The sequence below is a fragment of the Triticum dicoccoides genome, chromosome 3B (assembly GCF_002162155.2).
Source record: "Triticum dicoccoides isolate Atlit2015 ecotype Zavitan chromosome 3B, WEW_v2.0, whole genome shotgun sequence".
Lineage (NCBI taxonomy): Eukaryota > Viridiplantae > Streptophyta > Magnoliopsida > Poales > Poaceae > Triticum > Triticum dicoccoides.
In genome coordinates this window covers 826,906,803-826,968,743 of record NC_041385.1, presented here as the reverse complement: position 1 = coordinate 826,968,743, position 61,941 = coordinate 826,906,803, and the positions used below count along the sequence as shown (strand labels likewise).

General features: G+C 44.7%; 1 long non-coding RNA gene across 1 annotated transcript; it reads left to right on the top strand.

Moving 5' to 3' along the window:
- The first annotated feature begins 34,349 nt into the window (after nt 1-34,349).
- Nucleotides 34,350-35,077, top strand: LOC119282515. Its single transcript, XR_005138762.1, has 3 exons — nt 34,350-34,458; nt 34,550-34,680; nt 34,968-35,077. It is a non-coding gene; the product is annotated as an uncharacterized LOC119282515 (long non-coding RNA).
- The last annotated feature ends 26,864 nt before the right edge of the window (nt 35,078-61,941 follow it).

Below are 61,941 nucleotides of genomic sequence, written 5' to 3'. Positions count from 1 at the left end.
CCCCCATCCCTGTGGTGCTCCACCAACCCCCTCCCTTCGGCGCCGATGGATGGCCTCCCCGTGACGCGCCGCCGATGGATCCAGCCATCCACGGCCTACTCGCGTCGCGCCGCCAGTGGATCCAGCCATCCACGACCTCCCATGATGCGTCATCGCCGGATCCGGCCATCCTGAGCACCGCCCCGCCATGGTGGTTGGGCTTCCCTTGAGCCCCACCTCCCTCCGGCGCCAGCCAGCGCCACGCCTGGACCTGACCCCTCCCCGTTCCTCCACCTCCTCCCTCCCATCCCGTTGCATCTCTCCACGGCACTTCCTCTCCGACAACGACCCAAAATCCATGGCTCTCGAGACGCACCGGGGTCCTCCTCTTCGTCCACGGCTAGGCGTAGGCCGGGTGCATCATCTCTGACCTCCTTCGGCATCCACGGCCACCGTGCCACCCCTGGACATCGACTCATGACGGCGAGCTTGTTATACTCGAGATATTTGCTCACGTGCCCCCTCAGCGCGAGCTTCTTCTCTTCCGGCGAGGACAAACGACCTCGATCCGGCGTTTCCTCTCCTCACTGTCATGCACTTCTCAGTCTGGTGTCGTCCACCGCAGGGAGAGGGGAGAAACTACCAGCACCGGCCCTATGTCATTCGAGCCTTGAAGCCCCCTTGCAGTTTGCGACATGTACGAGTGCAGTGCGCTACTCGCATTGGTGCAGCCCGCTGGACTCCAGCAGGGGATGCAGCTCTTTCTGTGGGTGAAGTGCAGTCCACGACGAGCACCAATGCGGTGCGGTGCTATTCAATTCTTCAGATTTCTTTTGTGCAGTTTTGTTTGGAGCTTCCCAGCCGCCCCATAGCCCTGGTGGTCTCCGACCTCCCTGCTTCCATTCTCGGCGGCCGCCCCATAGCTGTGGACGCTCGGTTCCGGCCGCTAGCCCCTCCCCACTCCGAAGCGCTGGACGGCAACAACACGACATTACCAGAGCTGAGCGCCCTCCTCTCTCTCCTTTCCTACTTCTTCCTCACGTCTCCCTCACATCTCTCTTGTGCCCCACAGGTGGCGCCATGTCCATCTCAATCTTGTCCCGGCGCCACTCCATGGATCCCTTTGGATCGCGACCTCGCTGACGACCGAGTGTTGCAGCCCACTTTTTTCTTTTTGCAGTTCGCATGTTAAAGTTTCTTTTGTAGTGTGTGTGTGCAGTTCGGTGTGAGCTCAAACGAAGACACAAATCAGTCCACTATGTTCTCTAATGCAGAAAAATGGAGGAGAAACCGATTATAAAAAAGAAACACAAGATGCAGTTTTCTCTCTCTCGGTTGACTCGCTCTCCTCCATGCAGTTCTTTAAGAGTTTAATTGATATCATGTATTGTGGGTCGTGGAGTTTGATTGATGTCCTAGTAAAATTCATAAAAAATGTCTGTTTAGATTTGCAGTGCAGTGCACAGTATAGAGGAGTTTAGTTTTGTAAAAAAATTGCATAGAGGAGTTCACTTTTTATTATTTTTTGGAGGAATTGTTTTGCAAAATTTGGTGTACAATTTCTTAAAAATGATGCAGCTCACTAAGAACACCTTTGTGGTGCACTTTGCAAAACAAAAAAAGCGATGAAGTTCATGGTTGTTGTGATGCATTACGCACCTGCGGGTCATTTAACTATATTTTGCAGGACAAGACGAACACATAAAAAGATGCAGCTCACTAATGTTATCCATGTAGCTCACTAATGTTGAGCATGTAGTGCGGATGAATTTACAAAAAAAGGACAAAACAATTATGTAGTTTACTTTGATATATGTTGTGGTTCACTTGACCTCGTGTCCACAATCCTTTCTTATTCATAAAGTTAGAAAAAGACACTAAATTATGCAGTTCACTTGCTCGTTGATGCAGTGCGGTTTTCTGTGTGAAGCAGAGCGCTTTTCTGTCTGATGCAGCTCACTAGTCGATTTTGGTGTCACGAAAAATAGTGTCCGCATTTTGGTAAAATCAAAACTGCTCTTAAACAGTAAGAAATTAGAGAAAGTGTTCTACATGAAAGAGTAGCGTCTCGACGATATCTTTTCAACGGTGTATCATTTGGATCATTCCGACGACCGGTTTGAAAAAAATTATGAAAAAACGGACGCAGCCACTCGGCGTCCGCCGCATGTTTTTCAAAATTAACTTAAAACCGTAAGGAATCTCAAAAATATTTCAACATATGAAAGTTGCGCCTGTTCATAGCTTTCCAACGGCATATCAAACGCCTCGCTTCGACAAACGGTTCAAAAACTGAAGCGAAAAAAGTAATGAAAGTTTTTAAAAACTTGAAAAACCGAGTTCCGCGATTTAGTAAATTTGAAACTGCTCTTAAACCGTAATGAAGTGGAGAAAGATTTATATAAGAAAAAGATGCGCCTGAACGATATCTATCCAACGGCGTATCATTTGCTTCATTCCGACAAGCGGTTTAGAAAAAAACGCGAAAAAACGCTCTCTGCCACTCGTCATCCGCCGCACTATTTTCAAAACTGCTCTTAAACCGTGTGAAATCTCGAAAATTGTTCAACATGTCGAAGTTGCGCCTAATTCATAGCTTTTCAATGGTTTATTACACGCCTCATTCCAATAAACGGTTAAAAAATTAGAGCGAAAACAGTACCAAAAAAATAACACGTGCAGTTTTTTCCGACGAGAAGTTCACTAGTCTCTATTGCAGTGCTCGTCGTCAAAATGATGCAGTGCGCTTCTGTTGAGCGTGCAGTGCCGAAGTGGTGTGCAGAATAGTTATTCTGCTAATATTAGCAGAATAGACCGTGTGTATATATATATGTGTGTGTGTGTATATATATATATATATATATATATATATATATATATATATATATATATTATGAAATCTTTACTATACTATTGCAATTTCGTCTTGGATTATGATTTCTTTTTGGTCTACTCCGACCTCACATACATCCTCATAAGATAAATATGGGGTTTGTATTGAACTTCACCTAAAGAGAGGGAGGGGTTATCGGCACTACATAATTTAATACACATGAATTTGATGTGCTGATTTGGTTGAGACGTGTGTTGCACGTGCACGCTAACTAGTGTTGTCAAGTTACTTTCTCAGTCCTATCCATGGAATAACTTTCTGCACTTTTGTAACCATTTTGTTTGCTTTCGTAAAAAATCATTCGGTATTTTTTTTTGTTTGTTTCTGTAGTGGTTTTCATCAGTTTTTGTTGTGTTTTTTCAGTTTCAGCGTTTGTTTCCATGATTTTTCGGGTTTTCCTCCTTTCTTTTTCTCTTTCTTTTTCTTTTTCATGTTTTCTTTTTGTACGGTATCCTTTTCTTTCTATGTCGGTTTTTGCGTTTCTTTCACCGATTTCCCTCATTTTTTATGTTACTTTCACCGGTTTTTATTGATTTTACTTATTTTCTTTTCTTTCTTTTAAAATGTTTCTACTTTTTTCAATACATGATGTAATTTTTTTATATAAAAGGTAAGCGTTAAACAAATACTAGATGTACATTTTTTTCAAATACATGTTTTCGAACGTATTTTTGAATAAGTGTTAAAAAAATTACAGGTTAAACATATATTTAATGTCACAACATCTTTTTGAACTAGACAAATATTGTTTTACATTGTATAAACATTTAAAATTATTCATATTTAAAGTCTCACAATCATCATTTTAATGATACAATTTTTCTTAATCACGCGACTAGTGTTTTAAATTTTTCAAACATTTAGAAAAATTTCACAAACATTTTATGTAAAATGCATGCACAATTTTTTATGCCATCAAATATATTGAAACATTGCACTAACGCTTCTTTCACACTACATAAACATTTGAAATAGAAAAACTTATATTTAGAATATTTCAGAATATACATCAGAGTAGAAAAGGGAAAATTGAAACAACCAACAATCAAAATGATGCGAACGAAGCAGCGTCACACGCATCTAGTTTTCTTGGGCCGGCCCATTTACTACAACACTGATGGCATGCTCGAGTTACAACACGCAGTACACAAGTAATAGTGTTCCCCCCTTCCCCTGGGCGCTCCCCTAAAACCCTCATTATGGACTCAATTTCACCTACCAGAAAAAAAAATCTGAGAAAAACTTCCGATCTATTCATCAAACATTATAGTAGTATAAAGAACATCAGAAGTAATTGAAATTACATCCAAGTCTATAGACCACAAAGTCAGGACAATAAGCACTAAAAGGAACAAAAGGCGAGCCGCCGTCATCACCCCTTCCTCAACGGAGACGAGCAAATCCTGTTGTAGTAGCCAGATAGGAATTTGTCGCGTTAAGGCCCCAATGGACCAGCATAGCAGAAAGACAACCGTCAATAATGAAGGACCCAACTATAGACACACGAATGCTGATGAAGGATGACCGGATCCAAGCAGATCAACCAAAGACAAACGACAATTAAATCGTGCGAGATTTACTAGAGACGCACATCCATGCACCCTCCGACAATGATAGGGGCACCATCGGGACGGAGACTAGGCAGGACACAACCTCTAAATAGACTCAAAAAGACATCTGAAATCGGAGGAGAAGCCCTCCTGCAGGAACGGGCCATTATCCATTGCGCCTCCATAGCCCTAAGGCCACGGGAGTCGAGGCAGATCCGTTAGCATCGGTAGAAGGCGGCTGGAAAACCCTCGTCTCCTTGGAGCGCGATTATGAGGAAAACGTTTTGGTCCTATTGATAGTCACCGATCAGATGTTAGACATACATCTATCAATCTATAGAATATTAAGGTCGTACCATTTTTCTCAACAAAAAAACAGAGAACATGTTTTGGTACCATTAACTTGACATCCACTTAGCGGACAAACCTGTGGTTGGATTGATAGAGGGACAATGGTATCCCCAGCCCATCGGGGTTCATGTCTTGGTGCTCGCATTATTTCTAGATTTATTTTGGAATTTCCAACGATGCGCTTTCAGTGGGAGGAGATGTTCCTGTCGACGACGAGGTGCGCATACGGTGACTTCGTAAATGTAAAAATGATATGCTGGCTCAGTCACGTGCTCATAGGGGTAGGGTGTCCGTGTGTGCGTTCATACGGATGAGCGTATGCGCGTATGTATGAGCGCTTGCATCTGTACTGTGTTCGAAAACAAACTTGAAAACCACTTTCTTTTGTCTCGTGTGCGCATGGTTTAGACAACTTTGCAAACATGAATTATTTTTTCTGAAGTTTAGTCAAATACTCCCTCCGTCCGGAAATACTTGTCAATAAAATAGATGTATCTATATGTATTTTAGTTCTAAATACATCCATTTTCATTCATTTTGATGACAAGTATTTCCGGACGGAGGGAGTACAATGGAATAGGAATGCAGCCCCATTTGCTGTAAGTATATATGGAATGATATACGTACGCAGTATGCATGTGAACACTAGGCGATTTCATTTTTGGAAAGTAATAGTGCAGTACGTGTATGCAGTATGCAAGCGAACACTAGGTCTTTTTCATTGTTGGAAAGTAATAGCGCCGGGCATGCCTTGACGATTGGTGCTAACAGCTAGCTGTTCACAACGTTCGTTTGGTTTCAAGTTCTTCCAAAAATGTCACCCAGCGAACGCATCAAACCTTGTACGTTCACACAACGTTTGAAACTTCTGCAAGACGCGCCAAGAATGTGTATATATATAGCCACCATCCAATCCATCCAGACGCAAGCACACAAAAAGCATAGGATTGTAGTCCGCAGCTACGCCTCCCACAAAAAGAAATACCTCCTCCATCCACCACCCACCTGAAACTAGTCATGGCGGACCTGGTGTTCTGGAAAAATCTCCCATATGATATCACGAGGAAGATCAGTGAATCCTTCCTCGCAACGGACGATATCGACCACTATGTCGCCTTCCGGACTGTCTGCGGCAACTGGCGCCGAGCCACAGACTCCACCGCGGATGCCACAGATCCCAAATTCATGCCCAGCAAGTGGATCATGCTGGAGCACTCCATCAACGACAATGACCGGGTGACCTTCTTCAACCTTAGCACAGGCCGCCGCCTCCGCAAGAAAATCCCCACGGAGGTCCACAGCCGGAGGTACTTTTTTGTCGGCGTCACGAAAGGCGGACTCCTCGTGCTAGGGCAGAGAGCGCAGCCATACCAAACTCGGGTGCTTAACCATGGCACGCTTCAAGGTGCATATACCCATGGAACAGGTGAGCTCTGTCGTTGTGACAACGTCTCCAATGATGGTGTTCATCTCATACCTGCTAAACGATTGTGTGAGCTGGGCTGATCAGAAAAGCGAGGAATGGCACCCCGCTTTGGGTTTTGGAGAAGGGGAGTTCTGGACGGGATTGGGGCTCTGGCGATGGTCACAAGAACTTGAGATCCTTTGCCAGCGGCATGTTCATCACAAATAAGTATGGATCCATCATATCAACAATCACTAACGTGTACAAGGAAGGAAACCAATGGAAACGCTCCGCGGGGACAATCTCCATGTTCACCACCATTGTCAGCCCAAATTTTGAGCTAACCCATGGGAGCAATAACTTCTATCTCGTGGAATCTGAGGGAGAGTTTCTTCTGGTGATGGATGGGCGCGTTTGTAATGGCATGCCGGTGGTCTACAAGGTGGACACCGTGAACAAGGTGCTCGTGCCGGTCAGAAGCATCGGTAGCCGCGCGCTGTTTGTCAGCTCATGCAGGTGCCTCTCCATCGACACCACGAAGTCCAACAAGTTCCACTCAATCGAATCTGGCACAATCTAATACGCGGATCACTCCGTGGTTAGAGCTTGTGATCAAGGGAGTCTCGCTGGCAGTGGATGGGAAGAGGAGCCCAAGTATGTATTTGAATCTGCAACAAATCCTTTCTCTAAAATGGCTGAGCTATTGGTGAATTACTGCACTACTATCGAGTACTCGGAACTGCAGATGTTGCCGCCTTACGGTGAGGAGGGCTACACTTACTATGAATATGGCGACCCATCAGACAAATCCACCGAGTGATCTACGGGTATCATACAAATGAGAAGAGAAGATCTAATGCACCAACTTGCTGTTTTTTATACTCAAAACTGCATGCATCTACCTTTTATGTTTGATGGTGTTGCTAAGTTATTTTCTCGCCTATCCGTGCAATTACTTTCTCTAGCTTTGTGAGGAGTTCTATAAGTTTGTAATTGCCTTGTTTGTTTTTCTCAAACATTATTGGGTTGTTTTTGGTTATTTCATTTTCATCTACATAAAACATATTCACTGGTTCGTGCAAAAGTGAGAAGTGGACGCATGACTATTCAGAGGCTATTGCTACCAGTTCCACCGGTGAGTCATATAATTAATATAGTCTACCTTACCTAGAGATAATGTGCATTTACCATAGACCATGATTACTTATACTTCAATGGTAGCGAGTCAGATATATCTGAGGAATGATCAATCATATGGGCGGGAGAAGATACTTAATTCAGTAATGAAGTTAAAGTTTCTTTAATCAAATTGCAATCCATCAATTACACTATCGAATTGATAAAAAACGACGAGGGCTGTGATATGGAAATATAGAGTCAAGATGTATCAACCTTCGTTAATTTGGATGGCAGACTATGAGATATAGGTGAATATAGATACATAAATACAAGAATTAAATTTGCTAAACAGAGGCTGCTCCCGTGCATTCCCAGCGCTGGGCGCCATTGCTCCCTTCAAGCGACATGTGTCCCTGGGTTTCAACATAGTTTTCTCCTGGTTTTGTAGCAGTTTTTTCTCTGGACCGATCTGGTCGGTAGATATTTTCTTCTGCTCCCGACCGATCGCGCATTCTCTCAAAAACTCCCAATTGTCTATCGCCCACACCCTCTCCCTTCCTCCTCCCACATTCACACGGCGTTCGCATTCCTCTCAATTTTCCCCCTTCGTTGTAGATAGGGCAAAGGAGCCACTCCGCTACACTTGCATGCCGGAAGATCAGGCGTGGCTTCCCAGTGATTAGTCGTTACTCCCCTCGTCCTCCTCCTCCTCCTCCTCCTCCAACACAACCTCCCATCTTCCTATTCCACTTCCCATGCACAGCCTCCCCCAGCCCTCACGCGTGGCCGCCATCACGAGAGGCCCGAGCACGCCTCATCTGCCTCCTGCACGCACCATGGATGCGCACAGGACCAGCCACACCGCACCGGCAGCCTCTCATCTTTTTTCCTCTCTTCCCTCCTCCCCCTTTACCCTTACGCCCGAGCTCGCGCATGAGCTTCACTTCAGCACTGTCGGTGGAAAACGACACCTATGGGATCACAAGAATCCCTACTACGGTTGCGGGGCGCGGGGTCATGAGGAGAGCGGGATTAGCAGTCAGCACAAACACTCAGGTCGTTTACCCAGGTTCGGGCCGCGAGGATGCGTAATACTCTAGTCCTGCTTTATTGTGTATATCCGTGTTCTTGGAGTTCTTGAGCTAGCTCCAATGAGCGTAACTTGTCCATGGGTCCGAATCCTTCTCCTCGATGCCTTGGGCCTCCTTTTATAGTTAAGGAGATCGCCACAGTGGCACACAGGACGTGGCATCGGGGGACTGTGGCTAAGCCTATCGCTTGCCGTTACGGGACAAGACGCATTTAATGCACCTCTGACATGTCCCCTTCACTTTATCGCCGCTTCGCCCTGCCTTGACACGCACATGGGCCAGCGAGGCGGTTAGCGCCATGTAGGCTGGCAGGCTGCTAAGGTGGCGCGGTGGTAGGGCCTTCACGAAGGTTTGCATGCCACCACGTAGGCATGCGCTGAGTTGGCCGAGAAGCCTCATGTCGACACGCAGACGCCTGCCCAGCTGGTGGGCTGGCAGCTGCAAGGGAGCAGTGGTGGAAACTTGGCGGGCATGGGCCTGGCTGTGGCCCCACGGATGCCCTTGGCAAGGGCCTTGCCGGGGCCCCATCAAGGGTTTTGCCGAGGCATTGCGGTCGTTCCCGAAAAGGGTATTGCCGGGGGTCTTGTGGGCTTCCTCGTCAAGGATCTCGCCGAGGTTCGTCGCCTTCTAATCCTCTTCTGATTTGGAGTGTTTCTTGTCTTCACAAAGATCTGCATGCCAGTAGGGAGGCGCCTCCCGAGCCCAGGTCCCAACGTGGTTGGCAGTGTTGGAAAAACTAGGGCTCAAGCGTGGCGCGCTCCGCTCGCGTTGGTAGGCTGCCCCGGCAAGGTCCTTGCCGGGGCCGTGGGGGTCGCCTTGGCAAGGGTCTTGTCGGGGGAAACCACCTCGCTTTCTTGCTCTTTATGCCTCTCTGTTGGCGTTGCTTTGGCCATCCCGTGGCTTTGATTCCCTGTCTCTGCCCTGCTTAAGTGTGGCCGCAGGTGCGGTTGTGACTGCCCGTGCACAAGTAAGGGGTACAAAGGAGCGCCCCTTTTTTAGTACACTGACAGGAGCCTCCGGGCATGGGCCACACATAAGCGCAACGCGTTGTTGGGCTAGGCCCAAAAGTGGTGCGCGGGCAGGTGGGGCCGTTTTAATTGAGGGGATTTTTCCTCCTGCTACGCTCTCCCACGATCCGTGTTGCACGCGTGATGTGGGTGTCGCGCGCGGGGGTGATTGAAGCATGCTTGCATCATCCTGCGGTGAACAATAAAGAAGCGGCTTGCGTGTCCCTTCGAGACCGCAGGGCCGCTGCTCATTTACTCTCCTTACCTGGGAACCGTCGCTCCACGCGTTTCATTATGCCCGTCCCTTGCGCCACGTACACCGCATGCACGACACAGAGCGAATGACAGGCGCGTGAAATACAGGAAGACGTGCGCGTGTGGGTCGATACCCACGCGCCTTCAATTGGGCGGGGAGGGCGGTCGACTGCCTCGCCTGCTGTCACCTTAATGAGCCGGATTGGCTGAGAGGGGCGGCCGAGCCCTGACCCCGTCCCTTTATAAGGGGGGGGCGGTAGGGATGGCGCCTCTCAGTCCTTCGCCATCCACCTCTCCCCATCCCTGCTCCTTCCTCCCTTCTGTCATGGCGAGAGGGCGCGCTGGTGCTTCATCGGTGGCGGCAAGGGTCTCTGCTTGACAACGCGTCGCTCCTCCCCAAGAGCTCGTGGCGGCGGACCCGGCCGCGAGGGGAAGGGAGAGGGGGCGAGGCCGAGGCCGCCGCGGTGCTCGGGGAAGAGGAGGACGGGCGGCGCATCGGCCTCGCCTCCGGCAGTGGTCCTTCGCCCAATGGACACCCACTTCGGGGACAACCCTTGCGAGTTCTTCATTAGGATGCGTCGGCCGGCGCGCCGTCGTCTTAGTCTCCCGACCCCGTTCGCTCGGGAGATGGAGCTTGACCCGCCGCAGGCGCTGAGGCTGCACATGAGGGGCTGCAGGAAGAGCGGTACATTGGCCGATGTTGATTTCCCAGCCCCTCACGTCATGTATCTTCGCCCCGGATGGAAGACCTTCCCTCACATCCATAGCCTGACGGTAGGGCTCATTCTCTACTTTAATTTAATGGACAATGGCCTCCTCTCCGTCAAGGTCTTCGGCGATTTCGGAACTCGCCTGAAGTGCTGCGTGGAGAGCTCCTCGGATGACGAAGACTCATCCTCAAGCGAGAGTGACGAGGAGGACAGTGGCATCGACGACGAGGGTAGTAGGAAATAGGATGATGGGTCCGACTAGGTGTCGGACCCGCCGCTCCGGGGTTGTTCCGGCAGCAGCAGCATCTGCACCGGGCTCCTTCTCCCGGTGGAGCCGGCTCCTTGAACTTCTCGGGGTCGCCTCCCTGGGCGGCTGGCATGGGAAGACTAGAGAAGGCGAAGAAGGCGGGTGGTGGGCCGTCAAGTCAGAGTACGATGGCACCAACGCCTTCGTAGCGTATTGACGGACTGCTGCCTCATCTTCCACCTCTTCCTCCGGCACCACCACGACCAGCCGTCTCTTAGGCGGCCACCGACATGTTCTCTTGGCGCCTTCAGCTGCTCGTACCTTGCTTAGGCGCTCCTTCTGCCCTTTTGCCTTCTTGTTCCATTTACCGAGGAGAAGGACAAGAAAGGGATTACAGTCACCTTATCTTTTTTCAGTTTGTAAGCCTACGGGCCTTAGTTATAGGTTTAAAACTTGTAACCTCCCTGTTTATGTTTACATTCCATACGAACTGTACTTGTATGGAACGTATTAGTGAAAAGAGGGTGCTTGCAGGGTCTTGTGTGTGTGAACAAAGCCCATACCAAGGAACAAAACCTTGTTGTTTTCAACATAAACATCGTTGCCCGGCAACAGGCCCTGCCGCTCCCCTACTCCGTTCGACCATACCAACGCCTTCGGTGGAGGCAGGGGCGAACTAGGGGTGGGTCGTACGCTTGCTTTCTTGCCACCGCGGCTACAACCAAATCCTGAACCAAGAAGAAGTTCTCGGGCGGCAGGAATGAAGGGAGCACGACAGCCTTGGAACAAAACGAGGTTCCACACCTCCCAAACTTCATACGGAAATGCATAACAGGGGATAGGAAAACTTATCTGGATCTGCAGCTCCCGGCAACCCTAGCTTGCCATGGTGAACTTTGTGTCTTCAGCCCCTGGCAAACTTGGCTTGCCGGGTCCGGAGCATCGGCTTGTTCTCTTTCTTCCACTCAGCTTGCCAGAAACATTTATGTACCCTGCGAACCGAAGAGGATGGATGGCGAACAAAGAGACGAAAACTCGACCTCTATGCTAGTGGTTAGTCGCCGCTAAGCACTATCAACCCTAACCGAGGGAGAGACTCAATCTAGCATGCATGCTATAACTTAGGGCGTCAGTGCTTCGTTTATTTATGGTCAGGGTCTGCGCCTGGCTTTGTACAAAGGGTTACATGCCTTGCCGGCAAGGCTTGTACAAAAGGTGGCTTGCCGGGGGGCCTGCAGCCGCGCCTTATAGGTAAAACTTGTGAAGATGCTCGATGTTCCAGGAGTTGCTCACTGGAATGGCATCTTCGGTCTCCAGGCAGACTGCGCCAGGCCTGGTGACTCGTGTTACCCGATAAGGGCCTTCCCACTTCAGTGTCAACTTGTTGGAATTCTTGGCCGACTGAATGCGCCGAAGAACAAGGTCGCCTTCCTCAAAGCTTCGGGCATGAACCATGCGGCTATGGTAGTGGTGCAAGGCTTGTTGGTAGCGTGCTGCTCTCACAGCTTCCCGAAGACGATCTTCCTCAAGGACTGTTGCGTCATCTTGCCACAATCGCTCTTGCTCAAGCTCATCATAAGCGAGCACTCGAGGTGACCCGTATATGAGTTCCGTGGGGAGAACTGCTTCTGCCCCATAAACAAGGGCAAAGGGTGTCTGGCTGGTGGCTTGATTTGGCGTCGTTCTGATCGACCAAAGAACCGCCAGCAACTCATCAATCCAGCGCCTTCCGCTCTTGTGCAGCCTATCAAAAGTCTTCATTGTCAAGCCACGTAGCACTTCAGCATTTTCCCTCTCCCCTTGGCCGTTGCTCCGTGGGTATGCCATCGAAGCAAAACAAACCTTGCTGCCGAGGTCTTCAATATACTACATGAAGGTGTGGCTTGTGAACCGCGTGCCGTTGTCGGTGACGATTCTTTTCGGCACACCAAAGCGGCAAACTAGCCCCTTGAAAAATTTGACGGCTGACTATGCGGTCACCTTCCTCACTGCTTGCACCTCCGACCACTTTGTGAACTTGTCGATTGCAACGTACAAGTACTCAAAGCCCCCGACGGCGCGGGGAAAAGGGCCCAGTACGTCGAGCCCCCAGACCGAGAATGGCCAGGAGAGAGCGATTGTCTGCAAGGCTTGAGCTGGCTGATGAAGCTTCTTCGAATGGAACTGGCACGCTTCACACTTGGTTACTAGTGATGTCGCATCCTGGAGGGCAGTGGGCCAGAAGAAACCTTGCCGGAAAGCCTTCCCGGCAAGGGCCATTGACCCTATGTGGGAGTCACATATGCCTCCATGTATCTCCGCCAACAGCTCCAGTCCTTCCTCCTGGGAGGTGCACTTCAATTTCACTCAATTCGGTCTTTTTCTATACAGAACATCGTCAACGAACTAGTACAGAGCAGACCGGTGGGCTACTTTCTCTGCTTCTTCCTGCTCCTCAGGAAGCTCCCCTATTTGGAGGAATCGTACGGTATGCTGCGCCTATGCTGCAACCTGTGGCTCGACGGCAAGGACCAAAGGCATTTCTTCCGCCGCGGGAACGGTTGCCTCCACGGCAAGGGCTTGGTGCCCCGCCGGAGTCGGTTGTCCCACGGTAGGCTCAGCGTCCATGGCAACTCCTTCACCGGCGGCTCCAGGGAGCTCGGTAGGGAAGTACTTGTCGTGGCCGAACTCCCTTCGCTTATTCTACTCTGTTGATGGTCCAACAGATGGTTGAGTCAACCAAGCACAAAGCTACCTGGTTCCACAGGTAGCTTGAGGGCAGCGTGCTTTGATAGGTAGTCGGCGATGTTGTTCTCCACTCGAGGGACATGATTTGCATGTATACCGTCAAAGCGCTCCTCCAGTTTCCTCACTTCATCAACGTAAGCTTCCATCAACGGGCTCTGATAGTCCTTGTTGATATGCCTGACGACAAGCTGCGAATCGCCCCAGATGATGAGCTTCTTGACTCTGAGGTCTGCCGCGATCCAGAGACCGGCAAGCTATCCCTCGTACTCGGCAGTGTTGTTCGTCGACATCTCCCTGGAAAGGGTGCATTTGGATCATGTACTTCAGGTGCTCTCCGGTGGGTGCGACGAGCAGCACACCAGCACCGGCGCCTTGTAGCAAAAAAGCCCAATCAATGTACATAATCCAGTTGCGACTCGTTTCCTTGACGGGGAGAGTGGTTTCTTGGATCTCTTCGTTAGGCGTTGAGGTCCATTCAACAATGAACTCATCCAAGACTCTGCTCTGAATCGTCGAGGTGCTTTCGAACTTCAAACCAAAACTTGACAGCTCCAAGGCCCATTCCACAATCCTCCCCGTTGCATCTGGGTTGTGCAGTATCCGTTGCAACGGAAGGCGGGTGACAAAGGTGATCTCGTGTGCTTGGAAGTAATGACGCAGCTTCCTCGAGGCCATAAGGAGGCCGAAGAGCAATTTCTGCACACCGGAGTACCTCGACCTAGCCCCCTGCAAGAGGGAGCTGGCGAAGTAAACTGGGTTTTGCACCATCTTCTTCTTCTGCACCACTTCACCTAGTCGCGCGGGCCCTGCCACACTAGTGTCAGTCCTTGCCGGGGGCTCAGTCTTGCCAGGACCAAGCCCTGCCGGGGAGGGTCGTAGCTCGCCATCCGTCGACTCTGCCATTGCTGCCGCCTCTTTGTCGACCTCCCTCTGCGCCACCAGCGCGGTGCTAACCACTTGATTCGTTGCCGCTAGGTACATCAGCAACGGTTCTTGTGGTATAGGTGCAACCAGCACTGGGGTAGAGGAGAGGATGGCACAACAAGCATAGCTTCAAAATTTTCAACACATAGAGAGGAAACTTGACATTATTGCAATTCCTACAAGCATATATTCCTCCCTCATAATAATTTTCAGTAGGATCATGAATGAATTCAACAATATAACCAGCACCTAAAGCATTCTTTTCATGATCTACAAGCATAGAAAATTTACTAATCTCCACATAAGCAAACTTTTTCTTTATAGCATACATATCATCACAATAATCATCATAAATAGGAGGCATGCTTTCATCATAGTAAATTTACTCATCAAAGCTTGGGGGAAAAGATATCATCTCCATCAAACATAGCTTCCCCAAGCTTGTGGCTTTGCATAACATTAGCATCATGGATATTCAAGGAATTCATACTAACAACATTGAAATCATGCTCATCAAATAAAAAGATTCTATAGATTTCCTCTTCTAGTACTTGAGCACAATTTTCCTTTCCATCATACTCACGAAAGATATTAAAAAGGTGAAGCGTATGAGACAAACTCAACTCCATTTGTTTTGTAATTTTCCTTTTATAAAATAAACTAGTGATAAAACAAGAAACAAAAAGATTCGATTGCAAGATCTAAAGATATACCTTCAAGCACTCACCTCCCCGGCAACGGCGCCAGAAAAGAGCTTGATGTCTACTACACAACCTTCTTCTTGTAGACGTTGTTGGGCCTGCAAGTGGACAGATTTGTAGGACAGTAGCAAATTTCCCTCAAGTGGATGACCTAAGGTTTATCAATCCGTAGGAGGCGTAGGATGAAGATCGTCTCCCTCAAGCAACCCTACAACCAAATAACAAAGAGTCTCTTGTGTCCCCAACACACCCAATACAATGGTAAATTGTATAGGTGCACTAGTTCGGCGAAGAGATGAAGATACAAGTGCAAAATAGATAGTAGATATGGGTTTTTGTAATCTGAAATTATAAAAACAGCAAGGTAACGAGCGGTAAAAGTGAGCGTAAACGGTATTGCAATGATAGGAAACAAGGCCTAGGGTTCATACTTTCACTAGTGCAAGTTCTCTCAACAATAATAACATAGATAGAACATATGACAAGCCCTCAACATGCAACAAAGAGTCACTCCAAAGCCACTAATAGCGGAGAACAAACGTAGAGATTATGGTCTGGTACGAAACCACCACAAAGCTATTCTTTCGGATCGATCTATAAAAGAGTTTGTACTAGAATAACACTTTAAGATACAAATCAACCAAAACCCTAATGTCACCTAGATACTCCATTGTCACCTCAAGTATCCGTGGGCATGATTATACGATATGCATCACACAATCTCAGATTCATCCAACCAACATAAAAGTACTTCAAAGAGTGCCCCAAAGCTACTACCGGAGAGTCAAGAACGTGTGCCAACCCCTATGCATAGGTTCCAAGTGTCACGAAACCCGCAAGTTGATCACCAAAACATACATCAAGTGGATCAATAGAATAACCCATTGTCACCACGGTTATCCCACGCAAGACATACATCAAGTGTTCATAGAAGACTCAATCCGATAAGATAACTTCAAAAGGGGAAACTCAATTCATCACAAGAGAGTAGAGGGGGAGAAACATCATAAGATCCAACTACAATAGCAAAGCTCGGGATACATCAAGATCGTGCCATAGATGGAACACGAGAGAGAACACGAGAGAGAGAGAGAGAGAGAGAGAGAGAGAGAGAGAGAGAGAGAGAGAGAGATCAAACACATAGCTACTGGTACATACCCTCAGCCCCGAGGGTGAACTACTCCCTCCTCGTCATGGATAGCACAGGGATGATGAAGATGGCCTCCGGTGATGGGATCCCCCTCCGGAAGGGTGCCGGCCCGATTGGTTTTTGGTGGCTACATAGGCTTGCGGCGGCGGAACTCCCGATCTATCTTCTGTTCTGGAACCTTTAGGGTACGTAGGTATATATGGGTGCAGGGGGTACGTCGGTGGACCTCCGGGTGGCTCACGAGGTAGGGGGGCACGCCCTCCACCCTCGTGGACAGCCCGGGACTCCCCTGGCGTGCACTCCAAGCCCATCAGGTTGGTTTCCTTCCAAAATTAACTTCTCTAGTTGATTTCGTTCCGTTTGACTCCGTCTGATATTCCTTTTCCTCGAAACACTGAAATAGGCATAAAACACCAAATCTGGGTTGGGCATCCGGTTAATAGGTTAGTCCCAAAAATAATATAAAAGTGGATAATAAATCCCAATATTGCCTAAAACAGTAGATAGAGTAGCATGGAGCAATCAAAAATTATAGATACGTTGGAGACGTATCACGCCCCGGCAAGGGTCTTGCCGGGGGAAACCACCTCGCCTTGTTACTCTTTATGCCTTTGTCTTGGCGTTGCTTTGGCCATCCTGCAGCTTTGATTCCCTGTCTCTGCCCTGCTTAAGTGTGGCCGGAGGTGCGACTCTAACTGCCCATGCACAACTAAGGGGTACAAAGGAGGGCCACTAATTTAGTACACCGACAAGCACCAACGGAGCTCTGCGTTGTACGCCGGCGGCGGCTCGGGATGCTGGTGGCAAGGCTGAAGCAGGAGGTAAACGCGACATTACTGACGATGACCATCGACCTGGGCGCCCCTGCTCGGGGCAGCAGAGCGCTGGGTGGTGTCATTGCATGCTTTGCTATAGCAGTTGTTCCTGGTGGAGGACGGCATGATGTACCTGGTGAGGACGGGGAAACTGATATGTTTAGAAACTTTATCTTTTAGTTGCATCACAAATCAATGTAATAGCTAACTGAAGCATTTCTAATACACATTATATATCAAGGTATTATGAATATGCTAGCAAAAAAAATACAGGACATTATCTTTACGCCTATGCAACTATCTCACATGAGTTTCATATTCCCTGTGCAGCCACAGAATAAATAGCGATAAAAGAATCAGAGCAGTAGCTTGATAAGGATCTGAAGGAAATCAGGTTCAGAATATTTATTATTTAGTTTGACAACCCACGTGGAACCACCTTGAAACAGCCGTACTTCATTTTGTTGATAAATCAAATAGCTGCTAATTAGTAACTTCAACCCAACCTTTTTGGGCATTCTATTTGGCAGGTCAATATCATTGCAAGAAAAGATTTTTCAGCAGAAGCTGAAACCTAAACAGTGCAAGGTTTGATATATTTTTGGAATTGGCTCGAAGAACAAGAGGTGAGAAAGAAGTGATCACCGAATTTCAGCCGATCTGCAAATGTATCGAGTTGTTGTAACATCATTGGCACTAGAGGGGAGAAGAGAAGTAGTGTATATATTTTTCTTAAATATTAATTATGTTGGGTATTATGCTGGTCTGTAATTGGTATTGTTCAGTTATTATTATTATTTTTAATTCCCTATTGAACGTGCAGAAAAAATTTATGTCATAATGCTAGGTTCCAGTTCACACACCGCGCGTGATGATATAGTTTATTTATTGTTATTAGAAAATACAATATGCGCACTGTATAGGTCTGCTTCCTATGTGTCGTTGTATTCACAGCAGGGAAAATTGATTACTAATATTGTAATGTTCCTTCAATTCAAATTTTGAATGTCCCATGCTGCAATGTTTAATTGTTTACCAGTGTAAATTTATATTTGAAGTCAACTCCCAATGATATGGTAGTCGGTGTTGTTTCTATTCCCTTCTTGTTTTTGTTTGCGTTTGATATACATGGCCAATAGCTGTCTGTTGAAAGGTTGGTGGTACATCTTCCTGGCATCAACAAAGTTATCTTTCATGAGGAATTCTGATTCGATAGGGTGATTCAATATTCAATGTACATAAAACAGTGCTCACTGAATGGTTCATAGCTAATCAAGAACACGAAGGTGCTAGCTATTTAACATATTAAATTTTCCTTCCGAATGGACATGGGACTATTCTGATCGTATGATGCCTTGTGTTTATGATGCTGATCATGTTTTAGGATGCCTTGCATGGTTTCAACATTCCATTTATACATCCATGTGTCTAGAGATGGTGGGACTATTTTTCTGTCAAGACATAAAAGTACTAAATGTTGTATGTTACATTCTTCTTGTAATATACATCTTTATGGTCAGGGTTGTATTGCATGGCTTAAAAGTTTACATAGAGGTACTCTTTTATATGATCTCTACTTAGTGCTTGAACCTTGTAGTATGCTCTTAACTTGTACCCCCTCCATCCCAAAATAAGTGTTGCTGACTTAATACAACTTTGTACTAAAATTATACTAAGTCGCAACAATTATTCTGGAACAGAGGGAGTATAATGCTTAGATGAATTGTAATCTCCTAAACATGTCTTTTGTCCTACCCTCCCGTGGCAGCGGGGTCCTATTGGAAACTAAGGGATATTAAGGCCTCCTTTTAATAGAGAACCGAAACAAAGCATTAGCACATAGTGAATACATGAACTCCTCAAACTATGGTCATCACCGGGACTGGTCCCGATAATTGTCACTTCGGGGTTGCCGGATCATAACACATAGTAGGTGACTATAGACTTGCAAGCTAGGATCAAGAACACACATATATTCATGAAAACATAATAGGTTCAGATCTGAAATCATGGCACTCGGGCCCTACTGACAAGCATTAAGCATAGCAAAGTCATAGCAACATCAATCTCAGAACATAATGGATACTAGGGATCAAACCCTAACAAAACTAACTCGATTACATGATAAATCTCACCCAACCCATCACCGTCCAGCAAGCCTACGATGGAATTACTCACGCATGGCGGTGAGCATCATGAAATTGGTGATGGAGGAGGGTTCACTACTAGGAAAAAGCCTAGTAGTAGCACGGATTAAAAGCTAGTAGTAGCGCGGGTGCCGGCGCTACTACTACGGTGCTACAGCTAACTAGTAGTAGTAGCGCGGTGGATCACGCGCTACTAGTACATGTGTTAGTAGTAGCGTGGGTTCTGACACGCACTACTACTAACTATCTGTAGCGCGTGTCTGTGACCCGCGCTACTACTATTAATTTGAAAAACCAAAAAAAAATCTCGACCCCATGACGCGCGCACATTGGTCGGGAGCAGGGAGATCTCGGCCATGACGCGTGCCTCGTGGAAGCCGTCGAGGGCGGACGCGGAGGCCAGCCCGGTGTGGGCCGGGAGCTGGAGGACCTGGATCATGTCATCGTGCGTGGGGAGCAGCACATCACGGCGGCTGTAGCCGTTGAGGTCGGCAACGAGTGGCGGCTGGAGGCGGCCCACGTTGTGCTTGACCGGGAATCCCTCGTCCGACAGGTGGTACCACGCCTCTCGGAACGAGAAGTCGCCCTCGTGCTGCTGGAGGAGGAGGGGGATGGGTCAGCTAGGGTTCCGGAACGAATCGAAGAGGAGGGAAGGAGGAGGGCTGACCTGGAGCGAGAAGAAGACGGTGAAGGCGGCGAGGAGGAGGATGCCGAGGTCGCGCTTCCGCATCTTGGCAGCGGCGAGGAGCTCTGGCAACCGCCCACTGGAGGGATCTCGGAGAGGGAGGGGGAAAGAAAGGAGAGTGTACCAGCGGCGGCCACCGCTGGAGTATGTGGGAGAGACGAGGAAAGTGAGAGAGGGGGAACGTGAGGGAGAGAGGAGGGATTCGGCCGAGGATATGGGGTTTTCACCTACCTCGTACTTAGTAGTAGCGAGGGGTATAAAACCGCGCTACTACTATCAACTTAGTAGTAGCGCGGGTTTATACCACTCGCTACTACCATGGCATGTGTCGGGGGGCACGGTAGAGACCGTTTAGTAGTAGCGAGGGTTAAAATCCCGCGCTACTACTATCAACTTAGGAGTAGCGAGGGTTAAAAACCCGCGCTACTGCTAATTAGCAATAGCGCTTCTTTTTGTGCCGCGCTGCTGCTAAGATTCTGTGTATAAGGTTTTCCCTAGTAGTTGGTGATGATGACGACGGCGACGAATCCCCCTCTCCGGAGCCCCAAACGGACTCCAGATCAGCCCTCCCGAGAGAGATTAGGACTTGGTGGCAGCTCCGTATCGTAAAACGCGATGATTTCTTCTCTCTAATTTTTTTTTCTCCCCGAAAGGCAATATATGGAGTTGGAGTTGGCGTCGGAGGGCCACTAGTGGGCCCATGAGGTAGGGGGGCGCGCCCAGGGGGTGCGCCCCGCATCCTCGTGGACAGGGTGTGGGCCCCCTTGTCTTCATCTTTGGCGAGGATTTTTTATTGTTTTTTCTAAGGTGTTCCGTGGAGTTTCAGGTCATTCCGAGAACTTTTATTTTCTGCACATAAAACAACACCATGGCAATTCTGCTGAAAACAGCGTCAGTCCGGGTTAGTTCCATTCAAATCATACAAGTTAGAGTCCAAAACAAGGGCAAAATTGTTTGGAAAAGTGGATACGACGGAGACGTATCAGTAGCGTGCCGACTGCGATCACATCGACTTTGGAAGCATTTCCCACGCGCATCGTCACCTTGTCCTTAGCTAATCTTCGCTTAATCCATAGTCCCTGTTTCGAGTTGCAAATATTAGCAACAGAACCAGTATCAAATACCCAGGTTCTACTACGAGCATTAGTAAGGTACACATCAATAACATGTATATCACATATACCTTTGTTCACCTTGCCATCCTTATTATCCGCGAAATACTTGGGGCAGTTCCGCTTCCAGTGACCAGTCTGCTTGCAGTAGAAGCACTCAGTTTCAGGCTTAGGTCCAGACTTGGGTTTCTTCTCTTCAGCAGCAACTTGTTTGCTTTTCTTCTTGAAGTTCCCCTTCTTCTTCCATTTACCCTTTTTCTTGAAACTGGTGGTCTTATTGACAATCAACACTTGATGCTCCTTCGTGATTTCTACCTCCGCAGCTTTTAGCATTGCGAAGAGCTCGGGAATAGTCTTGTCCATCCCTTGCATATTATAGTTTATCACGAAGCTCTTGTAGCTTGGTGGCAGTGATTGAAGAATTCTGTCAATGACACTATCATCAAGAAGATTAACTCCCAGTTGAACCAAGTGATTATTATACCCAGACATTTTGAGTATATGTTCACTGACAGAACTATTCTCCTCCATCTTACAGCTATAGAACTTATTGGAGACTTCATATCTCTCAATCCAGGTATTTGCTTGAAATATTAACTTCAACTCCTGGAACATCTCATATGCTCCATGACGTTCAAAACATCGTTGAAGACCCGGTTCCAAGCCGTAAAGCATGTCACACTGAACTATCGAGTAGTCATCAGCTTTGCTCTGCCAGACGTTCTTAACATCGTCAGTTGCATCTGCAGCAGGCCTGGCACCCAGCGGTGCTTCGAGGACGTAATTCTTCTGTGCAGCAATGAGGATAATCCTCAAGTTACTGACCCAGACTGTGTAATTGCTACCATCATCTTTCAACTTAGCTTTCTCAACGAACACATTAAAATTCAACGGAACAACAACACGAGCCATCTATCTGCAACAAACATAAATAAGCAAAATACTATCAGGTACTGAGTTCATGATCAATTTAAGTTTAATTAATCATATTACTAAAGAACTCCCACTTAGACACACATCTCTCTAGTGATCTAAGTGATCACGTGATCCAAATCAACTAAACCATGTCCGATCATCACCTGAGATGGAGTAGTTTCAATGGTGAACATCACTATGTTGATCATATCTACTATATGATTCACGTTCGACCTTTCGGTCTCCATGTTCCGAGGCCATATCTGTATGTGCTAGGCTCGTCAAGTTTAACCTGAGTATTCTGCGTGTGCAACTGTTTTGCACCCATTGTATTTGAACGTAGAGCCTATCACACCCGATCATCACGTGGTGTCTCAGCATGAAGAACTTTCACAACGGTGCATACTCAGGGAGAACACTTCTTGATAATTAGTGAGAGATCATCTTAAAATGCTACCGTCAATCAAAGCAAGATAAGATGCATAAAGAATAAACATCACATGCAATCAATATAAGTGATATGATATGGCCATCATCATCTTGTGCTTGTGATCTCCATCTCCGAAGCACCGTCGTGATCACCATTGTCACCGACGCGACACCTTGATCTCCATCATAGCATCGTTGTCGTTACGCCATCTATTGCCTCTACGACTATCGCTACCGCTTAGTGATAAAGTAAAGCAATTACAGGGCGTTTGCATTTCATACAATAAAGAGACAACCATATGGCTCCTGCCAGTTGCCGATAACTTCGGTTACAAAACATGATCATCCCATACAATAAAATATAGCATCACGTCTTGACCATATCACATCACAACATGCCCTGCAAAAACAAGTTAGATGTCCTCTACTTTGTTGTTGCAAATTTTACATGGCTGCTACAGGCTGAGCAAGAACCGTTCTTACCTATGCATCAAAACCACAACGATAGTTTGTCAAGTTAGTGTTGTTTTAACCTTCGCAAGGACCGGGCGTACCCACACTCAGTTCAACTAAAGTTGGAGAAACAGACACCTGCTAGTCATATGTGTGCAAAGCATGGCGGTAAAACAAGTCTCGCGTAAGCATACGCGTAATTTCGGTCCGGGCCGCTTCGTCCAACAATATCGCTGAACCAAAGTATGACATGCTGGTAAGCAGTATGACTTGTATCGCCCACAACTCACTTGTGTTCTACTCGTGAATATAACATCTACGCATAAAACCAGGCTCGGATGCCACTGTTGGGGAACGTAGTAATTTCAAAAAAATTCCTACGCACACGCAAGATCATGGTGATGCATAGCAACGAGAGGGGAGAGTATTGTCCACGTACCCTCGTAGACCGAAAGCGGAAGCGTTAGAACAACGCGGTTGATGTAGTCGTACGTCTTCACGGCCCGACCGATCAAGCACCGAAACTACGGCACCTCCGAGTTCTAGCACATGTTCAGCTCGATGACGATCCCCGTGCTCCGATCCAGCATCGAGATCTTCCATTCTATCCGGTGGCATACTTGAATTGTTCTAGTTCTTGAATTGTCCTACCATCTTCGTAAGATGCTACAGAATTTCTACCATTTGTTGTATGCTGAGTTTTGTTCATAGGATGATGGTTTGTTCATTTGTTGAGCTGTGTATTCATCTTGTATATAAATCTTGTATTCATCTTGTATTAATCTTGTGTTCATTTTTGTATCCCGAAAGAGAGGCGGTCCGTAAACTATAAAGCCCACGTGGCCGAGGGAGTGTGCGCCAGATTGCATAGCGCCGTTTAGGATTTGTCTTTGCCGATTAGGTTGTCCGATGTAACCAAAATCACTAATTGAGGAGTACTCCTAGCAAAGATCACTCCCACCTTCCCAGGTTGCAACAAGTGGCGCGCTGCATGTTGTGCCACTTGTCGCAACCTGGTAATTTTCCCTTTTTTCATAGATCCGTTTATTCAAAACGCTTTATCTTTTAAACCGTGTTTCCAAATCTCGAACCGTTTTCACCATTGGATTCCTCGCATTGAGATCTTCAAAACTAGATCCCATGTTGATAGGTTTTGACGAACTTTTTTTCACGATAAAAACCAGAAGAAAAAACCAAATCATGAGCATGGTTTTTTCCCTTTCCAAAAGAGGCCCGGCAATGCCTCTCGCGAAAGCACAACCATACCTCTCGCGGGAACAAAACTGTGCCTATCTTGAAAGAAAAAAATAGAGAACTCATCTTTTTTTTCCTTTTCTGAGAGCCATGCACTAGTAGAAAAGGGGGCATTAGTCCCGGTTCGTAAGGGCCTTTAGTCCCGGTTCATGAACCGGGACTAATTGGTCGTTACTAATACCTCCCCCCCTTTAGTCCCGGTTCAAACACGAACCGGGACAGATGTGCCTCCACGTGGCCGGTGCGCCGAGCACAGGCAGGGGGGCCTTTGGTCCCGGTTGGTGGCACCAACCGGGACCAAAAGGAGTTGTTTTTTAAAAATAAAAGTGGCTGCTTTAGGGGTTTTGGTGGTTATTTTTAGGTTGTTATTAGCTAGCTAATAGAGAGAAGTGTCCTCTCTTATATCTTCGTCCTTGGTTTACCACTGCTGCTATGTGCATTTCACCCGCTGCATGCTCGCATCATACATCATCATATATAATAACAAGTCCTACTAATCATGCATCATATGCATCATACAACTTCTACTCGTTATTAATAATAAGTCATACGATCATCATCCTCATAGTCATCGAACCCAACCCTACATATAATTGTTCTTAGCACATGATCATCAGTATCAGGTAGGACCTAAACACCCTTAAGGTAAAATAGCATAAAATAATATAGACCCTGACTCACCATTATGAAGAATGGAGATCATCCTGTCTCCTATTTTGGCGCTTTGCTGCCTTTTGCTTCCAAGAATAACACCTTAAGATACAAATCAACCAAAACCCTAATGTCACCTAGATACTCCATTGTCACCTCAAGTATCCGTGGGCATGATTATACGATATGCATCACACAATCTCAGATTCATCCAACCAACATAAAAGTACTTCAAAGAGTGCGCCAAAGCTACTACCGGAGAGTCAAGAACGTGTGCCAACCCCTATGCATAGGTTCCCAAGTGTCGCGAAACCCGCAAGTTGATCACCAAAACATACATCAAGTGGATCAATAGAATAACCCATTGTCACCACGGTTATCCCATGTAAGACATACATCAAGTGTTCATAGAAGACTCAATCCGATAAGATAACTTCAAAAGGGGAAACTCAATTCATCACAAGAGAGTATAGGGGGAGAAACATCATAAGATCCAACTACAATAGCAAAGCTCGGGATACATCAAGATCGTTCCATAGATGGAACACGAGAGAGAACACGAGAGAGAGAGAGAGAGAGAGAGAGAGAGAGAGAGAGAGAGATCAAACACATAGCTATTGGTACATACCCTCAGCCCTGAGGGTGAACTACTCCCTCCTCATCATGGATAGCACCGGGATGATGAAGATGGCCTCCGGTGATGGGATCCCCCTCTGGAAGGGTGCCGGAACAGGGTCCCGATTGGTTTTTGGTGGCTACAGAGGCTTGCGGCGGCAGAACTACCGATTTATCTTCTGTTCTGGAACTTTTAGGGTACGTAGGTATATATGGGTGCAGGGGGTACGTCGGTGGACCTCCGGGTGGCTCACGAGGTAGGGGGGCGCGCCAAGGGGGGCGCGCCCTCCACCCTCGTGGACAGCCCGGGACTCCCCTGGCGTGCACTCCAAGCCCATCAGGTTGGTTTCCTTCCAAAATTAACTTCTCCAGTTGATTTCGTTCCGTTTTGACTCCGTCTGATATTCCTTTTCCTCGAAACACTGAAATAGGCATAAAACAGCAAATCTGGGTTGGGCATCCGGTTAATAGGTTAGTCCCAAAAATAATATAAAAGTGGATAATAAATCCCAATATTGCCTAAAACAGTAGATAGAGTAGCATGGAGCAATCAAAAATTATAGATACGTTGGACACATATCACGCCCCGGCAAGGGTCTTGCCGGGGGAACCCACCTCGCCTTCTTACTCTTTCTGCCTTTGTCTTGGCGTTGCTTTGGCCATCCTGCGGCTTTGATTCCCTGTCTCTGCCCTGCTTAAGTGTGGCCGCAGGTGCGGCTCTGACTGCCCGTGCACAACTAAGGGGTACAAAGGAGCGCCCCTAATTTAGTACACCGACAAGCACCAACGGAGCTCTGCGCTGTACGCCGGCGGCGGCTCGGGATGCTGGTGGCAAGGCTGAAGCAGGAGGTAAACGCGACATTACTGACGATGACCATCGACTTGGGCGCCCCTGCTCGGGGCAGCAGAGCGCTGGGTGGTGTCATTGCATGCTCTGCTTTAGCAGTTGTTCCTGGTGGAGGACGGCATGATGTACCTGGTGAGGACGGGGAAACTGATATGTTCAGAAACTTTATCTGTTAGTTGCATCACAAATCAATGTAATAGCTAACTGACGCATTTCTAATACACATTATATATCAAGGTATTATGAATATGCTAGCAAAAAAATACAGGACATTATCTTTACACCTATGCAACTTTCTCACATGAGTTTCATATTCCCTGTGCAGCCACAGAATAAATAGCGATAAAAGAATCAGAGCAGTAGCTTGATAAGGATCTGAAGGAAATCAGGTTCAGAATATTTATTATTTAGTTTGACAACCCACGTGGAACCACTTAGAAACGGCCGTACTTCATTTTGTTGATAAATCAAATAGCTGCTAATTAGTAACTTCAACCCAACCTTTTTGGGCATTCTATTTGGCAGATCAATATCATTGCAAGAAAAGATTTTTCAGCAGAAGCGGAAACCTAAACAGTGCAAGGTTTGATATATTTTTGGAATTGGCTCGAAGAACAAGAGGTGAGAAAGAAGTGATCACCGAATGTCAGCCGATCTGCAAATGTATCGAGTTGTTGTAACATCATTGGCACTAGAGGGGAAAAGAGAAGTAGTGTATATATTTTTCTTAAATATTAATTATGTTGGGCAGTATGCTGGTCTGTAATTGGTATTGTTCAGTTATTATTATTATTTTTAATTCCCTATTGAACGTGCAGAAAAAATTTATGTCATAATGCTAGGTTCCAGTTTACACACCGCGCGTGATGATATAGTTTATTTATTGTTATTAGAAAATACAATATGCGCATTGTATAGGTCTGCTTCCTATGTATCGTTGTATTCACAGCATGGAAAATTGATTACTAATATTATAATGTTCCTTCAATTCAAATTTTGAACGTCCCATGCTGCAATGTTTAATTGTTTACCAGTGTAAATTTATATTTGAAGTCAACTCCCAATGATATGATAGTCGGTGTTGTTTCTATTCCCTTCTTGTTTTTGTTTGCGTTTGATATACATGGCCAATAGCTCTCTGTTGAAAGCTTGGTGGAACATCTTCCTGGCATCAACAAAGTTATCTTGCATGAGGAATTCTGATTCGATAGGGTGATTCAATATTCAATGTACATAAAACAATGCTCACTAAATGGTTCATAGCTAATCAAGAACACGAAGGTGCTAGTTATTTAACATATTAAATTTTCCTTCCGAATGGACATGGGACTATTCTGATCGTATGATGCCTTGTGTTTATGATGCTGATCATGTTTTAGGATGCCTTGCATGGTTTCAACATTCCATTTATACATCCATGTGTCTAGAGATGGTGGGACTATTTTTCTGTCAAGACATAAAAGTACTAAATGTTAGAACAGGACTGTTTGGTTTGTACCTGTGTGTATTTGCTGCTTTAGGGTGGTGTGTAGAGATGTTGTATGTTACATTCTTCTTGTAATATACATCTTTATGTTCAGGGTTGTATTGCATGGCTTAAATGTTTACATAGAGGTACTCTTTTATATGAGCTCTACTTAGTGCTTGAACCTTGTAGTATGCTCCTAACTTGTACCCCCTCCATCCCAAAATAAGTGTTGCTGACTTAATACAACTTTGTACTAAAATTATACTAAGTCGCAACATTTATTCTGGAACAGAGGGAGTATAATGCTTAGATGAATTGTAATCTCCTAAACATGTCTTTTGTCCTACCCTCCCGTGGCAGCGGGGTCCTATTGGAAACTAAGGGATATTAAGGCCTCCTTTTAATAGAGAACCGGAACAAAGAATTAGCACATAGTGAATACATGAACTCCTCAAACTATGGTATCACCGGGACTGGTCCCGATAATTGTCACTTCGGGGTTGCCGGATCATAACACATAGTAGGTGACTATAGACTTGCAAGATAGGATCAAGAACACACATATATTCATGAAAACATAATAGGTTCAGATCTGAAATCATGGCACTCGGGCCCTAGTGACAAGCATTAAGCATAGCAAAGTCATAGCATCAATCTCAGAACATAATGGATACTAGGGATCAAACCCTAACAAAACTAACTCGATTACATGATAAATCTCACCCAACACATCACCGTCCAGCAAGCCTACGATGGAATTACTCACGCACGGCGGTGAGAATCATGAAATTGGTGATGGAGGATGGTTCACTACTAGTAAAAAGCCTAGTAGTAGCGCGGGTTAAAAGCTAGTAGTAGCGCGGGTGCCTGCGCTACTACTACGGCGCTACAGCTAACTAGTAGTTGTAGCGCGGTGGATCACGCGCTACTAGTACATGTGTTAGTAGTAGCGTGGGTTCTGACACGCGCTACTACTAACTATCTGTAGCGCGTGTTTGTGACCCGCGCTACTACTATTAATTTGAAAAACCAAAAAAAAATCTCGACCCGATGACGCGCGCACATTGGCTGGGAGCAGGGAGATCTCGGTCCTGACGCATGCCTCGTGGAAGCCGTCGAGGGCGGACACGGAGGCCAGCCCGGTGTGGGCCGGGAGCTGGAGGACCTGGATCTTGGCATCGTGCGTGGGGAGCAGCACATCACAGCGGCCGTCGCCGTTGAGGTCGGCAACGAGCGGCGGCTGGAGGCGGCCCACATTGTGCTTGACCGGGAATCCGTCGTCCGACAGGTGGTACCATGCCTCTCGGAACGAGAAGTCGCCCTCGTGCTGCTGGAGGAGGAGGGGGATGGGTCAGCTAGGGTTCCGGATCGAATCGGAGAGGCGGGAAGGAGGAGGGCTGACCTGGAGCGAGAAGAAGACGGTGAAGGCGGCGAGGAGGAGGATGCCGAGGTCACGCTTCTGGATCTTGGCAGCGGCGAGGAGCTCGGAGAGGGAGGCTGAAAGAAAGCAGAGTGTACCAGCGGCGGCCACAGCTGGAGTATGAGGGAGAGACGAGGAAAGTGAGAGAGGGGGAAAGTGAGGGAGAGAGGAGGGATTCGGCCGAGGATATGGGGTTTTCACCTACCTCGTACTTAGTAGTAGCGAGGGGTACAAAACCGCGCTACTACTATCAACTTAGTAGTAGCGCGGGTTTATACCACTTGCTACTACTATGGCATGTGTCGGGGGGCACGGTAGAGACCGCTTAGTAGTAGCGAGGGTTAAAATCCCGCGCTACTACTATCAACTTAGCAGCAGCGAGGGTTAAAAACCCGCGCTACTGCTAATTAGCAGTAGCGCTTCTTTTTGTGCCGCGCTGCTGCTAAGATGCTGTGTATAAGGTTTTCCCTAGTAGTGGTTGATGATGACAACGGCGACGAATCACCCTCTCCGGAGCCCCGAACGGACTCCAGATCAGCCCTCCCGAGAGAGATTAGGGCTTGGTGGTAGCTCCGTATCGTAAAACGTGATGATTTCTTCTCTCTAATTTTTTCTCCCCGAAAGGCAATATATGGAGTTGGAGTTGGCGTCGGAGGGCCACTAGGGGGCCCACGAGGTAGGGGGCGCGCCCCCCACCCTCGTGGACAGGGTGTGGGCCCCCTAGTCTTTATCTTTGGCGAGGATTTTTTATTGTTTTTTCTAAGGTGTTCCGTGGAATTTCAGGTCATTCCGAGAACTTTTATTTTCTGCACATAAAACAACATCATGGCAATTCTGCTGAAAACAGCGTCAGTCCGGGTTAGTTCCATTCAAATCATACAAGTTAGAGTCCAAAACAAGGGCAAAAGTGTTTGGAAAAGTAGATACGACGGATACGTATCAGTAGCGTGCCGACTGCGATCACATCGACTTTGGAAGCATTTCCCACGCGCATCGTCACCTTGTCCTTAGCCAATCTTCGCTTAATCCGTAGTCCCTGTTTCAAGTTGCAAATATTAGCAACAGAACCAGTATCAAATACCCAGGTTCTACTGCGAGCATTAGTAAGGTACACATCAATAACATGTATATCACATATACCTTTGTTCACCTTGCCATCCTTCTTATCCGCGAAATACTTGGGGCAGTTCCGCTTCTAGTGACCAGTCTGCTTGTAGTAGAAGCACTCAGTTTCAGGCTTAGGTCCAGACTTGGGTTTCTTCTCTTGAGCAGCAACTTGTTTGTTGTTCTTCTTGAAGTTCCCCTTCTTCTTCCCTTTACCCTTTTTCTTGAAACTGGTGGTCTTATTTATAATCAACACTTGATGCTCCTTCTTGATTTCTACCTCCGCAGCTTTTAGCATTGCGAAGAGCTCGGGAATAGTCTTGTCCATCCCTTGCATATTATAGTTTATCACGAAGCTCTTGTAGCTTGGTGGCAGTGATTGAAGAATTATGTCAATGACACTATCATCAGGAAGATTAACTCCCAGTTGAATCAAGTGATTATTATACCCAGACATTTTGAGTATATGTTCACTGACAGAACTATTCTCCTCCATCTTACAGCTATAGAACTTATTGGAGACTTCATATCTCTCAATCCAGACAATTGCTTGAAATATTAACTTCAACTCCTGGAACATCTCATATGCTCCATGAAGTTCAAAATGTCGTTGAAGACCCGGTTCCAAGCCGTAAAGCATGTCACACTGAACTATCGAGTAGTCATCAGCTTTGCTCTGCCAGACGTACTTAACATCATCAGTTGCATCTTCAGTAGGCCTGGCACCCAGCGGTGCTTCGAGGACGTAATTCTTCTGTGCAGCAATGAGGATAATCCTCAAGTTACGGACCCAGTCCTTGTAATTGCTACCATCATCTTTCAACTTAGCTTTCTCAAGGAACACATTAAAATTCAACGGAACAACAGCACGAGCCATCTATCTGCAACAAACATAGATAAGCAAAATACTATCAGGTACTGAGTTCATGATAAATTTAAGTTCAATTAATCTTATTACTAAAGAACTTCCACTTAGACACACATCTCTCTAGTCATCTAAGTGATCACGTGATCCAAATCAACTAAACCATGTCCGATCATCACGTGAGATGGAATAGTTTCAATGGTGAACATCACTATGTTGATCATATCTACTACATGATTCACATTCGACCTTTCGGTCTCCGTGTTCCGAGGCCATATCTGTATATGCTAGACTCGTCAAGTTTAACCTGGGTATTCCGCGTGTGCAACTGTTTTGGACCCGTTGTATTTGAACGTAGAGCCTATCACACCCGATCATCATGTGGTGTCTCAGCACGAAGAACTTTCACAACGGTGCATACTCAGGGAGAACACTTCTTGATAATTAGTGAGAGATCATCTTAAAATGCTACCGTCAATCAAAGCAAGATAAGATGCATAAAGAATAAACATCAGATGCAATCAATATAAGTGATATGATATGGCCATCATCATCTTGTGCTTGTGATCTCCATCTCCGAAGCACCGTCATGATCACCATTGTCACCGACGCGACACCTTGATCTCCATCATAGCATCGTTGTCGTTACGCCATCTATTGCTTCTACGACTATCGCTACCGCTTAGTGATAAAGTAAAGCAATTATAGGGCGTTTGCATTTCATACAATAAAGCGACAACCATATGGCTCCTGTCAGTTGCCGATAACTTCGGTTACAAAACATGATCATCCCATACAATAAAATATAGCATCACGTCTTGACCATATCACATCACAACATGCCCTGCAAAAACAAGTTAGACGTCCTCTACTTTGTTGTTGCAAATTTTACGTGGCTGCTACGGGCTAAGAAAGAACCGTTCTTACCTACGCATCAGAACCACAACGATAGTTTGTCAAGTTAGTGTTGTTTTAACCTTCACAAGGACCGGGCGTACCCACACTCGGTTCAACTAAAGTTGGAGAAACAGACACCTGCTAGTCACCTGTGTGCAAAGCACGGCGGTAAAACAAGTCTTGCGTAAGCGTACGCGTAATGTCGGTCCGGGCCGCTTCATCCAACAATACCGCTGAACCAAAGTATGACATGCTGGTAAGCAGTATGACTTGTATCGCCCACAACTCACTTGTGTTCTACTCGTGAATATAACATCTACGCATAAAACCAGGCTCGGATGCCACTGTTGGGGAACGTAGTAATTTCAAAAAAAAATCCTACGCACACGCAAGATCATGGTGATGCATAGCAACGAGAGGGGAGAGTGTTGTCCATGTACCCTCGTAGACCGAAAGCGGAAGTTTTAGAACAACGCGGTTGATGTAGTCGTACGTCTTCACGGCCCGACCGATCAAGAACCGAAACTATGGCACCTCCGAGTTCTAGCACACGTTTAGCTCGATGACGATCCCCGTACTCCGATCCAGCAGAATGTTGGGGAAGAGTTCCGTCAGCACGACGGCGTGGTGACGATCTTGATGTTCTACCGTCGCAGGGCTTCGCCTAAGCACCACTACAATATTATCGAGGACTATGGTGGAGGGGGGCTCCGCAGACGGCTAACAGATCAAGAGATCAATTGTTGTGTCTATGGGGTGTCCCCCTCCCCCGTATATAAAGGAGTGGAAGAGGGGGCCGGCCAAAGGGGGATGGCGAGGAGTCCAACCCCAACGGGTAGTAGGACTCCCCCCTTTCCTATTAGGAGAGGGAGAGGGAAGGAAGAGGGGGGAGGGAGGAAGGAAAGGGGGCCGGCCCCCCTCCCAATTCGGATTGGGCTTGGGGGGGCGCGCCCCCTCCTTTGCTTCTTCTCCCTCCTTTCCACTAAGGCCCAATAAGGCCCATATACCTCCCGGGGGGTTCCGATAACCTCCCGGAGCTCCGGTATTGTCCCAATCTCACCCGGAACCTTTCCGGTGTCCAAATATAGTCGTACAATATGTCGATCTTTATGTCTCGACCATTTCGAGACTCCTCGTCATGTCCGTGATCACATCCGGGACTCCGAACAACCTTTGGTACATCAAAACTCATAAACTCATAATAAAACTGTCAACGAAACCTTAAGCGTGCGGACCCTACGGGTTCGAGAACTATGTAGACATGACCTAGAACTGTTTCCGATCAATAACCAATAGCGGAACCTGGATGCTCATATTAGCTCCCACATATTCTACGAAGATCTTTATCGGTCAAACTGCATAACAACATACATTGTTCCCTTTGTCATCGGTATGTTACTTGCCCGAGATTCGATCATCGGTATCTGAATACCTAGTTCAATCTCGTTACCGGCAAGTCTCTTTACTCGTAACGTAATGCATCATTCCGTAACTAACTCATTAGCTACATTGCTTGCAAGGCTTATAGTGATGTGCATTACCGAGAGGGCCTAAAGATACCTCTCCGACAATCAAAGTGACAAAACCTAATCTCGAAATACGCCAACTCAACATGTACCTTTGGAGACACATGTAGAGCTCCTTTATAATCACCCAGTTACGTTGTGAAGTTTGGTAGCACACAAAGTGTTCCTCCAGTAAACGGGAGTTGCATAATCTCATAGTTGTAGGAACTTGTGTAAGTCATGAAGAAAGCAATAGCAACATACTAAATGATCAAGTAATAAGCTAACGGAATGGGTCAAGTAAATCACATCATTCTCCTAATGATGTGATCCCGTTAATCAAATGACAACACATGTGTATGGTTAGGAAACATAACCATCTTTGATTAATGAGCTAGTCAAGTAGAGGCATACTAGTGACATTAAGTTTGTCTATGTATTCACACATGTATCATGTTTCCGGTTAATACAATTCTAGCATGAATAATAAACATTTATTATGATATGAGGAAATAAATAATAACTTTATTATTGCCTCTACGGCATATTTCCTTCATATTTGTTTAGTAATATAAAACTTGATGACAAAGGGACTAGAGATGAATCAACTTTAATTTTAAGGCATCCCAATTGTTCGGAGGGTTACGATCTTAATGATAAAAACAACAAAAGTGGGTTTGAAGAGGTCAAAACTTTAGATAGTGATGCACCCACTGCTTTGAATTACAAGGACTTTAATTATGATCATTGTTCTTTCATTGAATGTATTTACTTGTTGCAATCCATGATTAATCTATCTATCTATACCTATACTAATTAGCGACTCCCGATAAATTCTCACGTTAATTAGAAATTAGCAGCCGTTTATCTGGTGGGACCAAATTATTACGGTTCAGATCTACTCATATGTTATGGACAAAAAAAATTGAATTTTTTTTCTCAATTGGGCCAATAATATTAATCGAACATGGGAGGATATCTTGCCCTGCACGATCTCTTCCTACTCTCCCCTCCACGATCTCTTCCTCCTCTCCATTATCTCTCTCTCCCAGATTGTCAAAAAAATATCTCTCCCAATTGGAACACATATCCATCCAGATCTCTTTCTCTTGATTATCTCTCTCCTCCCCAACGGAAAACAAATGGATATTCTCTCTCAAACAGAAGGTGTGGATTTCGTATGCTCAAGGAGTTTTTGATATCAAAATAGTTTTCCTCATCTGTATTAGATTCGTATTTTCACATGAGTTTGTTGCAGGTTTACGATTGCATCGACCGTCACTTTTCCTTTGGATTTTGATTCAAGTGTTTATCTACTGTGTCTTCTCAAAGTTTTGTACTCTCCACGGATTGGATCCTGGATTTTCTCACGTTCCTCATGGAGATCAGGTGAGAGCACAGCAACTGTACCCTTAATCCACGATCTGTTCCTCTCGATTATCTCCCCCCTCCCCCTCCCATGCAAAACAAAAGGATCATCTCTCTCAAACAGAAGGCATGGATTCCGAGTACAGAAGGAGCCTTTTTGCATCACAATAGTTTTCCTCACCTGTACTAGATTCGTATTTTCACACTGCTTATTTCGATTTTTTTTCTTGCATGTGTACAATTGAATCAACCATGGCTTTTCCTTTGGATTTTGATTCAATTTTTTTTTCTACTGTGTCCTCTCATAGTTTTGTGCTCTCTACGGATTGGATCGTTTTTCTTCTCGCGGACAATTTTGGGATGAGTCATGGAGATCAGGTTGAAGCGCACCAACTATCCCCATCTGCTCAAGATTCTGCCACCCTGTGCCAAGGTTGTCTCTGGTCTGTTGATATCGTTGTTCTGTTGGTTAGATAGTGCAGATTCAACGACTGATGATAAGGTTTTATCTCTTTTCTCAAATTAAAGCCATGGATTTGCCAGCAGCTTCCCTTGAGACTAATCAAGTACTGCCAATCTTCAGAATTTTATGATCTTTTATGTATTTTAACCAAGTACTAATTTTTTATATTCGAGTTATGTTTTCTTTGTTTTTTGCAGTATATGGTTTAAAACAATGGTGTGTGATATGGCAATGCAATTAGCCTCAATGGAGAAGCATTCCCCTAGAAAGTGAAGGTCAGAATAGTTAGGCTAATGAGAAAAATCCCTAGAAACGGAAGGACAGACTAATTCGGCTATGGGATGCCATTAACGTCAATAGCAATGATCTTATTAGACTTGACATTAAACTAGATGAAGTGGTCAGCCTATTGGTAAAATTATATGATTTGCCAACAGAAACAGGGTATTATGAGTTATGGTAATTACTATAAATATAGAGGCATCTTCTTTCTGCATTATTTGACACTATGTTGGCTTAGCTGCGTGTGATCCCTATGATTTTACAAATTCGTGAAAGTTTCAGTCAATCCAAAATTTGCTTGATCGCCATTGCAGCTGGCCACCGTGGTGATACCGGATTCATCACGTTACTGTTTCTTGGGAGGAACGCCGTCGCTGCACGGCAGGTCGACATGCAACGCCAATGCAAAGGCATGTTCACTCGCTCCTTATTAGTTAATGTAAATATAGAGGCATCTTCTCGCTGCATTATTTGACACCATGTTGGCTTAGCTGCGTGTATATGCAATGTTATTAATCTGTGCATGAATCAGTCAATCAAAAATTTGCTTGAGCGCCATTGTAGCTGCCGACCATCGTTATGGCAGATTCATCACGTTACTGCTTCTTGGGTGCAACACCATCGCTGCACCGCCGGTCGACATGCAATGCCAATGCAAAGGCACGTGTACTCGCTATCTTATTCCCATGCTTCCTGTCGCAGGTGCAGTCAACTCATGAAGGTCTCGATATAGGCATACATGCGCGATGGCTTTCTAGAGCAGCACGTACATATATGGTTTCCATGTCAGAGTCTGTTGTTTGATTCTTCTGTTTTTCTTTTGATGATTTCCCATTGTACTGATTTTGAGTTTATTTGATAGAAAATATATTTTTCATTTAGGGGAAAAGAATATTTGGTTTGCTTTTTATGTAAGTCAATTTAATTCGTTGGAGTATGTCTTAAACCTGGATCCTTTCTCATTTTATAAGTATATGTGGTTTTTGTTTTTCACATTCAATGTTGTGCCTGAACCTTCCATTATTTCGTTTTTCTTTAAGGATCCAAATAGATTCATTTTTCCTTTCACTTTCTAACCAGCAATATGCGGTAGAATTTTTGTCTCCAGGGTTATTATAGTTATGTATGTTCTCCATGTTTCCAGTTATTTCTCTGAAAGATGACGAGTTGTTTGGCGATGCCATAAACAGCTGTCTATGGTTGTCTCCAGGTAAAAGAAATTATTTCCCCAAGCTAGCATCATTGTTGGACACAGGTTATTGTCCGCAACTACTCATGTTTGAGGCAAAAAATTTGATAGTTAATTGATATTTCATATAACGTTCCCACACACATAATGGAAAACAAGAAAGCCATTAAATTAAATATCTAGAAAGTTTAAGGCGCCTGAATTGTAGCACAAATCCAAATGACTACTTGGGTCATGGTGTATATGAGACCTGCAACAGAATTCAGAGAAGTAAGAAGCAGTTAAATAATTGTGGTAAATTTACATGTACTGGGTCTGCACAGTAAATACCTTCACCATGAATTGCAGGCATTGGGGGCATATGGACCGTCCACAGGGGCAGGGCGGCTAGATGGCAAAAATCCAAAAATCCCGCGAAATCAGATGTCTGCTATTTAGAACAGCGAGGTGGCTATATCAAATCCAAACAACTCTGTAGTACTACTAAGAATGAGTTTATGTCCAGTTTTACCTTATCCACAGAACAATGGCAACCATGTCATGCCATAAAACAATTGAAAACTAAGTTGGAGCAGAACAATGGCAACCATGTCATGCCATAAAGGGCCCTGCCTAAAACAATGCAAGCTCATGTTAGACATGGCAATCTTCTCTCATTTTTTTCTATCAGATTGTTGTACTACGGAATTTGCATTGCTTCTAAGTAAGGATTAGCCGTCACCTCTTTCCATGCATTGCAACTTTGTAAGTTAATTTAGATTAAAGTTCTATTGAATGCATGTCCATTAACCCAAACATATGCGTAAGTAAGAAAGAAAATTCATTGTAGTCAATACCGCTACACACCTGCCATACCCCAAAATGGATGCAATCGGATTCAGGTGTACGTGATGAAAAATAACCAATCTAAAAAAGCATAGTTGCATATGTTTCACTCTTCTCCATTCAATTTAGTTCTACACGACGTGATTAAGTTTTAGTGAGTTTGAGTCTGTCTATCTGAGTATGAATTCCTGGATGTAATGGAGCCCAAGTTAAATACGATGTGATAATCTGAGTTAGATTCCTTTTTACTTTCCTGTACATATGTACTTGTCTATCTTACTAAAGTTTTTTATAGTAATATGTATTTTAATTTGTAGTAACTACATACATAGGGTGGCAGATACTAGAGATGATGCATGTGCATGGTGATAAATTATTAGTATTATTTTTAAATACAGTAGTAGTATTTCAGTAAATATCATATATTGTTTCAAAATTCATTTTGGTCACGGTACATACCAAATTATTTCTATTTGGTTTCAGTACATGCCCCATTAACCAAATTGACGTGAATTTAAGAAAGAGACGACCACATTTTACTTTTGTTCGTATGTTAAAAATATATTTTATCATTTTAATTTTTGGAAGTGACTAATATAATCGAAGTGGTCATGTTCGGAGAGGAATACAGGACCAAAGGGATGCACAAAAGTGCAACCATCAAAGCATGTACAGAAGCTTGATGACATGACTATTTCCACTATGCATGACTTTATAATTTCCGCTATATGTGATCAAGATTAAGCTTTGTATTTTCTCTTTAGAAAAGAAGGAACAAGAAAAGTGGCTAATATAAAACAATGGTCTCTAATGTCTGCGTTGATATATATTCTAAGTCAACTTGTTTTTGTTATTATTAATTCTAGGAAGCTCTCTTATTGTCTATATTATAATAAATTGCCTAATTTCTATAGACCTGCGGAATAGGTGATACGTGAGTGGACAAATAAAAACAACAATATTTTGAATATTGTGAAGGCATTATATACAATCATAGGAAGTCATAAGTAGATTGATTTCTGTATCTAAGGAGAGAAAAGATAAGTATATGCTTCATTTCATGTTCTATTATTTAATATATATTTTTTCTTTAATAATTACGAAAAGACATGGATATTAAAGCCAGTGGTAAGGTGAAACTTTTCAAATCGAAATAAACAGACTTTTCATTTCTTACTCCAGGTAAATAAAATTAGTCTAGAAAATCGCATCCCATATCTAGCCCGTGCGAATGCACGGGTAGGCGACTAGTTCACCTAATGCTTAGGAACAAAATAAAGGTTTTACTAAACATATTGTAGAAGCAATGATTAAAGATTTTGAAGAGAAGATAGAATTGGAAGTGTCAGTACCAAGGAAATTACAAGGTGAATGAGAAATGATTATTAAAATTAAGATTAAAGATTATGAATGCAATGCTTGGTTTGATCTAGGTGCTAGTGTATCTACTATACCAAAAAAAATTATGTAACATTCTAGGTCTCACCGATATGGGTGAATGTTCCCTCAACTTGCATTTAGGAGATTGAACTATTAAGAAACCATTGGGTAGGATTGATGATGCTCTCATAATTTCTAGTAGAAATTATATACCCGTGGATTTATTGTGCTTGATATTGAATGCAATCCGTCTTGTCCTATAATATTTGGTAAACCTTTCCTACAAACCATGGGTGTAGTTCAAATGAAAGAAGGAAATATAAGGTTCCATTAAAGAAAGGGATGGTACACTTCCCATGGAAGAGAATTAAACCACCATATGAATCCACTATGAGAGCTACCTATGGAGTTACTTTGAAGGATGATAATACTTGAAACTATGCATTATGCCTAACTAGTCATCAACCCGTGCTACCCGCACGGGCTAGCATTTAAGGCACACAGATATTGTGCATTATACAAATTAAAAATATATTAAATAACTCTCAAATGAGCTGAGAATCACAGACGAATTGCTACCTTTGTGCCTATATGTGCCCCACGTGTCTTGCTCTCCCTCCCTGTAAATGTATGACCCCTCTCAATCCCAAAGTTCACTATTTTCTTGTGGAATAGCTAGTTGACATAGATCTGACAGAAATAGATGGAAAAAATAAATTGATTTTCTAGGGGTTTTTAACTAACAGATGTATTAAATAAATATTGATGAACATAGATAAAACTACATTGTATGGTAGACTTTTAACAGGAACCTTAAATATCCATGGCATAACCTAAAATTAAATTTGATCCACAAAGGAGGAAATTATCTAATGGTCATCTATGTCACATAACACTATCTTATTAAGCAGAACATGCTAACATATGGATTCATGGTTAAAAGAAGTTACTCCTTAAAATACAACAGCTAAGCAGTACAGAGCTAGAGAGAGCACTAATTCTGAATATTCCTAGAGCAATTAAACGACTTTCGCATGGTCCCTCTGGACTATGGATTGACCACAGTTAATTAGAAATGACGGACTAAGTAGTTGGAGTGTGGAATCTGGATAGAATATTGCCAATAGAGCAATAAAAATTTTACTTTTTGCTGCGTGATTTTTTTACAAATTATGCTAACATTAGATTATTTCATGCATTAAGCTAATGACCATGGAAGTATTGATATTTGGAAGCTATTAGGGGGAGATTTTTGTATGTTCATTTTTCCTCTTTTTTTTAATCTTGTGCGGCTATTCATTTCTAACAGTTGGAAAAAAATCATTTAGGCAGAGACTCTTTAAATTATAAACATAAAGGCCTCGGGGGCATTTATTTTTACGTGTTTCCTGAAAATTAAAAATAAATTGTACATGTCCTTTTTTTCAAGGGTACATGCACGTGATGTGGACTCCATTTCTAGCGTGAGACTTGGGTCCTTTTAATTGTGCACATTTTTTATTTCTTTATTACGAAGGGATAAGATAAGTGGATTTTCTATTGTTTCCAACTTGAACATGGATGGTTTAAACAAAAACTTGAACATGGCAGTGGGGACTCTTGTACGTGCGTTGGTACGGGGGCGTTTTTTTTTCTTGTAGAAGGTAGCGTGTTTATTTAGGAAACTACATATGGGCACGTTTTATTTGTGCCGTACCTTTATAGGACTGTATTCTGGACAAAATAGATATGTTTTGATCCTAGTCGTATATTTTACAATCCTATAGTTATTATTGTGGTTTCTTTAGAATTAACGTGGAGCCTCGTATGGTGCCTCCAATTAGTAAATATAAGACTAGGGGCAAAAAACAACAGCGCCAATTGGGAGGTAACCCAATATTTATCTTTATTGCAACTTTTATTTTCTGGTTTGGTGTAATGACATGATTATTGCTAGTGTAATGATTGTGTTCTTATCTTTTAACTAGCAGTGCGACCCACACATTTGTGCTGCTACATTTGTTGCGTCTTTGTGTTTTGAATCGGATTGTGTTCTCTTTTTTACAAAGATTCATGATTTAACTAATCCTTCTAAAGCGCATTTTTTGTCTCTTGTGCTAATTATATAATAGAAGATTAGTGTTTGTTCCAAGAAAAGCCTATGGGATAATTGGAATGATACTTGAATTGATTCTGTGTAAAAACAGAAACTTTTGCCGCAATGTGGGAATTTTCATTTTCTACTCGAATGTGATAAAATTCTGAAATCTTTACACCGTATTAAGATAAAATTTCTTTACGTTGTCCTAATTTTTCAGAATTTGTGGAGTTACAGAAGTATGATTTTAGTTCATATCATTATAGACTATTTTGTTTTAGGTAGATTATGTTTTTATAGCATAATGTGCTTGTTTTAATAATGCTATGGATTATATCGGGGCGATAAGTCATGGAGAAGTTCGAATACAGTAGGTGACGGTGTCCTGGACTAGGGGGTACTAACCTAGTCATCCCATAGTCCTCGGGCTAGGTCAGTGGGTCCGCATTCTCATTAAAGAGGACTCCGGAAGCTGTACGCTTGGATGAGATCAAGATTGTACCTGCCAAAGACTTGATGTATACTCCAAGATATCCCTCGCCGCCTCCATGCGATCTTCAGGATACTGGCCATATAACCCTAGATGCCCTACCTGGCATGTATATAAGCCAAGGGGTTTAGCCCATAGAGGGGAACACAATTACATTCACCTAGCCCTAGAGTTAGACCATGACTCACAATCTCGATGTAGATCAACTATGTACTTGATACATCTCCATCCGTGGCGAGCTCATCCTATCTGGCTGGATGCCGAGCAAGGTTGAGGATTCAACAAACATCGGAGGCTCGACTCCGGAACCGATCTCCTTGAAGGACGTCGGACCAGGTTCCACGGCACAACCAAAGGAGCCTAGCATAGTGACCCTAGGTGATCTCGCCTTGACTCCCCGCCCGGACGCTAGTCCAATTTCCATCTCGAAAGCCACATCGGATTTAGAAACGACCCTCGTGCAAGATCTAGAATTATCCTCGGATCCACACAACGGTGAAGACATGCTAAGTTATACGCCGGGCATACCGCGAATTAGCCCCACCTATAACCAATCCATGAACTCCGAGGAGTTATCGCACTTGAATGAGATCCTTGACCGTATCCAGAGCATGTCAATCTCGGACGGCAAGACCTCAGTTCATGATCAGATCGGACTTAAAGCCGATGATCGGGAAATTTACGTCCCACCCACCACCAACCTAGTCGCCATAGTCGATGACTTAACCGACATGCTAGACTATGATGAGGTCATGGACATTGATGAAGATGCTGATGGCCCCACCAAAAACACTTCGTCATTAGTAAACATCGATAGGTGAACTGTGACATCTACCTATGATGTGTACATGGTCAACACCCCAAGAAACCCGCCCAGATGTCGGAGTCGACGCGTACGGGGTCGTAATGGGGACCCCAGCAGAAATAAAGCCACCACCGATAATGGCTACGCGACAGCCAACGAGTCCGACAACCCGGGAGAGGATCCTCAAGCCTCACCAGAGCAACATGCCAGCCCGAATGGAATTCCCGAGGACGTAGACCCAAACAATCTCTTTGAAGGGGCTGGCGACAATTATATGCCCGAGTCCGGGGAAGATGAGAGCCTTAGTAACGAGGACTATATCGTCCCTGAAGAGCCCTTTAAGCAAGAATGCTTCCAGCGGCGCCGAGTCACTACCACTCGAAGTATGAAATGCAAACACTAGCAGCTGCAAGACAATACGGATGTGTTAAATGGCAAGTGGGTTGAAGTACTCTCAGCCGAACAAGATCTCGAGGAGTGACGCCACAGCGTGGCCAAATCCTATCCTCGCAGGCGTCTACTGCCCGAGTTTGATGATGAGATAACCGTCAACGTTACCTACCGGCCCCCTAGAGTACATGACAGGCCAGTGCAGGACAAATTGCAGACCTAACCGGCTCCATGCCATCATGGCAAGGACCCTGTGGACTACCTATACTCTCATGACGTTCGACATCGGATAGAAACAAGCCGAGCGCCGCCTCAGTCCATTTACGAGTCAAGAAGGCACGAACCCGTGGGACTCAACGGCTATGATGCCTGGATGGACAGCAACGGCCGAGTTCAGGACCCGTCCTATGCACAAATCTCCCCCAATATCTGGCTAGGAACTGGTCGGCAATGTGGCTGATTGGGTATGCTAAGAGTGAGAAGACTATTGGTGGATAGTACAAGAATACATCTAAATATTATATGTGTACACATCTCATGAAGTATCTATATTTGACTCAATGAAATCCTACTAGTGTTGGAAATATGCCCTAGAGGCAATAATAAAAGTATTATTATATTTCAATGTTCATGATAAATGTCTTTTATTCATGCTATAATTGTATTATCCGGAAATCGTAATACACGTGTGAATACATAGACCACAATATGTCCCTAGTAAGCCTCTAGTTGACTAGCTCGTTGTGATCAACAGATAGTCATGGTTTCCTGGCTATGGACATTGGATGTCGTTGATAACGGGATCACATCATTAGGAGAATGATGTGATGGACAAGACCCAATCCTAAGACTAGCACAAAAGATCGTGTAATTCATTTGCTAGAGCTTTGCCAATGTCAAGTATCTCTTCCTTTGACCATGAGATCGTGTAACTCCTGGATACCGTAGGAGTGCTTTGGGTGTATCAAACGTCACAACGTAACTGGGTGACTATAAAGGTGCACTACAGGTATCTCCGAAAGTATCTATTGTTTTATGCGAATCGAGACTGGGATTTGTCACTCCGTGTAAACGGAGAGGTATCTCTGGGCCCACTCGGTAGGACATCATCATATGCGCAATGTGATCAAGGAGTTGATCACGGGATGATGTGTTACGGAACGAGTAAAGTGACTTGCCGGTAACGAGATTGAACAAGGTATTGGATACCGACGATCGAATCTCGGGCAAGTAACATACCGATAGACAAAGGGAATTGAATACGGGATTGATTAAGTCCTTGACATCGTGGTTCATCCGATGAGATCATCGTGGAACATGTGGGAGCCATCATGGGTATCCAGATCCCGCTGTTGGTTATTGACCGGAGAACGTCTCGGTCATGTCTACATGTCTCCCGAACCCGTAGGGTCTACACACTTAAGGTTCGATGACGCTAGGGTTATAAAGGAAGCTTGTATGTGGTAACCAAATGTTGTTCGGAGTCCCGGATGAGATCCCGGACGTCACGAGGAGTTCCGGAATGGTCCGGAGGTAAAGATTTATATATAGGAAGTCCTGTTTCAGCCATCGGGACAAGTTTCGGGGTCATCGGTATTGTACCGGGACCACCGGAAGGGTCCCGGGGGCCCACCGGGTGGGGCCACATGGGCTGTAGGGGGTGCGCCTTGGCCTACATGGGCCAAGGGCACCAGCCCCAAGAGGCCCATGCGCCTAGGGAACCCTAGAGGGAAGAGTCCTCGAGGGGGAAGGCACCTCCGAGGTGCCTTGGGGAGGATGGACTCCTCCCCCCCTCTTGGCCGCACCCCTTTCTTGGAGTAGGGGGCAAGGCTGCGCCTCCCCTCTCTCCCTTGCCCCTATATATAGTGGAGGGGAGGGAGGGCATCCACACCTGAGCCTTTGGCGCCTCCCTCCCTCCCATGACACCTCCTCCTCTCCCGTAGGTGCTTGGCGAAGCCCTGCAGGATTGCCACGCTCCTCCATCACCACCACGCCGTTGTGCTGCTGCTGGATGGAGTCTTCCTCAACCTCTTCCTCTCTCCTTTCTACTCGTTGCTGGTCTCTCCATAGATAGATCTTGGTGTTACGTAGGAAAATTTTTGAATTTCTGCTACGTTCCCCAACAGTGGCATCATGAGCTAGGTCTATTGCGTAGATTCTTTGCACGAGTAGAACACAAAGTAGTTGTGGGCGTTGATGTTGTTCAATATGCTTACCGTTACTAGTCCAATCTTGTTTCGACGGTATTGTGGGATGAAGCGGCCCGGACCGACCTTACACGTACTCTTACGTGAGACAGGTTCCACCGATTGACATGCACTTGGTGCATAAGGTGGCTAGCGGGTGCCAGTCTCTCCCACTTTAGTCGGAACGGATTCGATGAAAAGGGTCCTTATGAAGGGTAAATAGCAATTGGCATATCACGTTGTGGTTTTGCGTAGGTAAGAAACGTTCTTGCTAGAACCCATAGCAGCCACGTAAAACATGCAAACAACAATTAGAGGACGTCTAACTTGTTTTTGCAGGGTATGCTATGTGATGTGATATGGCCAAGAAGAATGTGATGAATGATATGTGATGTATGAGATTGATCATGTTCTTGTAATAGGATTCACGACTTGCATGTCGATGAGTATGACAACCGGCAGGAGACATAGGAGTTGTCTTTATTTTTTGTATGACCTGCGTGTCATTGAAGAACGCCATGTAAACTACTTTACTTTATTGCTAAACACGTTAGTCATAGAAGTAGAAGTAGTCGTTGGCGTGACAACTTCATGAAGACACGATGATGGAGATCATGATGATGGAGATCATGGTGTCGTGCCGGTGACGATGATGATCATGGAGCCCCGAAGATGAAGATCAAAAGGAGCAAAATGATATTGGCCATATCATGTCACTATTTGATTGCATGTGATGTTTATCATGTTTATGCATCTTGTTTTCTTAGGACGACGGTAGTAAATAAGATGATCCCTTACAAAATTTCAAGAAGTGTTCTCCCCTAACTGTGCACCGTTGCTACAGTTCGTCGCTTCTAAGCACCACGTGATGATCGGGTGTGGTGGATTCTTACGTTCACATACAACGGGTGTAAGACAGTTTTACACAGCGAAAACACTTAGGGTTAACTTGACGAGCCTAGCATGTGCAGACATGGCCTCGGAACACGGAGACCGAAAGGTCGAGCATGAGTCGTATAGTAGATACGATCAACATGAAGATGTTCACCGATGATGACTAGTCCGTCTCACGTGATGATCGGACACGGCCTAGTTGACTCGGATCATGTGATCACTTAGATGACCAGAGGGATGTCTATCTGAGTGGGAGTTTATAAGATGAACTTAATTATCCTGAACATAGTCAAAAGACCTTTTGCAAATTATGTCGTAGCTCACGCTATAGTTCTACTATTTTAGATATGTTCCTAGAGAAAATATAGTTGAAAGTTGAAAGTAGCAATTATGCAGACAGTACATAGCTTATGTCCTTAATGCACCGCTTAGTGTGCTAAACCCCAAACGTCGTTTGTGGATGTTTCGAACATCGAACATACACGTTTTGATAACTACGTGATAGTTCAGTTAAATGGTTTAAGTAGAGGCACCAAAGACGTTTTCGAAACGTCGCGGAACATATGAGATGTTTCGAGGGCTGAAATTGGGATTTCAGGCTCGTGCCCACGTCAAGAGGTATAAGACCTCCGACGATTTTCTTAGCCTGCAAACTAAGGGAGAAAAGCTCAATCGTTGAGCTTGTGCTTAGATTGTCTGAGTGCAACAATCACTTGAATCGAGTGGGAGTTGATCTTCCAGATGAGATAGTGATGTTTCCCCGAAGTCATTGCCACCAAGCTGCTAGAGCTTCGTGATGAACTATAACATATCAAGGATAGAGATGATGATCCTTGAGGTATTCGCGTTGTTTGACATCACGAAAGTAGAAATCAAGAAGGAGCATCAATTGTTGATGGTTGATGAAACCACTAGTTTCAAGAAGGGCAAGGGAAAGAAGGGATACTTCATGAAACGGCAAATCAGCTGCTGCACCAATGAAGAAACCCGAGGTTGAACCCAAACCCGAGACTAAGTGCTTCTGTAATAAGGGGAACAACCACTGGAGCAGGATTACCCTAGATACTTGGTAGATGAGAAGGCTGGCAAGGTCGATAAAAGTATATTGGATATACATTATGTTAATGTGTACTTTGCTAGTACTCCTAGTAGTAACAGGGTATTAGATACCGGTTCGGTTGCTAAGTGTTAGTAACTCGAAATAAAAGCTACGGAATAAAACGGAGACTAGCTAAAGGTGAGCTGACGATACGTGTTGGAAGTGTTTCCAAGTTTGATGTGATCTAACATCGCACGCTCCCTCTACCATCAAGATTAGTATTAAACCTGAATAAGTGCTCTTGCACCTAAAGGAATGGTTTATTGAATTTTGATCGTAGGGATACACATTTTCATGCCAAAAGATATAAGATAGTAATGATAGTACCACTTACTTGTGGCACTGCCATGTAAGTCATAATGGTATAAAACGCATGAAGAAGCTCCATGTTGATGGATCTTTGGACTCACTCATTTTTGAAAAGTTTGAGACATGCGAACCATGTCTATTGGTATATATGCATGAAGAAACTCCATGCAAATGGACCGTTTGAACTCACTTGATTTTGAATCACTTGAGATATGCAAATCATACCACTTAGGCAAGATGACTGAAAAGCCTCGGTTTCAGTAAAATGGAACAAGATAGCAACTTATTGGAAGCAACACATTTTGATGTGTGTAGTCCAATGAGTGCTGAGGCATGCAGTGAATATCGTTATGTTCTTACTTCACAGATGATTCGAGTAGATGTTGAGAATATTTACTTGATGAAACACAAGTCTGAATTATTGAATGGTTCAAATAATTTCAGAGTGAAGTAGAAGATCATTGTGACAAGAGGATAAAATGTCTGTGATATGATCATAGAGATGAATATCTGAATTACGAGTTTGGCACAGAATTAAGACATTGTGGAAATAGTTTCACAACTAATACAGCCTGGAACACCATAGTGTGATGATGTGTCCGAACATCATAACTGCACCCTATTGGATATGATGCATACCATGATGTCTCTTATCGAATTACCACTGTCATTCATGGGTTAGGCATTAGAGACAACCACATTCACTTTAAATAGGGCACCACATAATTCCGTTGAGACGACACCGTTTGAATTATGGTTTAGAGAAACCTAAGTTGTCGTTTCTTAAAGGTTTGGGGCTGCGACGCTTATGTGAAAAAGTTTCAGGATTAAGCTCGAACCCAAAGCGGATAAAATGCATCTTCATAGGACACCCAAAACAGTTGGGTATACCTCCTAATTCAGATCCGAAAGCAATATGGATTGTTTCTTGAATCGGGTCCTTTCTCGAGGAAAGGTTTCCCTCGAAAGAGTTGAGTGGGAGGATGGTGGAGACTTAATGAGGTTATTGAACCGTCTCTTCAACTAGTATGTGGCAGGGCACAGGAAGTTGTTCTTGTGGCACCTACACCAATTGAAGTGGAAGCTTATGATATTGATCATGAAACTTCGGATCAAGTCACTACCAAACCTCGTAGGACGACAAGGACACGTACTACTTCGAAGTGGTAAGGTGATCCTGTCTTGAAGGTCATGTTGCTAGACAACAATGAACCTACGAGCTATGGAGAAGCGATGGTGGGCCCAGATTCCGACAAATGGTTAGAAGCCATGAAATCCGAGATAGGATCCATGTATCAGAACAAAGCATGGACTTTGGTGGACTTGCCCGATGATCGGCAAGCCATTAAGATAAATGGATCTTTAAGAAGAAGACAGACATGGATGGTAATGTCACCGTCCATGAAGCTCGACTTGTGGCGAAGAGTTTTTTCACAAGTTCAAGGAGTTGACTACGATGAGATTTTCTCATCCGTAGCGATGCTTAAAGTCCGTCGGAATCACGTTAGCACAAGCTGCATTTATGAAATCTGGCAGATGGATGTCAAAACGAGTTTCCTTACCAGTCGTAAGGAAAGGTTGTATGCGATACAATCAGAAAGGTTTTGTCGATCCTAAGGATGCTAAAAGGTATGCTGGCTCCAGCGATCCTTCTAAGGACTGGAGTAGGCATCTCGGAGTTGGAATGTACGCTTTGATAAGATGATCAAAGATTTTGGGTCTATACAAAGTTTATGAGAAACTTGTATTTCCAAAGAAGTGAGTGGGAGCACTATAGAATTTCTGATGAGTATATGTTGTTGACATATTGTTGATCAGAAATGACGTAGAATTTCTGGAAAGCATATAGGGTTATTTTGAAAGTGTTTTTCAATGGAAAGCCTGGATTAAGCTACTTGAACATTGAGCATCAAGATCTATAAGGATAGATCAAAACGCTTAATGGTACTTTCAAATGAGCACATACCTTGACATGATCTTGAAGGTGTTCAAGATGGACCAGTCAAAGAAGGAGTTCTTGCCTGAGTTGTAAGGTACGAAGTTAAGACTCAAAGCTCGACCACGGCAGAATAGAGAGAAAGGACGAAGGTCGTCCACTATGCTTAAGACGTAGGCTCTTCAGTATGCTATGCTGTGTACCGCACCTGAAGTGTGCCTTGCCATGAGTCAGTCAAGGGGTACAAGAGTGATCCAAGAATGGCTCACAGGACAGCGGTCAAAGTTATCCTTAGTAACTAGTGGACTAAGGAATTTTCTCGATTATGGAGGTGGTAAAAGAGTTCGTCGTAAAGGTTACGACGATGCAAGCTTGACACCTATCCGGATAGCTCTGAGTAGAGAGACCGGATACATATAATGGAGCAATAATTTAGAATAGCTCCAAGTAGAACAGTTGTTTGGAATAGCTCCAAATAGAGCGTGGTAGCTGCATCTAGGAGATGACATGGAGATTTGTAAAGCACACACGGATCTGAAAGGTTCAGACCCGTTGACTAAAACCTCTCTCACAAGCAACATGATCAAACATAAAAGTCATTGAGTGTTAATCACATAGTGATGTGAACTAGACTACTGACTCTAGTAAACTCTTGGGTATTAGTCACATGGCGATGTGACCTGTGAGTGTTAATCACGGGACGATGTGAACTAGATTATTGACTCTAGTGCAAGTGGGAGACTGTTGGAAATATGCCCTAGAGGCAATAATAAAAGTATTATTATATTTCAATGTTCATGATAAATGTCTTTTATTCATGCTATAACTGTATTATCCGGAAATCGTAATACACGTGTGAATACATAGACCACAATATGTCCCTAGTAAGCCTCTAGTTGACTAGCTCGTTGTGATCAACAGATAGTCATGGTTTCCTGGCTATGGACATTGGATGTCGTTGATAACGGGATCACATCATTAGGAGAATGATGTGATGGACAAGACCCAATCCTAAGACTAGCACAAAAGATCGTGTAGTTCATTTGCTAGAGCTTTGCCAATGTCAAGTATCTCTTCCTTTGACCATGAGATCGTGTAACTCCTAGATACCGTAGGAGTGCTTTGGGTGTATCAAACGTCACAACGTAACTGGGTGACTATAAAGGTGCACTACAGGTATCTCCGAAAGTATCTATTGTTTTATGCGGATCGAGACTGGGATTTGTCACTCCGTGTAAACGGAGAGGTATCTCTGGGCCCACTCGGTAGGACATCATCATATGCGCAATGTGACCAAGGAGTTGATCACGGGATGATGTGTTACGGAACGAGTAAAGTGACTTGCCGGTAACGAGATTGAACAAGGTATTGGATACCGACGATCGAATCTCGGGCAAGTAACATACCGATAGACAAAGGGAATTGAATACGGGATTGATTAAGTCCTTGACATTGTGGTTCATCCGATGAGATCATCATGGAACATGTGGGAGCCATCATGGGTATCCAGATCCCGCTGTTGGTTATTGACCGGAGAACATCTCGGTCATGTCTACATGTCTCCCGAACCCGTAGGGTCTACACACTTAAGGTTCGATGACGCTAGGGTTATAAAGGAAGTTTGTATGTGGTTACCAAATGTTGTTCGGAGTCCCGGATGAGATCCCGGACGTCACGAGGAGTCCCGGAATGGTCCGGAGGTAAAGATTTATATATGGGAAGTCCTATTTTGGCCACCGGAAAATGTTCGGGATTTTTCGGTATTGTACCGGGAAGGTTCTAGAAGGTTCCGGAGTGGGGCCCACCTGCATGGGGGGACCCACATGGACGTGGGTAGTGGGGGCAAGGCCCCACACCCCTGGTCAAGGCGCACCAAGATCCCCCCTTAGAAGGAATAAGATCATATCCCGAAGGGATAAGATCAAGATCCCTAAAAAGGGGGGATAACAATCGGTGGGGAAGGAAATAATGAGATTTCTTTCCTCCCACCTTGGCCAACGCCCCAATGGACTTGGAGGGCAAGAAACCAGCCCCTCCACCCCTATATATAGTGGGGAGGCGCATGGGAGCTATACACGAAGTTCTGGCACAGCCCTACCTCTCTCCCTACTCCTCCTCTCCCATGGTGCTTGGCGAAGCCCTGCTGGATTGCCACGCTCCTCCACCACCACCACGCCGTTGTGCTGCTGTTGGATGGAGTCTTCCTCAACCTCTCCCTCTCTCCTTGCTGGATCAAGGCGTGGGAGACGTCACCGGGCTGTACGTGTGTTGAACGCGGAGGTGCCGTCCGTTCGGCACTAGGATCATCGGTGATTTGAATCACGACGAGTACGACTCCATCAACCCCGTTCACTTGAACGCTTCCGCTTAGCAATTTACAAGGGTATGTAGATGCACTCTCTTTCTACTCGTTGCTGGTCTCTCCATAGATAGATCTTGGTGACACGTAGGAAAATTTTGAATTTCTGCTACGTTCCCCTACAGTGGTATAAGAGCTAGGTCTATTGCGTAGATTCTTTGCACGAGTAGAACACAAAGTAGTTGTGGGCGTTGATGTTGTTCAATATGCTTACCGTTACTAGTCCAATCTTCTTTCGACGGTATTGTGGGATGAAGCGGCCCGGACCGACCTTACACGTACTCTTACGTGAGACAGGTTCCACCGATTGACATGCACTTGGTGCATAAGGTGGCTAGCGGGTGCCAGTCTCTCCCACTTTAGTCGGAACGGATTCGATGAAAAGGGTCCTTATGAAGGGTAAATAGCAATTGGCATATCACGTTGTGGTCTTGCGTAGGTAAGAAACGTTCTTGCTAGAAACCCATAGCAGCCACGTAAAACATGCAACAACAATTAGAGGACGTCTAACTTGTTTTTGCAGGGTATGCTATGTGATGTGATATGGCCAAGAAGAATGTGATGAATGATATGTGATGTATGAGATTGATCGTGTTCTTGTAATAGGATTCACGACTTGCATGTCGATGAGTATGACAACCGGCAGGAGCCATAGGAGTTGTCTTTATTTATTGTATGACCTGCGTGTCATTGAAGAACGCCATGTAAACTACTTTACTTTATTGCTAAACGCGTTAGTCATAGAAGTAGAAGTAGTCGTTGGCGTGACAACTTCATGAAGACACGATGATGGAGATCATGATGATGGAGATCATGGTGTCGTGCCGGTGACGATGATGATCATGGAGCCCCGAAGATGAAGATCAAAAGGAGAAAAATGATATTGGCCATATCATGTCACTATTTGATTGCATGTGATGTTTATCATGTTTATGCATCTTGTTTGCTTAGGACGACGGTAGTAAATAAGATGATCCCTTACAAAATTTCAAGAAGTGTTCTCCCCTAACTGTGCACCGTTGCTACGGTTCGTCGCTTCTAAGCACCATGTGATGATTGGGTGTGATGGATTCTTACGTTCACATACAACGGGTGTAAGACAGTTTTACACAGCGAAAACACTTAGGGTTAACTTGACGAGCCTAGCATGTGCAGACATGGCCTCGGAACATGGAGACCGAAAGGTCGAGCATGAGTCGTATGGTAGATACGATCAACATGAAGATGTTCACCGATGATGACTAGTCCGTCTCACGTGATGATCGGACACGGCCTAGTTGACTCGGATCATGTGATCACTTAGATGACCAGAGGGATGTCTATCTAAGTGGGAGTTCATAAGATGAACTTAATTATCCTGAAATAGTCAAAAGACCTTTTGCAAATTATGTCGTAAGCTCGCGCTTTAGTTCCACTGTTTAGATATGTTCCTAGAGAAAATATAGTTGAAAGTTGATAGTAGCGATTATGCGATCAGTAGAAAGCATATGTCCTTAATGCACCGCTCAGTGTGCTGAACCCCAACGTCGTTTGTCGATGTTGCGAACATCGGACATACACGTTTTGATAACTACGTGATAGTTCAATTAAATGGTTTAAGTAGAGGCACCAAAGACGTTTTCGAAACGTCGCGGAACATATGAGATGTTTCGAGGGCTAAAATTGGGATTTCAGGCTCGTGCCCACGTCAAGAGGTATAAGACCTCCGACGATTTTCTTAGCCTGCAAACTAAGGGAGAAAAGCTAAATCGTTGAGCTTGTGCTCAGATTGTCTGAGCACAACAATCACTTGAATCGAGTGGGAGTTGATCCTCCAGATGAGATAGTGATGTTTCCCCAAAGTCATTGCCATCAAGCTGCTAGAGCTTCGTGATTAACTATAACATATCAGGGATAGATATGATGATCCTTGAAATATTCATGATGTTTGACACCGCGAAAGTAGAAATCAAGAAGGAGCATCAATTGTTGATGGTTGGTGAAACCACTAGTTTCAAGAAGGGCAAGGGAACAAAGGGATACTTCATGAAACGGCAATTCAGCTGCTGCTCTAGTGAAGAAACCCAAGGTTGAACCCAAACCCGAGACTAAGTGCTTCTGTAATAAGGGGAACAACCACTGGAGCAGCATTACCCTAGATACTTGGTAGATGAGAAGGCTGGCAAGGTCGATAGAAGTATATTGGATATACATTATGTTAATGTGTACTTTACTAGTACTCCTAGTAGCACCAGGGTATTGGATACCGGTTCGGTTGCTAAGTGTTAGTAACTCGAAATAAAAGCTACGGAATAAAAGGAGACTAGCTAAAGGTGAGCTGACGATATATGTTGGAAGTGTTTCCAAGGTTGATATGATCAAGCATCGCACGCTCCCTCTACCACCGAGATTGGTGTTTGCGTTGAGCATAGACATGATTGGATTATGTCTATCGCAATACGGTTATTCATTTAAGGAGAATAATGGTTACTCTATTTTTGAATAATACCTTCAATGGTCTTGCACCTAAAGGAATGGTTTATTGAATCTCGGTCGTAGTGATACACATTTTCATGCCAAAAGATATAAGATAGTAATGATAGTACCACTTACTTGTGGCACTGCCATGTAAGTCATAATGGTATAAAACGCATGAAGAAGCTCCATGTTGATGGATCTTTGGACTCACTCGTTTTTGAAAAGTTTGAGACATGCGAACCATGTCTATTGGTGTATATGCATGAAGAAACTCCATGCAAATGGATCGTTCGGACTCACTTGATTTTGAATCACTTGAGATATGCAAATCATACCACATGGGCAAGATGACTGAAAAGCCTCATTTCAGTAAGATGGAAGAAGATAGCAACTTGTTGGAAGTAACACATTTTGATGTGTGCAGTAGAATGAGTGCTGAGGCATGCAGTGAATATCATTATGTTCTTACTTCACAGATGATTCGAGTAAATGTTGAGTATATTTACTTGATGAAACACAAGTCTGAATTATTGAATGGTTCAAGTAATTTCAGAGTGAAGTAGCAGATCATTGTGACAAGAGGATAAAATGTCTATGATATGATCATAGAGATGAATATCTAAGTTACGAGTTTTGGCACACAATTAAGACATTGTGGAAATTGTTTCGCAATTAATACCGCCTGGAACACCATAATGTGATGGTGTGTCCGAACATCATAGTTGCACCCTATTGGATATGGTGCGTACCATGATGTCTCTTATCGAATTACCACTATCGTTCATGGGTTAGGCATTAGAGACAACCACATTCACTTTAAATAGGGCACCACGTAATTCCGATGAGATGACACCGTATGAATTATGGTTTAGAGAAACCTAAGTTGTCGTTTCTTAAAAGTTTGTGGCTGCGACGCTTATATGAAAAAGTTTCAGGTTGATAAGCTCGAACCCAAAGCGGATAAAATGCATCTTCATAGGAAACCCAAAACAGTTGGGTATACCTCCTAATTCAGATCCGAAAGCAATATGGATTGTTTCTAGAATCGGGTCCTTTCTCGAGGAAAAGTTTCTCTCAAAAGAATTGAGTGGGAGGATGGTGGAGACTTGATGAGGTTATTGAACCGTCTCTTCAACTAGTGTGTGACAGGGCACAGGGAGTAGTTCCTGTGGCACCTACACCAATTGAAGTGGAAGCTTATGATATTGATCATGAAACTTCGGATCAAGTCACTCCCAAACCTCGTAGGATGACAAGGATGCGTACTACTTCAGAGTGGTACGTAATCCTGTCTTGAAGGTCATGTTGCTAGACAACAATGAACCTACGAGCTATGAAGAAGCGATGGTGGGCCCGGATTCCGATAAATGGCTTGAGGCCATAAAATCCGAGAGAGGATCCATGTATGAAAACAAAGTGTAGACTTTGGCAGAACGGCTCGATGGTCGTAAGGCTAATGAGTACAGATGGATTTCAAAAGGAAGACGGACAATGATGGTAAATGTCACCATTAAGAAAGCTCGACTTGTCGTTAAGATGTTTTCCGACAAGTTCAAGGAGTTGACTACGATGAGATTTTCTCACTCGTAGCGATGCTAAGAGTCTGTTGGAATTATATTAGCGATTACTGCATTATTTATGAAATCTTGCAGATAGGATGTCAAAACATTGTTTCCTCGACAATTTTAATGAGGAAAGGTTGTATGTGATACAACCGGAAGGTTTTGTCAATCCCGAAAGATGCTAATAAGTATGCAAAGCTCCAGCAATCCTTCTAAGGACTGGAGTGAGCATCTCGGAGTTGGAATGTATGCTTTGATGATGATCAAAAATTTTGGGTTTGTACAAAGTTTATGAGAAACTTGTATTTCCAAAGAAGTGAGTGGGAGCACTATAGAATTTCTGATGAGTATATGTTGTTGACATATTGTTGATCAGAAATGACGTAGAATTTCTGGAAAGCATATAGGGTTATTTTGAAAGTGTTTTTCAATGGAAAGCATGGATTAAGCTACTTGAACATTGAGCATCAAGATCTATAAGGATAGATCAAAATGCTTAATAATACTTTCAAATGAGCACATACCTTGACATGATCTTGAAGGTGTTCAAGATGGACCATTCAAAGAAGGAGTTCTTGCCTGAGTTGTAAGGTACGAAGTTAAGACTTAAAGCTCGACCACGGCAGAATAGAGAGAAAGGACGAAGGTCGTCCCCTATGCTTAAGACGTAGGCTCTTCAGTATGCTATGCTGTGTACCGCACCTGAAGTGTGCCTTGCCATGAGTCAGTCAAGGGGTACAAGAGTGATCCAAGAATGGCTCACAGGACAGCGGTCAAAGTTATCATTAGTAACTAGTGGACTAAGGAATTTTCTTGATTATGGAGGTGGTAAAAGAGTTCGTCGTAAAGGTTACGACGATGCAAGCTTGACACCTATCCGGATAGCTCTGAGTAGAGAGACCAGATACATATAATGGACCAATAATTTAGAATAGCTCCAAGTAGAACAGTTGTTTGGAATAGCTCCAAATAGAGCGTGGTAGCTGCATCTAGGAGATGACATAGAGATTTGTAAAGCACACACGGATCTGAAAGGTTCAGACCCGTTGACTAAAACCTCTCTCACAAGCAACATGATCAAACATAAAACTCATTGAGTGTTAATCACATAGTGATGTGAACTAGACTACTGACTCTAGTAAACTCTTGGGTATTAGTCACATGGCGATGTGACCTGTGAGTGTTAATCACATGGCGATGTGAACTAGATTATTGACTCTAGTGCAAGTGGGAGACTGTTGGAAATATGCCCTAGAGGCAATAATAAAAGTATTATTATTATATTTCCTTGTTCATGATAATTGTCTTTTATTCATGCTATAACTGTATTATCCGGAAATCGTAATACACGTGTGAATACATAGACCACAATATGTCCCTAGTGAGCCTCTAGTTGACTAGCTCGTTGTGATCAACAGATAGTCATGGTTTCCTGGCTATGGGCACTGGATGTCGTTGATAACAGGATCACATCATTAGGAGAATGATGTGATGGACAAGACCCAATCCTAAGACTAGCACAAAAGATCGTGTAGTTCATTTGCTAGAGCTTTGCCAATGTCAAGTATCTCTTCCTTCGACCATGAGAGCGTGTAACTCCTGGATACCGTAGGAGTGCTTTGGGTGTATCAAACGTCACAACATAACTGGGTGACTATAAAGGTGCACTACAGGTATCTCCGAAAGTATCTATTATTTTATGCGGATCGAGACTGGGATTTGTCACTCCGTGTAAACGGAGAGGTATCTCTGGGCCCACTCGGTAGGACATCATCATATGCGCAATGTGACCAAGGAGTTGATCACGGGATGATGTGTTACGGAACGAGTAAAGTGACTTGCCGGTAACGAGATTGAACAAGGTATTGGATACCGACGATCGAATCTCGGGCAAGTAACATACCGATAGACAAAGGGAATTGAATACGGGATTGATTAAGTCCTTGACATCGTGGTTCATCCGATGAGATCATCGTGGAACATGTGGGAGCCATCATGGGTATCCAGATCCCGCTGTTGGTTATTGACCGGAGAACGTCTCGGTCATGTCTACATGTCTCCCGAACCCGTAGGGTCTACACACTTAAGGTTCGATGACGCTAGGGTTATAAAGGAAGCTTGTATGTGGTAACCAAATGTTGTTCGGAGTCCCGGATGAGATCCCGGACGTCACGAGGAGTTCCGGAATGGTCCGGAGGTAAAGATTTATATATAGGAAGTCCTGTTTCGGCCATCGGGACAAGTTTCGGGGTCATCGGTATTGTACCGGGACCACCGGAAGGGTCCCGGGGGCCCACCGGGTGGGGCCACCTGCCCCGGGGGGCCACATGGGCTGTAGGGGGTGCGCCTTGGCCTACATGGGCCAAGGGCACCAGCCCCAAGAGGCCCATGCGCCTAGGGAACCCTAGAGGGAAGAGTCCTCGAGGGGGAAGGCACCTCCGAGGTGCCTTGGGGAGGATGGACTCCTCCCCCCCTCTTGGCCGCACCCCTTTCTTGGAGTAGGGGGCAAGGCTGCGCCTCCCCTCTCTCCCTTGCCCCTATATATAGTGGAGGGGAGGGAGGGCATCCACACCTGAGCCTTTGGCGCCTCCCTCCCTCCCATGACACCTCCTCCTCTCCCGTAGGTGCTTGGCGAAGCCCTGCAGGATTGCCACGCTCCTCCATCACCACCACGCCGTTGTGCTGCTGCTGGATGGAGTCTTCCTCAACCTCTCCCTCTCTCCTTGCTGGATCAAGGCGTGGGAGACGTCACCGAGCTGTACGTGTGTTGAACGCGGAGGTGCCGTCCGTTCGGCACTAGGATCGTCGGTGATCTGAATCACGACGAGTACGACTCCATCAACCCCGTTCACTTGAACGCTTCCGCTTAGCGATCTACAAGGGTATGTAGATGCACTCTCTTTCTACTCGTTGCTGGTCTCTCCATAGATAGATCTTGGTGACGCGTAGGAAAATTTTAAATTTCTGCTACGTTCCCCAACAACTAGAAACCTTTTACCCAGTCATATATCACTATTAGAAAACATGGTTCTAGTTTTAGCTAGATCAAAGCAACAGTCCTTGTCGACTTACGAACCGGGACTAATGTGTGCATCAGTCCTAGTTCGAGCGGCTACGGCGTCAGCCGGGCCTCGGCAGGCAACAGTCCCGGTTCGGCTCGGACCTTTAGTCCCAATTCCAGCCACCAACCAGGACTAAAGGGCCTCGCTCTTAGCGCAGCCCCTTTAGTCCTGGTTGGTGGCTAGAACTGGGACCAGAGGTCAGTCTTCAGTCCTGGTTCTAGACACCAACCGAGACTAAAGAGATGCCTATATATATGCTTGCCCCTTCCCGCTCACACCTCTGTTTTTTGGTCGGCCAGCATGTGGGAGGTATGTGCTTCTCTGTTCTCACCTCCTATGCACATGAGGTGTTCGATGAAATGCCCGATCCACACTTAGCCTTTCTCCTCTCCAAGCTCGACTTCCAAGCTACATTTTCTTCAATATTTGTCTAGGTTTGGCGGTGCACCAACTACACAGGTGTTCTAAAAGGTTAGCAACTTCATCCTTTCATCACTCACTTCTAGTTTAGCTCATTTCAAATGCTCTAGAAGTAGAGTGGTTTGTGGGTTTTAGTGGAGCAGTGTATGTGGGAGTTCATTTGATATAGATGCACAATTTGAGCTCAAATTAACTTATTAGAGTTTGCACATGTCTAGGGTGTCGTGCCGTCCCTTTCCCCGTCCTCACCGCCGTCGATCGCCCGTGCTGATCTCGTCGCCGGCACCACCGTGGTGAGCCTCTAGTTCTTATCATATTTTTAAAAGAAAAAATTCTTGCTTGAATGATTTAGATAGCTACTTGTATAATTTTCTTACTTTTGTTATTTTTTGTTTTATATAGTGCCATGGTTTTGGTATCCGCCCTCGTCGGCTCTCATCCGATCTATGATTCGGATGTGGTATATTATCCTTTATAACTATTTGTTTCGTTTAGTGCTTAAGAAAATTATGCCGACCAGCGTGACAAAGATGTTTTTGTCTAGGAGGTATGTGAATAAGAAATTCCAACCGACCCTCTTATCGAGAGGTTAAATTTAGTTCAAAAAGAAACTAATTATTTGAAAGAAAAATTGAAAAGAATTGACGAGGAAAACATGAAGTTGGAGTTGCATGTCGCCGATGTCGTCGATGATCGCAAGATCCAAATGGATGCAATGCGCTTTAAAAGAAAAAAATTAAAGTATTTTTTGTTAAAAAAATTAATAGCAAAAATATCATAAAGTATTTTTTAGAATTTCATATATTTTGTTGAAATTCTTTTATAATCATGTGCATTACACATACTGGAGTATGTATAAAGATTAGAATGTGATTTGAAGAAGGTCAAAAAATTGACATAACATATGCAAAAAATAACATAAAAATTAAAACAATGCCCGCCTACTAGGCCACCACGTCCTGCATACGACTAGAAACCCAACTATACATGTGCCAGGATGTAGGCCCGAGGGGCAAGTACGCCCAAGGGGAATTTCAACAACCCAAAGGGCGGGAAGCCCAGGCCTTTAATCCCGGTTGGTGGCTCGGACCAGGACTAAAGGGGGCCTTTAGTCGCGGTTGGAGCCACCAACCGGGACTAAAGGGGGGGGGGGGCTATATAAGCAGCACTAAGAAAAATTCCCCCAATCTCCCCCATTCTCTCCCCAGACGCCGAACCAGACCACGACGCCGCCAGGCTGCTGCGCCGGAGATCGCCGTCACCTCCGAGCCTGCTTGGTCTCATCATCGGGCCTTCTCTCCATCGCTGCCTATGTCGAGATCGGCCGCTCCTTGTTGTCTCCTTCGACGCCATCCCCGATCCCACTCGCTCCTCGTCCGACCGGACCTTCCCGAGCATCGCCACGCCCCCGAGAGCCCGTCCTCGTCGCCGGCCTGATCTCCTTCTCGAGCCTTCGCCGTCCCCACTCCCCAGCAACGCCCCCCCCCCACTAGTAGAAAAATGGTCAAATATGAGAAACATTAGTACCGGTTTGCATATGAGCCGGCACTAATGCGTCCATTAGTGACGGTTGAAATGACTTGGCGGGAGGTGACCTTTAGTACCGGTTCATTGTGAATCTTTAGTACCAGTTCGTGCCACCCACCGGTACTAAAGGTGCTGGCCGGGCACCAGCATCTTTAGTACCGGTTCGTGGCACGAACCGGTACTAAAGAGGTTGTGGCAGGTCCCACCTCGCTCCCCTAACAAGAATTTGACCACCTTAAATATGTTACTTCTCAAACTATCACAAGCATTTGGTCTTCATTGAACTCTATGTGTAGAATATGTGGTTGCAATAGGAGTCTTCGCCGGTGCTTAAATCGGTAGTAGATTCCTATTGACGATTTAGATTCTATACAAAAAGATCACTGATGATCAATGTATTTTTTATATGTACTTCTCTGTAGCAGTAGCGCGTTTTTGCTGAAAGGCGGTACTGATCAATGTATTTTTTCTGTGTTCAGATGCACAATTTAAATATGTTATTTTTCAAACTATCACAAGCATTTGTTCTTCATTGAACTCTATATATGTGTATAATTTGTGGACTCAATATGAGTCTTCATCGGTTTCGGACCAGAACTCTATATATGTGTATAATTTGTGGACTCAATATGAGTCTTCACCTGTTTTTCAGTCATTTACCAATTTGTTTAGAGAGCTAAATGACCGTGAAACAGTAAATCACAGCAAAACAAACTCTGAAAAAGCAGAAAAGAAAAAACTATATAAAAAATTACTCAAAAATAAATAGCAGAAATTAAATAATGCAAAAAGAAAAAAAACTATATAAAGCAAAAATATTCACAAAGAAACTAAATACAGCAAAAAAACTACTCAGAAATAAATAGAAGAAAAAAATAAAGCAGAAAAGAAAAAACTATATAAAAAATTACTCAAAAATAAATAGAAGAAAATAAATAATGCAGAAAAGAAAAAAATTATATAAAAAAACTATTCACAAAGAAACTAAATACAGCAAAAAAACTACTCACAAATAAATAGAAGAAAAAAATAAAGCAGAAAAGAAAAAACTATATTAAAAAATTACTCAAAAATAAATAGAAGAAAATAAATAATGCAAAAAAGAAAAAATTATATAAAAAATTCTTGGGGCGCTGCCCGGTGGACCTGCCGGACCTAGGGTGTGCAAATACAGGTCCAGAAGGGCCAACGGGCTCACAGGGCAGCGCGCCCTAGTTAGGCCCAGAAGCCTGCTATATAGAGAAGTTCGAAAGGGCACCCGCGGCTGGGTTTATAAACCAGTGCGGCTTCCCTTCGCTCGGCGAGGTGGGACTAAAAGTAGCGCACCACGGGGTGGCAGCGCACGATCATTAGTACTAGTTGGTGGCTCCAACCGGTACTAAAGGCCCCTTCTATATATATGGCACTTACGCAAATTCAGTTATCGGAGACCACTTCCTTCCACTTTTCTCTCGCGCGACATCGATCTCCGCCGCGCCGACGCTGCCGCACCGCCGTGCCGTCGCCCCGCCACACGTCGTCACCGTCCCTGCCGCCCTCACCGCCCCCGCCGCCCTCGTCGTCGTCGCCG